Here is a 72,089-nt window from a genome sequence, read left to right as displayed (position 1 = left end):
ATAATAATATTTATAATAAAAGTGGCAGAACACTAAGTGCTTTAGTAAATACCAGGTCTTGACACATAGTTTGTTTGTATAAAAGGGATGGATATAGGTGGCTAAAAGAAAAGAAAAAAAAAGAGAGACATATAATTCAATATGAACAATGTAATGAATAACTAACCTCAACGTACTCCACACTAATTTCGCTAAGATTATCAGGAAGCAAGCTGATAACTCCACCTCACTCAATTTCCATACAAAAAAAATTCAAATTGATTATCACCATTTTAATATCTATTCAAATTGATTATCTAAGTGTGTGCACAAACTCAATTACAGATACAAAGAGAAACACAACTAAAACTACAATTCAATCAACTCTAGAATACAAAAATAGGCTGGGGTAAAAAATAAACCATAAAGATGTATGCTAAAACTAATATAACTAAACCAAAATTCAAAAAAAGCTAAGAAATCCACACTAAAATAGTTAGAAATTAGATGTACATAGATTATTACAGAGGCAAACGAATACCATACCTTTAACCCTAATTCGAATGGAGGAAAAGAATGAAGAGAAAGGCAATAGCAATAAACCTAGAAATTGAACAGCCGTGAAAAAAAAAAAAAAAAAAAAAAAAAAAAAAAAAAAAAAAGACTAATAAGAATCAACTATTTATAAGATAATAGTTATAGAGTTCGGATTCAAAAAAAAAAAAATTTATATATATATATATATATATATATTATATAGAGTTCTAATTAAATTTGTTTATTAGATACCTTTGGGCCGGTTTCAACGGGCTGGAGGTGTATTTTTGACCGACATAGTTGATGGGCCATGGGCTAGATGAGACCCACGGCAAATGGGGCGCTGTTTCTGGGTTGTAGAGGTTGTATGTGGGTGGTTTGAGGAAGGAGCTCGACCTCGGTTCTAAGGAAGAAAATGGGTGGTTTAAGGAAGGAGCTTGACCTCTGTTTGATGTTTGTGGGTATGGTGGGTTACCTATGGCCATGGGCTTGATGAGACCTACGGCAAATAGGGGGCCGTTTCTGGGTTGTATAGGTTGGATATGGGTGGTTTATGGCAAATCGATGGTCTGGGGAAGGAGATTGAGGCTTCATTTTATGGGTATGGTGGGTCTGTAGATGTGATGCGATGCTTGATTTCCTCTTGGTTGCAAGTTTATAGGTCTGATCGAGGAGGAGTTGGTAGAGGACTGAGGAAGAACATGGGGATGGCAGACTATCGTGCTGGTAGAGGACTGAGGAAGAAGATGGGGATGGGAGACCATTGTGAAAGAGAAAGGCAGAGCTTACATTTTTTTTGTTGGTTTTATTTTTTTGAGTGTTAGGTTTATGACTTTTTTTTTTTTTGGTTTTATTATTATTATTTTTAATATTGTGCTGGTGTAGAAAATTGTGAGAGCTTCAGAGGCTTCAATTATATATATAGATATGTGTAAACCTTATAATATATATATATGTGTGTGTGTGTGTGTGTGTGTGTGTAAACCAACAGTTGCCGACGATGGCGAAACCGCCGATGGAGCCCATTCCTTTTTTCCATGGACGCCGACTGGTTGTTTCCGCCAATGGAGCCCATTCCTTTTTTCCATGGACGCCGACTGGTTGTTTCCCAAATCACTTGCCGACTGGTTGCTCGCCGTAAGCTAATATTCTCCCATTTCCTAGATTCCCATGATTGAAGTATTGTTGAGATTTTGATAATGGGTATGCAAATATAATCGGTATAAATTTTCTCATACAATGGTTTATCTTTGTTAAGAAATTGTTCAATGAAATGTCTTTGTGAGTTGTGTATTTTAATGCATCAGTTTTTCTCTGAGATTTTGAGCAACTAAAATGTTATTGTCAAACCTAACTCCCTATTAATCTAGTGAAATGGTTGGATTGTGACTGACTTTCGGTTTTGGAATGTGTTACGTACCAGCTACCATACCAGATTAGAGTTTATCTTTATCTTAGCTATTGATTGTTATCTAATATTTCAAGTATTTATTATTTAGTAGGATAGCAATTGACTTTGTCCTTATTAGATTAGTAGGCTAGCAATTGTAGGAATTGTTTCTATTGTTTAGGTGTTGGATTTTTTTTTTTTTTTTTTTTTTTTTTTTTTTTTTTTTTTTTTTTATGTTTAGTTGTAAGCCTATATAAGGCCTATTATGATTAATAAAGAGGTATGAGAATATTTTAGTAAAAATCAAGCTTTGCTTGTTAAGGAGGTCTTGGTTATCCCTTGAAGTATAACCATAAATTTCCTCTTGTCTACTGTTTTATTTTTGAAAATCCTTAGATCTAACCGTAGTCCCTAGAGGGAAAAGAGGATCTACACGCGGCTGTGGAGGGGGTCGTATCAAATTGGTATCGTTTAAAAGTAGAATATCTATCCTTCCATTTATTTGCTATTTCTTATTCTTCCCCTTTGTCATTTCTAAGTAAACTGGTCTTGCTTTCCCCTTGCCATTGTATAAGGAATTGAGTAATAGTCCTCCTTCGAAGCATAGCTGCTAGTTCAGGGGTGAGGATGCCTTGTGAGTTGATAGAAGGTAGCATAGAGATGAAAATGTTGTGGTTGCCTAATTTGGCTTTGAGGCAAGACACATGGAACACAGGGTGAATAGCCAACTCAACAAGGAGGTCCAATCTGTAAGCTACCTCACCAATCCTCTCCAATACTTTTTAAGGACCAAAAAACTAAGGGAAAAGCTTGTTAGACCCCCTATGTGCAATAAACTGGTGCTTGTAGGGCTGCAACCTGAGGTAAACCAAGTCTTCAACCTTAAAAACCCTTTCAGTCTGTTAGGACATATGTGATTCACTTGTTAGGAATATATGCCACTATTTTATGTAATTGGCTTATCTTTTGACAAAATACACTTTACTTGTATTTGGGTAGATCTAGGATGTGTTTAATACTTCAAGAAACTGTGTTTCAAGATCAAGTGTTGAAGACATGCAAGTCTATCCAAGATTCAACTTGAAGAAGTGTTGTTCATTAAAGCTCGACAGCTAGCTATCCATTGAGCTTAAGAAGCTGTTCCAGCCCCGAGGCTCAACAATTGCTCGACAGCACCTTGACAGACAGCTATTTGTTGAGCTTTATGAAAAACATAATTCCAGTTCTGTTTTGACTCTAATCCGTGATTATGTATTTGGGCCTTCTTTTCTTCTAACCCTAGACATATAAAAGGATTATTTTAAGGGTCGTCAAAGGGTACACAAGTTGCATAAGTGTTGAGTAAAGTTTGTTCAAGCAATTTGTAACCGGAGACAAAGTTTTGCCCTAGTTCATCATTCTTGTGAAGAAGTTGCTGTGTATGTGCACCGTAGGGTTTTGTGACCAAACATCTTCTTGATCTTCATCGTTAGGATGAACTAAAGAACTTTGCAGCCAACAACCTTCTTTAGTTGGTGATTGAAGTCGCGTACTGGGATTCACGCATTGGTTAGTCACGTACTTGGGAACCGTGCATCAAAAGGGGAAATTGTTACTACAGAACAAGTCCAATTGGGTATTGGGGTAAAGGTTCAACTGTAGGTTGGTATAAGGTACTGGGATTCCTTTACTTGTAACCGCTTGTTCTGATAATAGTAGAATTTCGGGAGTGGTGACCTAAAAATCACCCGGTGGGGTTTTTGCCATTAGGTTCTCCCCATTCGTAAACAAATCACCGTGTTATTTATTTTTGGTTGCATAATTAGTTTATTGGTGATTTGTTTGTGCTACCACGTGCTTTGCATGATAATTTGATTAATTAATAAACTTGGCTAATTAATCAATTAATTTATCACAAGGGATCAATTCGTTTTTGGCCTATCAAGTGGTATTAGAGCAGGCACACTCTGATTAGGTTTTAATCTTTGTTATGTTGATCCATTGACCCTTGTTTGTCATGGATAAAGGACAGTCATTAATCATACCTCCTTTATTTGATGACACTAACTATGCATACTGGAAAGTACGCATGAAAGCTTTCTTGTAGTCTTTAGATGAGAAAGTGTGGCAAGCTGTTGAGATAGGCTGGACCAAGCTAAAGGAAGCGGCGGTAGACTGGAATGATGCCAAGATCAAGGCGGCAAACTTCAACAGCAGAGTGTTGAATGCCTTATTCAGTGCTGTCACCAATGAGGAGTTCAAGAAGATATCTTCCACTAAAACAGCTAAGGAAGCATGGACCATCCTCCAGACAACCTATGAGGAAACAAAGGCTGTTACGGATTCAAAGCTTCAGAGGCTCACAACAAGCTTTGAAGAGATTAAGATGGGGGAGGATGAGTCCTTTGATGAGTTCTATGCCAAGTTCAAGGACATAGTGAACTCAACTTTCAATCTTGGGGAAACCATTCCTGAACCCAAGATTGTGAGAAAGGTGCTCATATCTTTACCTGAGAGATTTCATGCTAAGATTACGGCAATTGAGGAATCAAAGGACATTGAATATATTACAATGGTTAATCCCCTATAGTTCATGTAAGTGATGACTATAGTCAATGCTAACACGACTAGGATTCTCGATAAACCACTACCTATGCCAAATTCAAATAATCAAGAAATAGATCAGGGGCAGATGCGTTATCAATAACTCCATTTAGCCATTTCATCCAACCTTGTTGAAACCCCCAGTAAGGACTCGATGTAGTTGAAACCCAAATCACATAACCACCATTCTCAGGGAATATAGTATTCATCTTAGTAATTATTAATGCTTCAAGAACACTCCATATGAATGGAAAGACCAAGAAGTCAAGAAGGGCTTAAAGAGGACCAACAATGTACTCGACCTAAATGAGCACCACAAAATGTCATAGAATATGAGGAACACAAAAGATAGAACTAAAATTTTCTTAATACTGCTCCAACTGACACAAATTCATAGGAAAACTATTGCAATAACTTAAAATGAAGAAATTACAGCAATAAATGAATACCAATTATTTTTATATTTTATTACAATGAAAATCTTAAAGTAATAGCTTATTATAATGAAGATATCATTACAATAACTTAATAACAATTATTTTGCAAACTATAACTAAGAAAAATAAGAAGCAATAAACAATTACAACAAAAATATCATTGCAATAACTTGACCCAAATTTTTTTTGTTAATATAATTAACAAAAAATAGTTGCATTAGATTACAAAATAAGTAGGCCTTATTTTGCAATTATTTTTCAATCTAATTTCTTTATATACAACTTAGAATGACTGTAGGTCTCCACACCAACATCCAAATTCATGTTACACCACCTAAACTCATGCAATTTGCATGATCGAGCTATTAAAAGAAAAAAAAAAGTTTATTACAATGAATTTTTTTATTACAATAAATTCAAAATCATTGCAATAAAAAATTATTGCAACAAAAATATTTTGTTGCAAACTATTGCAATAAAGTTTATGGCGATAGGTTATTGTAACAAAAAGCAACACTAAGAGGAAATTGTATGAGTGTGTAATAATTTTTTTTTTTTTTTTGGTTGTTGCAATAAGTGTTTATTATAATAGTTTTGAGTTTATTGCAAAAAACTATTTATTGGGGTGAGAACATGATGATGCATGCAAATATTGAGGAGCACAACAAATAGGCAAGCATCTAGTGCAATGGGAGACTCTAGTGGTGAAGAAAATGTGTCAGTTGGTGAAGTACCTCTCCCTAGGGTAGATAAATTAAAAAAGTTTTATTTCTACCTCTTTTCTTGATTATTTGAAGTCGATATTCCTGACTTTAGGTGATAGTTTACCAAGAAACTTAACCCTATTAGATTTGACTGTTGTTCTTACTTACATAAACTATAGGGAATTAACTATTATGGGATGACTTCTTCTTTTAGGAATTTCCTTACTTCTTCCTTATGTAGTTATGGGAATTGTGGTATATCTAAAGTTGGAGCCTTCTTAGGGGTGAATTTACATAATGTGGATTGGAATTTGAAAACTTTATTTTGAAATCTAAATTATTAGGACTCAATAAGCACACTTACTAGTGAAGTGGACAACTCAATGAGAACTCTTCCAAAGGCTTTGCTTTTATACTTTGATATTGGTAGTTCTTAGGTATTTCTTATAATTTGATTGGTACTGGTTATGTTCTAGTTAACTATGAGTTGTGGATTAAGGGTTATTACTCAAATATTGCTAAAATTCTTCAGGGAGATTCGTTGAGATTGTGGATCCATGGCACTTCAACAATGTCGAATATGAGGATGTTTCTAGCTGAGATAAGAAGTAATTCTTTCCAAATTTTGGGTATGGTGGAACGAGGGATGCTGCCTAAATTCTTTCACAAGAGGTCTCGTCATGGAACTCCTTTGACGGGGATTTTAATCTTAACTTCTAGGGTGCTTTTGTTGTTTTGAGCTTTCAATAGATTGTAGTAGCAAAGAATTCCTTGTACTGTTTTGGAACAATTTTGGAGTTCGTAACATTTGTATGTTTACGAGTAAAACATCCCACCACATATGCATTGTGTTGGCTTTTTCTACACGCAAGGTATTACTTGTAAGTATTTACATTGTGATGATTGGACTTGTGATGCAGCCATGTCTAAAGTATATGGAGAAAAAAATGATAGACCACGTACTCCATTAGTTCGAACCACAAACATAGGACACCACAAAGGATGCCATTAACATAGGACTATTACTTGAACCACACTCCTTAGCATAACAAAATTAAAGAAGGTAGTCAACTTGTTAAGAGTAACAGCCAAATTTTGAAGCCTTTGATTGTAGACACCCTCAGCCTGTCTCATTCAAAAAGATACGAACCTCAGCATCACTCTTCTCAACTTCAAGACATATATATGAAATATATTTCCTTTTTCCCTCCAAACTATGCTTTAGAATCTCCGCAGGCAGCTTTGGTCTTTCAAAATTCATAAACCTACCTTCAATCAAAATGGAAGTCAGGAAAAACAAAAAGCATAAATAAACTACTAGTGGAAAGGTAAATCTGAGAACAAATATCAGGAGGCAGCAGAAGTGCATACCGGGCAAGTCGAATAAGCTACCACCCAATCAGGCAACCCACCTAGCAAGCAACTGCCTAAACCAGCCCTCCCCAAGTCAAGATAATTCTCTTCGGATACCAAATTTTGTTCGCAAGCTTCAAGCATTAACTGATGATGGTCCAGAATTCCATGCCATTCATCTAGAACCTGACCCATGGACGATATAAACTAATTAACAGAATTTAAGCAACTTTGAAAATCAAGTAGAAAAGGACCAATAAGAATCAACTGGAAGCAACAACCTCAACAAGAGAAAAATAAGAACAATTTATCAATTGTGAAATCAGAAACCTGATCAGGCATGCGCCTTCTACGCCAATCAGAAAGTATCCTTATTACAATGCTAATCCGAAATGATAAGGATGTTCAGTCAAAGCCACTTATCAGGCTTTGAAACTTGATCAGACTTTTTCACGATTTTATTTCCTCTTTTGTTTTTGACATAAACATTCCAGATAATTGCCTTAAAAACCAGTACCTTTTGAAAGCCCGTTTGCCTGTTAGATTCAAGTAGCTGCCCCAGAAAAATTGACTGCCACAAACAAACTGACGCATCATATTCTTCTTTACTCTAGCAAAATTGAGAGAGATTATTTGATAATATGTATAATACTCTCCAGAGAGTACAGAAGACAAAAACGCAAAAGAGACACACCTTTGTAACAAAGTTAAAATCAAATGTGATCTCCTCACCATATTGAATTTTACTTATAGAATAGATTCCAATCTAGTAATGAACATCTACAGCAGTAAATTGGAATTCACAGATAAACTTATAGGATGATCAAACACTAGGTTCACTCACAATTATATAATTAAACGAGGCAATTCATATATAAGATGAGTAAATGGTAATATTCATAATCTGTGAGATAAAACAATTATATAAAAAGAAAAAAAGAAAGTAGAGAGGTAAAGTATGATTACACATGGCATGATTCCACCCATAAACAAGTTATAGTATTAGTAAACAATCTGGCATCTAAAGCTAAATCTTCAAGAGAAAATTTGCTAATATAACATTTATATTTGATTAGATGATCTGGTCTTCACATAATGACTAACGCTCAGAGTGAAGAAATTCAAGTGACGAAAGAAATAGTTTCACCACATTTACATTATTATAAAGCAACCATGAGAAATTTGTGTCCCGCTTATAAATTATAATGCCAAATATGTCCAGTCCCAAAATAAAATACGAGATCAATTCAGTTTTGTTATGGAAATTTACATTATTATAAAGCAACCATGAGAAATTTGTGTCCCGCTTATAAATTATAATGCCAAATATGTCCAGTCCCAAAATAAAATACGAGATCAATTCAGTTTTGTTATGTTCCATAATACTCCAAGAACTTGTCAAGAGTACATAAGGGAAGGTCTGCAGGTAGGTTACAAACAACAAAAAGAGTATGACAACAAAATTCATTTTGCTTCACAATTTGGATGGCACGAGTGACATATTAGACTTGCATAGTTTGCCTTATGCATAGCATCAGTAACAATCAAATCATACCCATTAGCATCATCTTGCCAGGTAATAATGTATGATCAGATTAAAAAACCTCTGTAAAACCAGGGCAAACGGAAACATAACAAGCCTAAAGCACATAGCTTCTTGAAGTGTCAAGATTCTGCAAAGAAAGATAGAAAGGATCATGACAGAAGCAAGGATCAAGTGAAGAAGAAGACTCCCAAGTCTGCTGCTTAAACTACAGCAGAATACACTCTGCTGCTTATTCTGCTGCTTAAACGACAACTTCATAGGCTGTGTTAGTTTTCATTTTATACTGCATGTAGTTTTTGTATCACTGGTGTTTGGTTTTAGTAAGCACGTGAATAGCACGTGTGTGGAAGTTAGTTTTTATTAATCCGGTTTTAAGGGAAATCTGTTAGATTAGTTAGTTGATCCGTTTCCCCTGTTTTCCTTTACCAGGTGTATATATATATATAGTTAGCCTCTGTAACAGATCAGATGGATGAATATACAGAAATTTCTCCAAGCTCGAAATCCTTTTTCTCTGTTTTCCTAATATGGTATCAGAGCAATTTTTAGCTTCCACTTAAATTTCTCAATTCCTTTTCTCCCCAAAAGTTAGGGTTCCTTTTCTTCTTTAGAATCTTGAAGCTTCATCAATGGCTTCTTCTGATCAAGCTTCTGCGATCTTCACTATTGACGAATCGCACCCATTTTTTCTTCATCATGCTGAAAATCCTGGTGCGATATTAGTCTCACAACCACTGATTGGAGGTGAGAACTACCCTACATGGGCGCGATCAATGGAGAGAGCTCTAAGGATCAAGAATAAGTTTTGGTTGATTGATGGATCAGCTTCTCTGACTTCAGCCATGGAGAAAGTTCCTCTATTGGTTCAAAGCTGGTCACGATGCAATGAAATTGTGGTTTCTTGGATTGTTAATTGTGTTTCTCCCAGGATAGCCACAAGTATGGTGTACCGTAAGACTGCTAAGGAAGTCTGGAAAAAGCTTCAAAACATGTTTTCTCAGGGTAATGGACCTAGGGTTTATCAATTACAGAAGGATCTTGCAAGTTTTTCTCAAGGTGAGCTATCTGTGACTGAATACTTCACCAATCTTTCAATTCTATGGGATGAATTGCAGAACTATGAACCTTTTCCTACATGTTCTTGTGAGAAGTGTGTGTGTCATATAAATGAGAAGATCTCAAATATTCATCACAGAGAGGTTGTTATGCAATTTTTGATGGGTCTCAATGACTCTTTCTCTCACGTTCGTGGACAAATTTTGTTGATGGATCCTATTCCATCTGTTGAGAAAGTCTTCTCCTTGCTGATTCAAGATGAGAAGCAAAGATCAGTTGGGCATGGCAGCAACAATGGTCCTTTTGTGGAATCCACAGCACTTGCAGCTAAGACCATGAATCTTGATTCCAAGACCTTCAAGAAAACTAAGGAAAAGCCTACTTGCAGCCACTGTGGATTGCGTGGTCACACCCTAGAGAAATGCTATAAACTCCATGGCTACCCTCCTGGCTACAAGACCAAGCCAAGGGCTAATCAGGTTTCATATTTTGATGATGCTCAAGAATCTGTTCCTGTTACCACTCATCAAGCATTTCCTTTTACAATGGAGCAATGCCAGAAATTGCTTGCTATGATTGGAGGGAATGATGCTCAGGCCAACACTATTGCCATGGCAAATAATGTTGCTTTCAATCAGGCTTCATGCTCTCAGTCCACACCCCTAGCAGGTAATCTCAAGCACTCCATATTTTCTGCAAAACTTGTTAACAGAACTGCCTTTGGTGTTGATACTTGGGTCATGGATACAGGAGCAAGTGATCATATTGTCTGTTCTGTCTCTCTTTTTCAGTCTTATACTATTGTTTCACATTGTGTTGTTGAATTGCCAAATGGTGAATCAGCACATGTTACTCACATTGGCATTGTTAAACTTTCTAATTCTCTTATTCTTGAACATGTTCTCTGTGTTCCTTCCTTCTCATTCAATCTCTTGTCTGTCAGTCAACTTACTCAAAAATTGCCTCTGTGTCTTGTTTTTTTGTCTCAATATTGTTTCATTCAGGACCTTTCATGTTGGAAGACGATTGGAGTGGGTGAAGTCCATAATGGTTTGTATCTGCTACAGAAGAGTACTTCCAGGACTACACCTTCTCTGTCAGATCATCTTTCCAATCACAGGTCCTTCAAGTCAGCTTTTTCCTCTTCTGTTTCTTCAAAAGACATGTCAATCTTGTGGCATTTTAGGTTAGGCCATCCATCCTTGAGCAGAATGTCTGTTTTACAGAATGTTTTACCTTCTTTTTCATCCAAATGTACTGATGTTTGCACCATTTGTCCTTTGGCAAAGCAAAAGAGATTGCCTTTTCCTTCTCAAAATAATCTGTGTAATGTCCCTTTTTCATTAATACATGTGGATGTTTGGGGTCCATATTCTGTTTGCACTCATGATGGTTTTAGGTTTTTCCTTACAATTGTTGATGATGCTACTAGGTCTACTTGGGTGTACCTCATGAAAGCTAAATCAGATGTTAAACATCTTTTAATCTCATTTTATAACATGATTTATACCCAATTTGACACTGGTATTAAAGTAATCAGGTCAGACAATGCTTTTGAATTCTCTTTACCTGATTTTTATAATGCTCATGGCATTGTGCATCAAAAGACTTGTGCTTATACACCACAGCAAAATTCTGTGGTGGAAAGGAAACACCAACACCTTTTGAATGTTGCAAGGTCTCTTAAACTCCAATCTAATCTCCCTTCTGCTTATTGGGGTGATTGCATCCTCACTGCCACTTACCTCATTAATAGGCTGCCTGTTCCTTTGTTACAAAATAAGTCCCCTTTTGAACTTCTTTTCCATAAACCACCTTCATTTGATCACCTTAGAGTTTTTGGATGTTTGTGTTTTATCTCTACTCCTCCTGTTCATAGGTTGAAATTTGACTCTAGAGCCCTTCCTTGTGTCTTCCTTGGTTACCCCTTCAATGTGAAAGGTTACAAAGTCCTTAATCTACATACTAGGAAAATCACTATCTCTAGAGATGTTATATTTCATGAATCAATTTTTCCTTTCTCTCCTTCTTATAAGTCTTTGTTATCTGAGTCACTTCCTTTGTCAATTCCTTTACATACTACTTCTTGTCATCCTGTTTTTGATGATTCTTCTAGTCCTAGTTCTGTTTCTGCAGACACACCTTTGAATCCAAGGACTCCCTCATCTAGTCCTTCTTCTATTTTGGTTGGTTCTTTACCAATTCCCTTGCCTGCTGATCCTGATCAGTCCACTTCCATGTCAGTTGATCATCCTGCTATGTTCACTAATCAGCAACCTTCCACCATGTCTAATGATCAACCTCTTGTGCTGCCTGATCAGCCCACTTCCTTATCTAATTCTGATCAGCCTGTTACCCTTAGAAAATCTACTAGGGTCAGTCATAAACCAGCCTACCTAGATGCTTACAAATGTCATCAAGTATCTTCTCAATGTCATACTCCCTCTAGTACTGCCCATCCTTTGTCTTCCTACTTGTCTTCCCACAAGTTGTCCTCTAAACATTTACACTTCTGCAATATGATCTCCTCCATTGAGGAACCTAAGTTTTATCACCAGGCAGTCACTGATCCCAAGTGGAGAGAAGCTATGGCTGCTGAAATTTCTGCCCTTGAAGCTAACCATACTTGGGTTCTCACTCCCTTGCCTTCTCATAAGAAAACTATTGGGTGTAAATGGGTATATAAGGTGAAATATAAGTCTGATGGGAGTGTGGAGAGATATAAGGCTAGGCTGGTTGCCAAAGGCTTCACTCAAAAGGAAGGCCTTGATTATTTGGAGACTTTTTCTCCTGTTGCTAAGTTGGTTACTGTCAAAAGTCTCCTTGCCATAGCTGCTGTGCAAGGCTGGTTTTTATGTCAACTTGATGTAAATAATGCCTTCCTTCATGGTGATTTGAAGGAAGAGGTATATATGGACCTTCCACCAGGCTTCCACAGCAAGGGGGGGCTTGTATGCAAACTTGTCAAATCCTTGTATGGTCTGAAACAAGCTTCCAGACAGTGGTTTGCTAAGTTTTCCACTGCTTTACTCTTGCTGGGTTTTACTCAATCTAGAGCAGACTACTCCTTGTTCACTAAGAAGACTTCTACCTCATTCATTGCTCTTTTAGTATATGTTGATGATATTTTACTTGCTAGTGACAACAAGCAGGCAGTGGATGAATTAAAGGTTCTTCTTGATCAACAGTTTAAATTGAAGGACTTGGGTGACTTGAAGTTCTTTTTGGGTCTTGAAGTGGCAAGGGCTGCAAGTGGTATTAGGTTGTGTCAAAGGAAATACATCCTAGACCTATTAAAAGAAGCTGGCATGATGGGGTGTAAACCAGCCAAGATTCCAATGGATCCTAATGCCAAGCTTAGTAAGTATGAAGGTAAAGCTTTGCAAGATCCTAGTTCCTATAGGAGGCTTATAGGAAGGCTTCTATATTTAACCATAACCAGACCAGCTATAACCTTTGCTGTGAATCGTTTGAGTCAATTCATGGCATATCCTAGAGAACCACACTTACATGCAGCCAATAAAGTCTTGCAATACCTCAAGGCAACACCAGGTCAAGGCCTATTCTTTTCAAGTAAATCAGACCTACACTTGAAAGCCTTCACAGATGCGGACTGGGCTTCTTGTCCTGACACTAGAAGGTCTGTGACAGGGTTTTGTGTCTTCCTTGGTGAGTCTCTAGTCTCCTGGAAGTCTAAAAAGCAACAAACAGTCTCAAGATCCTCAGCAGAATCAGAATATCGAGCCATGGCAGTAGCTGTTTGTGAGGTAGTTTGGCTTCTGTATTTGCTTAGTGATCTTCAAGTCAACCATCCTCAAGCAGCCCTTCTGTTTTGTGACAGTCAAGCAGCCCTTCACATAGCTGCAAACCCGATTTTCCATGAAAGGACGAAGCATATTGAAATAGATTGTCATCTAGTGAGGGATAAGGTTTTGGAAGGGTATATCAGAATGTTACATGTTAAAACTAATTCCCAAATTGCAGATTTGTTGACAAAGGCTTTAAATGCTCATCAATTTTCTTTTCTTGTGTCCAAGTTGAATATGGTCAACATTTTTGCCCCTCTTCCACTTGAGGGGGGGTGTCAAGATTCTACAAAGAAAGATAGAAAGGATCATGACAGAAGCAAGGATCAAGTGAAGAAGAAGACTCCCAAGTCTGCTGCTTAAACTACAGCAGAATACACTCTGCTGCTTATTCTGCTGCTTAAACGACAACTTCATAGGCTGTGTTAGTTTTCATTTTATACTGCATGTAGTTTTTGTATCACTGGTGTTTGGTTTTAGTAAGCACGTGAATAGCACGTGTGTGGAAGTTAGTTTTTATTAATCCGGTTTTAAGGGAAATCTGTTAGATTAGTTAGTTGATCCGTTTCCCCTGTTTTTCCTTTACCAGGTGTATATATATATATAGTTAGCCTCTGTAACAGATCAGATGGATGAATATACAGAAATTTCTCCAAGCTCGAAATCCTTTTTCTCTGTTTTCCTAATATGAAGTGAATCAAACCTTTGCCTCTCGAGATAGATGTTGTAAAATTCTGGAGCAGGATCTTTACTATTCTTTTGCAGAGATCGATCCATCTCGCTTCTCGAACCATTTCCAAAAGGGACAAACCTACATTTTTTTTGGGGGGGGAGGGGAGGGGGCAGAAGGAGTAAAAAGTTTCAGCATCATATAAAGAACTCTACTAAAGCTAGAAATTGGATCCCATCAATAGCTGCTCTCAAACCACCTTCTTTGTTGCAAACAACACCAAGCCCCAGAAAAACACAACCAAATAGACAATAAAAGAATGGGGGAAATCAGTATCGGAAAAGTAGGGAACAAGTCAAGGAGAGAAACACGTCCAAAAGAGAGGCAAATTTATAGTACATGCTCATGCAGCAAAATAATGATGTGTATACCTTTATCAAAAAAGAAAAGAAAAAAGAAGATGTGTATACCTTTCTGGAAGCAACATATTTGTCATCAAGATGACTATCAATGGCCTTCAGAATACCCTGACACATTTTCACAGTTTTTATATCACGATCTTCAGAAAGTTTTCATTTTCTTCAATAAAAAGCTGGAATGAATACATCATAGGGGTGTTTCCACTCCCAGCGAAGTTCCTAGCTTATTCAAAGTACGAAGGAGCACAACTTCAATAAACAAATGCTTCTCCAGGAGAGGCCAATCTAACTCCTTTGGCATGGAGTCAAGCAGAAGATTGTGAGTATAGGGGTCAATTCCATAAACCTCTTGCTCTATGATCTCATCTCCAAGCAGTTTTCTAGTTTTATAGTCCTTGACTTCATCAGGAAGTTCTATATCTGACTCCCCAGTGCCACTTTTCTGTGCATAGAGCTTCTCAGCATAGTCCTCTGGTAAAGATACACGCATCTTTCGTTGCATGTTATCCTCATTTGCAACAAGAGGAACCAGGCTTGCTTTTGTCATGCAAGCCCCATTAATGATCATTAGTCATTTAATCCAAACCATAATTTGGGGTAAAGTATCCATCTCCCCTTAAGGGCTGGTCCTAGGCCTAGCCCATTTAGGCCATGGCCGAAGGCCTTTAACAAAGAAAGCCCCCAAATTAATATGTGGCAGTAAGTTTTTTTTTTTTTTTTTTTTTTTTTTAATAAAAAAAGTGAGTTACTTGCACTTTATTTATTTATTTATTATCTCATAGGTTTTATAAATTGATATGTTACTGATCACAATAAGTAATTTAATACTCATTTATTCTTTTATGGAAATATCACATCAATTTGTAAGTTTTTTATAATAAAATTTGTATTAAATTTAGCATATTTTCCACACAAAAAAGAAATTATGAATTAATAGAAATACAACATAATCACCAATTCACCATTAAGTGAATGAAAAATGCTAAAACTAATACAAATTTTATGACAAAAAATTAACAAACTAATGTGGCAAGAATATGATTGGTGCTACTCAAACAATATAATAAATTGAATGTTTTGAATAACTTTTTTTTTTTTTTATGACACGTCAATTTGTAAAACCTACATAGTAAGTATCACTAGCTCACTTAGAGTGAATTAGTCTTATTAATTAGTAAGAATTAATAATAGATTTGAAATAAAAAATAAATTATATTATAAAAAATAAATTATATTATAAAAAATAAATTCATATGCATGATAAATGGTTTAGCCCCTATATCACTCATGCTTTGGTTCATTGAGATGGGTTCAAGTTACACCTGGTGTAACTCTTTTTTTAAACCGTTGGATTTAAGTAGATCTAACGGTTAAAAAAAGACCTACATTATCACAAATATTTTTATTAAGATCTCATTAATTGCCCCATTTATTACATTCTAAACCTATCTCTAAACCCAAAAGACTTTCTCTCTCTACGTTTCTCTCTCTCTCCATTTCTCTCTCTCTGTCTCCTCTTCCATTACTCCACCTCCACAGGTTGCCGGCAGGAAAAATAAATAAATTAATTAATTAATTTTTTTTTTTTAAAAAGCCGAAAACTAACAAGAGAGGTTTGTGAGTGCTCTGTTTCTATTTTTCTTTTTCTTTTTCTTTTTTCTGGTTTGTGAGTTCTCTGTTTTTGTTTCTTTTCTGGTCTGACTCTCTCTCTCTCTCTCTACGTTTCTTTTCTGTATCATGCTTGGTACATTGTTTGTGTTAAAAGCCTGACAAACCAAATGAGATAAAGAGAATTGAAGCCGCTGGTGGAAAGGTAGGGCTCAAACCATGGAAAGTAAGGGATTTGCAAAGGGGAAGGCTACTTCATTGTGTAGTCTACTGTCACTATTTTTTTTTTAAAAAAAGGGCTTCATTATAGGAAACTATTGAAGAACAAAGCATATTAGATTTTTGTGAAGATTTGTAAAGCTACTGTTCTGGATTTGTAGTGTACGTAAACGATGCAATTTATTTTGTTTAGCCATGGTATTGAACTCTCAAGTGAAAGAAGTTCTGCTTTGTTAAATATTGTGCCTGTTGGGCTTAAGTTTACAGCATCAACAAAATCATCTTTGTACTTGAAGCTTGCATAAGGGACACCATGGTTCCACTGGAATTCCTCACCTACCAAGATTTTCATAAGTAGGAATTTCATTATGACATGCATCATAAGTAGGAATTCATTATGACATGCCCTCCTTGTGAGGACTTTAATGGGATTTGGAATTTTGGTCTTCCACAGTGCTGACCAAAACTGTTTCTTATTGTTGCCCATGGAAGTCTCCTCTATTGTTGAAAATTTAGCCTCGCTAGCCACACGATAGGCACTATTAACTGTGGTGTGAAACTCCAAATTATTTTATCTCGTATTAGAAGAGGAATAGCCAAAATTGCATCTATGTCTTCTCTTGAGAATAAGTTGCTAATCAGCTCAGTTTTCCAGCATCTTTTTTCCATGTCAATAAGAGAGTTCACTGGGGCATCTTGTAAATTAGGAGGTTTTGGTTAGCAAATTTGGAATGTGGTAGGGGTATGGAGCCACCTATCTCGCCAAATGAATGCACTTCTCTTGCCTCCAATCCCCCATCGACCTCCTTTCTCTAAATTATCTATACATTTTGTTTTTAACTTTTACATAATATTTTTTTTGTTAATATCTTTACATTGCTATGATGTTTAGGAAAATTCTCTCAAGCTAAAAAGTTACTCTGATTGAAGTTGTATTGGGTATAATATTGAAAGAGTAGCCTTTTATTTACTTATTTTTTAGCACAAACTTATAACTGAAAATGAAATAGAGGTTCCCATTTTTCACACTTATGTTACAATTCATACCCAAAATGCATGGCTATAGAATATAACATCCATTCCAAATATATAGATGTACTATTACACAATATTACTTAAATACAATTACTACAAAAGCAAAGAAACAGCCAGAATAAAATGAAAATAGTTCATAGTTGCAACGTGACAAAATGAACTGCTGAAGCATCAAACAAGAGTTTAATAACCTCAGCTGAAATAGCAAATGCCCAAGCAGTAACACAATTAAGTGTCATGGCCCATTCTAACCACAAGCCTTGTTAACATCGACATGACTAATTTCAACTTCAAGCCTTTCTTCCAAACATTGTTGCAGTCATGGAGGCTGTCCTTTCTTCAAATCCCATTTTGACCCAATTCTCCTATGCCACAAGCTTGCCTCATCAACATAATGACCCTCTTCTTCCACAGAAATTTTGAGCTGATTAAATCATCAAAGGTCTTCAAGCAAAACTGAAATGACATTGCAACCCTCTTGTTTCTCAAATTCACCACCTATGATGAAACCTATTTGAGAAGACTCTTGGAAGGACCACTGCACATGGAAATCACTCTCATCCCAGAGCTCCACGCAATCTCTCTCAACAAAATTTGTAACAAGTATAGTATTTATAACTGCTATTTAGGAATTTACAAACAGAGAAAATGGCAAATGAGAAAGAAAGAATAAATTCACTTAAGGAAAAGTCACTACTAAACTGTGAAATCAAATGGAAACATGAAAACTTTGTAACTTATGCAAAGTTTATACAAGCTTCAAGTACAAAGATGATTTTGTTGATGCTGTAAACTTAAGCCCAACAGGTACAATATTTAACAAAGCAGAACTTCTTTCACTTGAGAGTTCAATACCATGGCTAAACAAAATAAATTGCATCGTTTACGTACACTACAAATCCAGAACAGTAGCTTTACAAATCTTCACAAAAATCTGATATGCTTTGTTCTTCAATAGTTTCCTATAATGAAGCCCTTTTTTAAAAAAAAAAGTGACAGTAGGCTACACAATGAAGTAGCCTTCCCCTTTGCAAATCCCTTAGTTTCCATGGTTTGAGCCCTACCTTTCCAGCAGCGGCTTCAATTCTCTTTATCTCATTTGGTCTGTCAGGCTATTAACACAAACAATGTACCAAGCATGATACAGAAAAGAAACGTAGAGAGAGAGAGTCAGACCAGAAAAGAAACAAAAACAAAGAACTCACAAACCAGAAAAATAGAAACAGAGCACTCGCAAACCTCTATTGTTAGTTTTCGGCTTTTTTTTTAAATTAATTAATTAATTTTTCCTGCCGGCATCCTGTGGAGTTGGAGCAATGGAGGAGGAGACAGAGAGAGAAACGTAGAGAGAGAAAGTCTTTTGGGTTTAGAGATAGGTTTAGAATGTAATAAATGCGGGACAATTAATGAGATCTTAATAAAAATATTTGTAATAATGTGAGTCTTTTTTTAACCGTTAGATCTTTTTAAATTCAACGGTTTAAAAAATGTGTAACTCTAGGGGTAACTTGAACCCATCTCATATATATTTATAATGTGCTGTAAATTCATGCATGGTGAAGGGGTTAGACTTTAGACCCTATAAATCATTGCTTTATGTTCAAGCATCAAGAAAAATTTATTCCTTAGAATAAGAGCTATGGATGTCAGTGAAAATTTTTATTTGTTAGAATAAGAGCTATGGATGTCGGTGGTAAGAAGAAAAGGGAGCAATGATGACTATGCTAGCTATTATTTTCTGGTTAGTTCTAGCTCAAGTTGATGACTCTCTTGTCACCATTCCTCGGTTCATTTCCTCCACTCGTCGTACCTCCCATTCCTCGTTGTTAAATCTACATGTGAAGTAGTAGATTTAAATTGCTATAAATTTTTTAGACGTAGATTTTGCTTGAAACCCGACATTACCGAGTCATATGAAGAATGTTTGTCAAGATGTCATAAGCTGTGTACCATATGTCGCTAAGATGTTTTTATTCATTGTTTTGTACCCTCAAATCATCTTCAATCTTAGTATATGAGATTCACACCCAACAAGGAAAGTAAGAGAATTTAGTGGCCGCTTCAGGAATTTTTTTGAGGATTGTTATTAAGAAACTTAAATTTTATAAAATTTTATAAAAAGAGAACTTCATACATTGACAAAAACAAAAAAACACACATACACACGCAAATATATAAAATCTTACAATTTCTTTCTACAAATATATATATTTTTTAATTTTGAAATCGTTACATGATACTCTCATTATTAATGTTGCAAATTACATCTCTTCAAAAGTTTAGTTAAATAAGATTTTTCTTGGACTTTTTCTTTTTATTTGTGGACCTAATATATTTTTAAGGGAACCAAAATTTAAGAACAAAATTTGGTTACAAACTCTGTTGTAGTCACTCTTACTAAATGAATTAACATTGTTACATATTTTGAAAATCTAATCGATGAATTACATGTTCTCTATGTTCTTAAAACACGACAAAATTTTATGCCAATCGGATGTTATTCATCCATTTTAAGAAGAAAAAAGATCAATAACTATGTCGTCAATCAAATATTTAAATTTCGAATTTTTGTAGTCTAAAATTATACATAAAAAATAATTTTATGGATTGAATGGTAAATGTAATTAAATGGTGGATTTGTTAAAATTCACATTCGATAAAAAATAATGAATAGAGTTGTAGCCTTAGTTTACAACCAAGCTTGTTACCAAATTTTGTCCAAGATTTAATTATATTGGGTCTTAAAAAATTTTAGAGTGGTCACATAGTTTTTTTAAGGATAAAAAAAATCATAGATTTTAAAAAATTATGCATAATAATTTTTTTTTTTTTTTTCCAAGTCAGGGTGGTCCTGTGACCACCCTGAAGTTCCTGAACTCTATGTAGAGGAGACGCTCCTGAGAGAATTCATAGGAAGTGAATTGTAGGGGCTATTGATGGAGTGTGTAAAGTTATTGCAGGCCATAAAGCTCTCAATTCTACTACAAACGTGAGCATCTTTTACGAAGTTACTGCAACAACACAACCTTGCAGACCTATCATTAATTAAATCAAGCACATCAAATTCTGGTAGGGAGCTCTTACTGACTTATGGGTCTACGATAAGCGCGCAAATCATCGAGTGCAACTTGGTTCACAAGAACTCGACGATGCAACTTACACTACTTGTTGAAGACTAATTATTGACTTGAATTGAATTAAACGTCAGTCGTTTTCTTTTTTATTGATTTTTTTTTTATGGGATTTCAACTGGTTTTTGATGTAGGAGAACCCAAATATCTTATTTAATGATAAAAATTTTCACTAATTGAGTTAGTTAGAACTCTTTTTTTTTTATCAAATTCATGTAATATGTTTCAAGTCATTAATACATTCTCCTACTTTTAATTTATATTGATTTCCATCCAAGTATCTCATCTACCACTTTTTTTTAGTGTTAATCCAACATGTTTTAGATGGACTTGCATAGGTAAATAATTGTTCAGAAAATTATTTCCTAGTAAAATGTCACCATGCATGTTGCATGTTTGGAAAACATAGACCCCCCCCCCCCCCCACACACACACACGCACGCACACAACGATCGCAAGTTCTCACAAAAATGACTAACTTAACGTACAAGACAAGGATCTGATAATACATTCAATTGGTAACAACGCGTTGCTTCCAGTGGCAGCTTCAGGAATTTTGTTCAGGGTATTCCTTAGGAAGCATAAATTACACAATCTTATTTCTTTTTAGCCTTTAGGTAATTAGGTTTGATTCAATATTATTAATTCCGTTCCGTAACCGGAACAGTAACCCACCCTATTCCACTTTGGAAAAAATTTCAGGTCATTCTGGTCTATTTCGGGTGTTTCAATAAATACTGGCCGAAATTCAAAAAAAAAAATTGTTCTTAAAACCAAAACAAATTTGCATTCTGTAAACCAAAAAACCTTAAAAGGGAAAAAAAATGAAAAGAAAAGAAATGAACAAAGGTACCTGTACAGCTAAAAAAAAAAATCATATTAAGAAATTTGAGACTCAAAACTTGAGAAGAGGCACTGCTGCATTGGTACTGGTAGAAGACACAGAAGTTACGAATAAGGAGGAAGGCAAAATGTAGATGTAAAAGTGTAGATGAAGATTTGATAAAATTTAAAAGTATGAAATGTAAAAATTGAGGAGATAGAAGACATGTGTGGTTAAGAATAAACAAGAAAAAAAATTAAAAATGAGAAGTAAGTAATATATGTCAAATGAGGAAAAATAATACTATAATAAAAAATATTAAAAGGTTGAAAATTGGGTTGTATTGAGTAGTGTGATTAGTCGAAAGAATCAAGCCACTGTCTAGCCTGTAGTAGTTTTATTATAAATTTTTTTTTTTTTTAAGATTTTAGTTCTTTTTTTTTTTTTTGAGTTTTTCCTTTTTGCTTGAAAGACCCCAATATATTGTTAAGTTGGTCAAATTATGAACCAAAATTTAATTTTATTGGCATAAAAAAAAATTCAGGGTGGTCCCAAAATTTTCTTTAAAGGTAAATAAATATAAAATTTTAAATTATTAAATATAAACACCTTTATTTTTTTATTTTTTTATTTTTTTTCATGTCAGGGTGGTCTTGGGTTGCTTCTCTAACCATTTCATCACAAACTTGAAAAACGTGGGCCAATTAATTCAAAATGCATCTTAATACACTTAAAAAAAAAAACCAATTAGTAAAGTGTATATTGTCCTTTTTATTATATATATTTTATAGAAAGTTTCAACCTATGACGTCTGCTCTTAATGATAGCTTTTTATCATTAGGCCAAGACACTCCAGATCTTTTATTCAACCATCAGAGATTTTATTAGTTGAGCTACCTTTAACCCACGTGTACATTATCCTTAAATAGCGTATAAAATGTATTGAAAAATGAAAATGGCGCATGACACAGTCCTTGTTTGACAGAAAACGTTTTCTTTCCCTATCAAAACAACATACTTTGTCTTAGGTACAGTTTATGCTATTAATGGAAGTAAAACGGAAAATTCAATTTTGGACATTACTGATGGTGGAGAGGAGATTTGGGGTTTGAGAGACATTACTAGAGTTCATTCTCTACCGTGGGAATGAACTTGGACAAGTCCCAAACCCCAAATCCCTTTTACAAATCTCCTTTGATTAACCCCTATACCCCCATTCTATGTACTAAAGTTATGCTAAAAACCTTCTACGATTTGATTTGGTTGTTTAAGATTGAATTCCTTGTGTTGGTTTTACCTAATTTGAGTGTACATTGTAAAGTGCTTTTTTTTGGAGAAGAGATTTCCAATGAAAGCAATTCCCCCAAACCTTTGATAGAACTAGTCATAACCAAACCATTTTTGTGATGAAGTGATGCTCTACATAGTCGAAAGACGAGCTCCAGGTCAAAAGAAGTGCAAATTCCCATTGAGTAGTAGTTTTATGGCAACATCTTTTATCATACAATTTTTCTATAACTATCTTATATGGCAGACTATGATTTGCTTTTGTCACTTTTATGTAGACTCACCACTTTTTTTTTCCCACCAATTATATCTTTCCATATCAGAGTTCTGGTATAAAATGGTGTGATCTTAGATTTTTCCATTACCATTTTCTAGTGACTAATCCCTTTTTCTTTCCCTTCAATTTTTTTTTTCAAAAAATATATAAATTCTTTCGGTTTTTAAATTGATTTTGAATTTTTTTATACCATTTTGTTGATTTCCTTTGATATTTTAAGTATTAAATCAAATTTATGAGTTATGAATTTGTTACGTCATCCCATCAATGATGAACAGCTCACAGTATGATTGACCAAGCGTATGAGGTTCATCGTTAATTAGATGTTATTATTTTCAAACTTGTCCAGACTTTGCTCAGAACAATGTATGTTGCAATGTGAATGGTGTATCATGTTCTTCTTTTTCTTTTCAATAGTTTACTTTTGTATTGTTGACCATATTTAGTGTATTTCATTTTATTATATTTACTGTTGTATGAAATTATTTAATTGCTTTATTAAACTTTTGGTTAAACAAGGCTAAGTGATAATAGAGAAGGTTGATCTCCAAATTGCGTTAGGGTAGGTGCCATACACCTTCCTACCCTAGAATCATAAGGGGTCAATAGTTGATTCTTGGACTATGCGACTAATTGGCGATTCAACTTCTCTACTCTAACCTATGAGGCTTTTGGCATACTTAGTACCATGTGAAAGTGATGTTGAAGCACTGACATGGAAAATTTTGGGATCTTATGCTGACATGGTAGATGTGATGTGTCCTAACTCCTAGGTTGATGTGGTAGCCTATGGATGTGAGAGGTAGCTAAAGTCATGATTATGGCGTATTTTTTGGCACCTAATATAATGGTTAGAAACTTTTGTGGGTACGTGGTGGTGAGTGCGGCATTGTTTTAGGTTGGTTTAGAAGGTGTTGAACTTGTAGACTAGTTCTCTAATCTATGGCTTCTATTGGTTGTTGATTTGAATAAGGCTATCCAACCAAACAGGTGGCCCAACTCACCCGGTAAATTTGAGCGGACTTGGGCTGACTGTCGCTTGACTTGATTACTCTGGCGGTTGGTGGCAAGTCTACTTCTCCAAAACCTGAAACCGACAATTTGGTCTTGAATCTTCTCCCCAAAACCCAAAGAGACCCAAACTAACCTTGATATACAGCATTTCTCGATGAGATTTTCCAAATCAGATGAGTTATCAACCAATTCCAACAAGTCTCAGCTAGATTTGACGAAATCTCTACCAAATTTGGTGAGATCTCACCTAATCTGGTGAGATCTCGCCAAATCCGGTGAAAATATCACTGAAATTTTGCTGTTATCCAGTTGGATTTTGGCCATTTTTTCAAATCTACAACTCTAACTGAACTGATTGTCTTCCATTGAAGGTTGGATCCGCTCGATCTGATCAACCACTCCAGTCAGTGGTGGGTTGAGATCTACTCCACCCAATCAGGTCGGGTCAGATGCCAATTAAGCCCAGGCCCAATCTAACCTGATCTATGGATAGCCCTAGATTTGAATTGGCGCACAATCCACTTGTGTTCTTATTAGCAACAAAATTAGAGTCATGATATTACTGCTAGCTAGGGCAATATTTTGGAGGGAGGATATTTTCTCTACAGCTTAGGCTTTCATAGTAATACCATGTGAAAACTAGAGGTTCATGTATTGAGATGTGTGCAAAACTATAATAGTGACTGCATTAGACATATTAATGACATACAATTAAAAAAGTATAGTACAATTAAACCACTACCTTTTTCAGTCGAAAAAATCGAAAAAAAAAAAAAAAAAAAAAAAAAAAAAAAAAAAAAAAAAAAAAAAAAAAAAAGCACGGCTTAAGCCTGTTGGGCTTGTATTCTAACATGGTCTTATTGATTCATTAAACAATTTGCCTTGTTGTCCGTAAAATAAGGGCATTGGTCCATAAAGTCAATTTGCAATGCAACTTCAAGCTTAACTATTGGTGCTTTTGGATGAACTTTGATAATTTGCTTATTCGTTGATAGTACTATAGAGAAGTAGGCGAAATTGCTTTTGTTTTTGTTTTATTTATTTATATTGTTATTGAGGATACATATAGAATCAATGGAAGTAGAAAATCAATTTGCTAAAAAATGTTTACTTCAACATTCAAAGTACAATTCAATCCTCTAATTTGAATTATTAAGGTATTTTGAATTAATTCAAAGGGGTTGGTCTAACAATTCTCAAGGGCTCATGAAATTCATGGGTCCTAGATTCAAAACTCTTAACCCCATCTTTGAGCCACCTCAAAAAATCTCTTCCTATAATTACCTAATGTTGCATTTGGATAAATAATTAGATCCTTTAAAAGCTTTGTATCATTTCTTAAACTTAATTCAGTAATGTAAGGACATATCTGGTTCACTTGTTAGGAACATATGTTACTATTTTATGTAATTGGCTAATCCTTTGACAAAACGCACTTTACTTGTATTTGGGTAGATCTAGGATGTGTTTAATACTTCAAGAAACCTTGTTTCAAGTTCAAGTGTTAAAGTCATACAAGTCTGTCCAAGAATCAAGTGAGAAAGTGCTGAATTTTAAAGCTCAATAGCTGCTCGACACCTCTCAACACCTGGCTTATCTGTTGAGCTCTTCAGTTGCTTTTTATCGCAATCTTGACACCTCTTAATAGCCAAGTTGATCGATCGAGCAAATTTCTATCCCTTCGACACCTGCTCGACACTTGCTCAACACCTCCTCGATAGCTGTATTTATCGAAATTTAAATCTCAACACCTCCTCGACACCTCTCGATCGATCAAGGTTACGGGAATTCAGATTTTTAGATCTGATTTTCGGCCCATGCTAACATGTATGTGTAGGGTTTCTTTTCTCATAACCCTAGACCTAAATAAGGTTTATTTTAGAGGCCGTCACATAAGAGAATACAAGGGAGAACATATGCAAAAGGTGACTGATGCCTTATTCTCTCTGAAAGAAGCTACTGCGTATTTTGCACCTTAGGGTTTTGTAACCAAGTGCTTCTTGATCTTCATTGTTAATGAAGTAAAGAACTTTGCAGCCAACTTTTTTCTTCCTCAAGTTGGTGAGTAAGTCATGTACTGGGATTCGTGCAAAGGAGTTAGTCACGTACTGGGATCCATGCAACAAAAAGGGTGGCGTTCATATATTAAAGAGTTCAGAGGTTCAGAAGCAGTAAAAGGTTTCTGTTGTGAGTTCATCTACGGGGATTGTAGAGTCTAGGGACAAAGGTTTTGTATTAGATCTGAAACTTCTCTTTACTATAGTGGATTGCTTTTTGGGAAGGTTTCCTCCTACGTTTTTTATTATAAAACTAGTTTATTTCATTGGTTTTTTTAGGTCATCATATCTTGTCTTATTTATTCTTCCGCTACATGATTTTGACATGATATTGATATTTGTTTGTTTTAACAAGTTTTATTCATAATAAATCTAATTAACAACTTGGATTTAAAACTTGTTAATTCTATCAACCGGGGTCTAAATTTCCCAACAAGTAATATAATAAATGTTACATGACCTATGCCATTTGATTAGTGTTAACTCCAATATTTAGACGAATACTCATCGTGGCTCATAACTCATAAGTCCCAATTTGCTGGGGAGGACAATTGTGTTGTATATATTTCTGCATCAATGTGAGCACAAGTTAGTTACCCACCCTATACATGCCTCACAACTAAACCCTTGCTGGCCAAATTTATAAGCATCAAGGAAACTACCTGCCCATTATGTGGAATGGAAGAAGAGACTAGCCTTCATCTATTTGTTTTGTGCCCTCTAATAAGAGCCATTTGGTTTAGCAAGTAGTGGGGGTTCAGGTTTGATGATTTGGGTTTCTCTTTGTAAGGGGGTGGGTTGTGCTAGTGGTGTTAGGCTGCCTCCTGCTGCACTAAGCCCAAGTTTTTTGGATAAGAGAGTCGGGACCAGCCCAGCTTCAGTTTAAGTTGGTCCGGCTTGTGCGCAAACTAGGCCAAGTCTGCCATGGACGTGTTCACGGCAGGCGAAATTGTTTCAGAAAAATCGTGGTAGGCAAACATAATAATAATAAAATAAACAAAAAATATCTAGCCACTTTAATGAAGAATTGACCAAATAGCCCTTAAAATCAATTACAACAACAATACTAATTGTTTTCTTTTTTACGGAAGAGAAAAAGGCATAACAGAGGACATCAAATGTTAATAAGCATGGGTTAGTCGGAATATTAGAGGAAATCAACCAGAAATCCAATCCGTAGGAGCAGAACCATAAAGGGAAGAACGTTCCTCCTCAAAGCAGTCAATCTCTTAGGAAAGAGTCCTGCCGTAGAGGTTAACCGCCTTGAGGGAAACGGGTCTAAGTGGTTTTCTGTGTAGATACTCTCGAGTTTTCTTACATGCCCAACTTTCTAATTCTCACCATTTCTTTCTTTCTTCTCACTTCGTTTTCTTTTCTATTTCTTAGTCAAAGTTCCCGTTGTTCCTCCTTTTCCTATTCACGGCAAGACCCTCATTTTATAGTGCCTGCCGTGACCCGATTTTACTATTTTAACCCTTAACCCCCTTTGTCTAGTCTGGGTGTACTAGCCGACCATCACCGTTCCATCTATGTGTCGCCCTTCCATCGCCAGACAAGGAAGAGTATTTTGTTTGCTAGTCTGCCGTGGCACCCTTTCCTGCTACGGTCTGGGTTATTTCTCTCTCCCTATCCCTCATGGCATGCACTTAATGGTTCCAACTCAGCTTGCCTCTTTTAGGTAGTAAGCCATCCCAACAGGACACCTCCCCGAAAGAGCCTGAGCCGAAACCATCAAAATAGATTTTTCCCCTCTCCCTACCACCAAACCATGCCCTCTGATTCTCTGACCCCCCGACTTCACCATGCTCTGTATTGGCTGGGTACAGGCTGATGGTGTCTGGGTCTTACGTGTGCTTTCATTCCATATGTGTCCAAAACTTGCCTGCTGCCCATTCGTCTACCGTGGTCTGGAGGCTTGCCGTCCGTGTTTTTTTGACCTCTTATGTGGGCTGCTTTTCTTTTTCCCGCTCCTCTCAGGAGCTGGGCTTTATTTGATGATGGGTCTTACATTTCTTTGGCCCATTCCTTGGTTTCCTTTATTTCTTGCAATGTCGTTCTGTTATTCTTGCTGTAATAACTTAATCCTGTTGGGTCTCTTTTAGGCCAGCCGTTTATTCCTTCTCTTAGTGGTTTGGCATGGCCACTGGTTTGCTTTTATTTATGAGCTCCTATGTCCCTTTTGGCTTTCCCTTGGGCATCCTTGGCCCGTTTGCTTTCTTTGGGCTTCCTCAGCCCTTTTGCTAATTCTACATTCCCATGGGCTTTTTTACTAACTTCATTGGACTTCCTTAGCCCAATAACCTTATTCTCATCCTTGGGGTTTATGGGCCTGCCATAAACCCTTTACTTTCTTAGTTTGCATTACTTTGGGCCTGCAGCGGCCCTTTCTCGCTTTTCTACCTCATATACTACCCATGGGATGCTATTTCTCTCTTTCCGGACTTCTTTGAGCCCACTTACCTCTTCAAGACCCATTTGTTTATTTCTTGGACCTGTGATCTATTATTCCTGTTGCTTGGGCCTAATGGTTTTGTTGTCTACTTTGTCAATTCCTTGTTGCCCTTGTTATTGGGCTTTCTTTCTTTTCACCTGGATTCTCACAAATGGCCCTCAACACTCTTCTTCTTCCTAATTCATCCAAACTTTAATCTTCCTTCTAGATATATTTAGGTTGAACCCAAACAATATGGCAGATTTTTTGCTTTATGGTGCAGTGGTTTGTGAGATGGTTTGGAAACTAAGAAACTGAGTGCAATTTGAGGGAGTTACTTCAAAGTTGGATGATATTATGTGATAGGCCACAAACTAAATGACCCCTTGTGATAGAAATTAATTAATTAATTAGCCAAGTTATTAATTAATCAATTTATCATGCAAACGCGTGGTAGCACAAACAAATCACCAATAATCTAAATATGCAGCGGAAAATAAATAACATGGTGATTTGTTTGCGAATAGGGAAAACCTAACGGCAAAAACCCCATCGGGTGATTTTCAGGTCACCACTTCCGAAACTCCACTATTATCACAACAAGCGGTTACAAGTAAAGGAATCCAAGTACCTTACCAACTTACAGTTGAACCCTTACCCTAATACCCAATTGGACTTGTTCTGTAGTGACAGTTCCCCTTTCGATGCACGATTCTCAAGTACGTGACTAATCAATTGCGCAGATCTCAGTACGCGACTTCAATCACCAACTAAGAAGGTTGTTGGTTGCAAAGTTCTTCAGTTCATCCATACAATGAAGATCAAGAAGATGCTTGCTCACAAAACCCTACGGTGCACATACACAGCAACTTCTTCAAGAGAAAGAGATGAACTAGGGCAAGAACTTCGTCTTCGGTCACAATTTGCTTGAACAGAGTTTGCTCAAAACTTGTGCAACTTGTGAACTCTTTAACGACCCTTAAACTGATCTTTTTATATGTCTAGGGTTAGGAGAAAAGAAAGCCCAAACACAAATTCACAGATCCCAAGAAAATCATATTGGAATTCTGAAAATCTTAAACCTCGACATATAGAAGGTGTCGAGCAGCTGTCGAGCAGGTGTCGAGCACACCGAATGTAGAACAGCTTCCTTAAGCTCGATAGATGCAATTGTCGAGCCAACTATCGAGCTTTAATGATTTTGCACTCTGAACTTGTTTTCTTGAACAGACTTGAAGGCTTCAATACTTGATTTTGAAATAAGGTTTCTTGAAGTATTTAAAGATATCTTAAATCTACCCAAATATAAGTAAAGTGCGTTTTGTCAAAGGATAAGCCAATTACATAAAATTATGACATATGTTCTTAACATATGAAACACATATGTCCTAACATTATGCTAAAAGTTTCCAGTTCTGTTGAAGAATTTAGAAAACTCTTGGACTATCAAATGTAGCCATCAAGAAATCGGGCTCATTCAGTTTGGGCTAAACTGGATAGGAACTCTATCAAGATCAATGCAGATGTGGCTTGCAATCTTAAGAGTTCATCTATTGCAGCTGTAGCCATAGATTAGAGAGGGGAAGTGGTGTTTGCTTGTTCGAAAAGAGTGAATACCACTATCCCTTTCCAAGCAGAGGCTGAAGCTATAAATTGGGCCATCAATTTGGCATTAAACTTTAAACCTAGACGTTGATTCCATCTGCACTGAGTGACTCAAAGGCCTATATTGATGCGTTGTTACTTTCTAACATGGATGTCCATTGGAGAATCAGGTCCATCTGTCTTGATGTGTTAGCCCAAAAGTCTCAAATCTCAAAATGTTGTATACGCTATGTGGGTAGAGAAGCAAATTTTGCTGCACGTCTTAGCTAAGTGGTCTTTGTTGAACAACTCTTTTGGTTCTTTTGATGTGGGATTGGGACCTCTTTGTTTGTGTCAGTGATTGAAGCCGAGGCTCATACTCCTTATGTATAGTTGCTGTTTTTTTTCTGTGTTAATAAAAACTTCTGGTTCATCAAAAAAAAAAGTTTAGTAATAGTTCAAATCATTCTAAATGGGAAGGTCCGGAGATGGAGTTTTAAGGGGGAATTTAATTCATTAAGCAAAGAAACTTCTATCTATGGAAGGGTGAAACTAAATTAAGATGGCTCATCCTTTGGTAACCAAGGTATAAGTGGAGGCATTCTTAGAGATGCCCACGGAAATTGGCTTGGAGGCTATTCTAATGGCAGTTGCATTCAACTAAGCAATATGTTTAAATTTTCTTAGGAAACCTTAGATATGGTAATTGGTAAATAAAGAATTATATCTCAATTATATTCCTTTTGTTAGATATATTATGGCCCAAGTGGTCCACACCAATTGTAGACCTATGTACTTATAAAACAAGCATATTAACCTTAGGTTAGTCTATGATTAACGTAGGATTAGTCATATATTCTTTAGTACATAAACCCAAATTAGGTTCATTGTAACACAAGTGCTTAATATAATATGTAACCATTAAAGGCTTTATCATTGTGGATGTAAGCCATTAGAATGAACCAAGGAAAACTCAGCTAATTATTCAGTTATCACACACAATTACACAACAATTTTCACATGGTATCAAAGCCAAAATATGATTTGGTTTAGCATTCATCAACAAACCCACTTAATCAACAGCAGTGCCGCAGATCAACACCGGCCTCTCCGTATTCCTCATCACACTAGGATTTTGACGGTGGTTGTGGGATCTTCAAACACAGTGGGATCTTACCGAGGCTGTGAAACACAGCCAGAGAAACCCACATCTCTTTCCACCTCCACGCCACATGAGATCTCATCTCCAAGCCAAACTGCAAAGCCACTAAGATCACGCCATCATCGAGATTGGCCAGCTACTGTCAAGGGTGACCATGGTCAAGACCGTAGCAAACCCATATCACGGAAGTAGTACCCTTACGGGCCACTGATTGTCAACCTTAGTTGCGTCACCAACAATTAGGTGTAAACACATATTGATGGGCTCCATGAATTGGTCTACTTGATGGCATACCTTAAGCTAGCACATGACCCATACTTCTTCATGGCTTAATGAGTTCACTGATACAGGGTTCGAAATAGTTCTTTGGTTCCTTCATAAACGGGTGGGTTAACCAAAAAAAAAAAAACAAAAACATATAGTGTTACAGTATGCTCACATATAGCTTCTCCTTTTAGAGACATAATTCTATGCAAGATATTGACACAAGATCCAATCTACCTCAGCAGTTCTGTCATGCTAACCAGATGTCAGCTTCAGCTTTGTCATCAATGCCATGTCAGCGATACAAAATCTTGTCATGTCAGTCGAGTAGCATATGTGCCACACCAAGCTATACATTCAAGATCTTTCAAACTCAAGCTTTCACATTTAGTTTGAGAGAGGATATTAGATATATTATGGCTCAAGTGGCCCAAACCAATTGTAGGCTCATGTACTTATAGAACAAACATATTGACCTTATGAGCCTACAAATGGTTTGGGCCACTTGAGCCATAATATATCTAACACCTTTCATTGTCTATTAAATCACTTTACTTGCATGGTACAAACAAACTACACATTTTTTTTTGGACAGGGTGACAAATGCTGATTCAAACTCATTAAAACGTTCAACCTGTCGATTTAGAATACAGGTTTAATGGACAGAGACTTGTGTGCACATACCCAGTCCTATAATGATGTAGCTTTCAACAATTGTTCTATTGACTTGCCCCAAGAGGCAAGTCCCATGACCTTGTTGTACTATCGAGCATCGAGGTACTTTTGTTTGTCAGGGGACAAGGACTACACAATTCATTCTACACATTCATTGTTACTACATTTTGTTATAGATTCCAAGAATTCAGTCACCCCGGGAATTTATTGGGGACTAATATTGCCTTGACTCTGTTCAGAATAACTTCAAAATCGAACAAAAACAGAAAGAAAGGAGAATTTGTAATATACAAGCAACTGGATCTCCATATGATATGACATACAAGATCCGGAGTTAAAGAATATGAGAATTTTTTTTTTTTTTTTTTTTATTTATCATCAAAAAGAAAAAGAACTAGGATACATAAGAAAGAAAGAAGAAAATAAAGCAAGAACCAATTGTGGTCTATTCTCCAACAGCATCATGTAGCATAGGTACAGTTGCAAGCACTGGTGAAGGTTGTGAATCACCAAACATGCTTGTGCTTGTTGCAATGTTGTATAGGCCAGTATCAGTTCTGTCGGTCTTAACATCACTCATAAAGCTGGTTTTGTCATCGAATTTCCAATCACTCAAGTATCCTGGCCTTGAAGTTATAGTGCTCACTTCAGCATCTCCTGAAAGCATTGCCACCACACGTGACATTGATGGCCTTAGCATTGGTGATGCCTGACTGCACAAAAGACCTACTCCAATCACTCGTTTCACTTCTTCCTCACTATACTCAGATAATTTCGAGTCCACCAGTTCGATATCACGTTCATTTTCGTGTAGGTGCCAAGCCTAAGAAGCAGATAAGTGGCAATCGTTAGTGGAATACTTTTGATGAGAAACTCTTAAGGTCTATTTCACTGGAGTAGCATCAGAGAAATATTCACTTTGATATGTACAAATTATGAAGACATTTATCACATGTTTCAGCACATAATAGAAATATGACTAGGAATGCCACTTAAGGCAGTTTGTTAAAGATAACTCTCGGGGTGCAGTGGCCCTTGGTAACAATATTCAGTAGGATCAAAACGAGGATCATCCTTTAAAGCAAAGAGCTATGACTTGGTGCTCAAGGGAGTGCTGCAGGGTTTGCATCAACCATAGAACTGCAACATTAGACATCAAATAGTATATCAAGTTTGAGATTGATGGAGCCAGTGCATAAGGGGTTATCTCAAGACCCAGAAAGTAATGATAGGGATCAAGGTCCTCTATCTCAAACTTGGTGCCAAGAGGTGCCAAGCGTAGAAATAAAGGAGGCAAGCAGAGATGGTGTATTGCCTCTTAGGACAAGATCATCAACATCTGTGAGAAGTGGCAGTACATAAACATGGAGTGATCAGCTTGACTCATCTGGAAGCCAAACTGAAGGATAAAGTAATTGAACTGTGGAAACCAGGCACGAAGGGCCTATTTGGGGGCATTAGATCACCTTGCAAAGCTGACCAACATGGTGAGGAAGTTTAGGATGGAACAGCCTGGAGGCTAAGTCACGAAGATAGTTTCCGCAAGAAATCCATGCAGAAACACATTCTTAATATCTAGCTTCTGAAGAGACCAATTAGAAGAGAAAATAAAGTTTAGAAAAATCCAAATTGTGGTAGGTTAAACCCCAGGGATAAATGTCTCATCATAATTAGCCAGCAGCGATGGAGAAGGCTGAACCTCGACTCAAAAAAAAAAAAAAAAAAATTGAACGAAAAGAATGGAAGCAGAAGATGGGCTAGGTTACAAGAACTCTAATACCATGTAAGAGTGTGAATTTTCTATGTACTGTATTCATATCAATTGAGACATAAATATACTTTGAAAGTTGTATATGGTAAGTATAATAAATGGGGAACAATATACACCTAAATATTTGTAATACAGTCTTGATCTAGCCTTTATATATGTAACATAACATCAATATAGCGGCTGCTTAACAAAACTACTGCATTCTACTTGACCAAGCTCTCTTTTTTTACTTTAAAAAAAAAAAAAAAAAACTCTCTTTTTTGAGAAAACATGGCAGCTGGATTTTGGAATTACATCAGGATTCACATGTTAATGAGAAAGAAAAATAGTGTAAATGACAAAAGTTGGGGTCATCATGAAATATAAACAATACAAACTAAAGGACAAACAAAATATAGATGTCATATCTTGGAAATCTTAAAGAGCTTTGGATTACCATTGGAACGTATTTGTTTCATACCCTATCATGTGAGTAACAGAAATCATTGTAGTTTATATGGAAAACAAAATAAAGTTGATACTATTTCTTATGGACATAAAGAATCCACTGTTGCTACCTTTGTTTCAAAGGCCCTTCATTGTTTTTTTTTTAACCAAAATAAACTTGGGTGAGACTGAATTAAACGATCATAAGTCTAATGTGAGTGCTAGAGTCGGGATGATTTGGAACTTCTGAATGGGTCAATGTTTACCAATAAAAAAATAAAAAAGAAGACTCTAATAAAGATTACAATAATATTCTTCTCACCCATTCAAGAAGATATAGCTTCTCTTCTTCTACGCTTGAGTCAGCATTAGGCCTGCCACTTACAATCTCTAAAGCCACAACACCAAAGGAAAACACATCAACCTTTTCTGTAAGGTGTCCACGCATTGCATACTCCGGCGCAAGATACCCACTAAAACAATAATTAATCGATGAGGTATTACATATATATCTGAAGCAAAAAGTAGAGTAAAAATCATTGAGTAATCTTACTATGTCCCTGCAACACGGGTGCTTAAATGTGTCTTTTTATCATCGTAAAGTTTGGCTAAACCAAAATCTGAAATTCTGGGGATAAATTCTGAGTTGAGCAAAATATTACTGGCCTTCACATCTCTATGTACAATTCGAAGCCTTGACTCCTCGTGAAGATAAGCTATACCTCTTGCAATTCCCATGCATATATCAAAACGAGTTGGCCAATCGATATTCAAACTTCTTTGTTCTGCCTCATGCAAACCGTTTGTTATAAAATTTGCAATGTTGTACTTAATAGAAAAATAGATAAAAAATTCAACAAAATCTTATGCTCTTACCAAATAATGCTTGATCAAGACTCCCGTTTTCCAGATACTCATAAACAAGAAGTCGTTTATCTCCTTCTGTAGAGCATCCATAAAGCTTCACAAGATTACGGTGTTGTACAGAAGATATAGTAGCAATCTCAGTTACAAATTGGGTGTTTCCTTGCTGAGATGCTACTGAAAGCTGCTTCACAGCAATTACTCTGCCATCAATAAGTGTTCCCTGTAGAGAACAATTTGAAGGCAAACAATAAGCTCTAAATGAACAATTCTATGGTCATGCCGTATTCAATTTGTATCTTTCACTGTAAATAAAATTAGCGGTGTCAGCATTTTGACAGCTTGGATCTTAATGAACCAACGTCATTTTTCTATCAAGTTCTCAAGCTTTTGAACCATGAAATTGAATTACAGATATCAAGTTGAAATGTTCTTAAGACAGTTTTGGTAAGATGATCAGTTTGTGGGTTTCAATCACCTTTTATCTATTAGCATTTAGCACCTGCATAGATCATTATAGACCTTTCAACTGAATTTCAGCCATGGGGGGCATACAAATGGATTTCATTCGTCCTTCAAATGGCTTTTTATAGCAACTAAGAAAATAAAATAACAGATTATTATAATGCAGTGACTTGGAAAAACATAGCCCAACATTTGGCCAAACAAACCAACAGCCTCGTGGCTTAGTGCACTGCCCAGTGGGGATGAATCCTGTGTTCAAATCCCCCCAGCCTCCAACTTATTGTAAGCGAGAGAGAGAGAGAGAGAGGGGAAGGTAATATTGCAAGCTGTGATTGGTTATTGGTAGGCCATTTCAAGATACTTAAGTTTGTGGCAAAGACATAGGCTACTGGGCAGAACAAGTTTATATGAAATCTGTCAAGAAGTAGGATTGTTATATATCTATGTGAATAGTGTGTAGTCCATAATTTCAGTCTTTTTACCTTTTTAAGGTATTCATCAAGATATAACAAGATCTAACCTATTATATTTCCATTCGATGTTAGCTTCATTCTTGAAAACAATAACTAACCTTATACACAGGTCCAAATCCCCCTTCTCCAAGCTTATTAGAAGGACTAAAGTCATCTGTAGCAGTCCTTAGTTCGCTGTAACTGAAAGTGTATGGTCTAGCATCTATCCCAAGGAAATCTACATATTCAACATGAACTCAGGTTATGATCAATTTGCTTATATGGTTCTTAAACATAAATACATCTTGAAACCAGATAACAAACAAGATCAGACTGCTTATTCTTGCAAAAATGTTGCAATACCTCTTAATTATTAACTTGTTTTAATAAGAAATCTGTTTTTGTAAAACACCACCAAAATGTGTTCTGTCTAGAATCTGTTTAGCTGAATATTATAAAATGGGTTGCAAGACCATACTTTTAGGGGTGGAAATCAATTTCTTCTCTAGTTTTTGTATATGTGTGCATACACACACACACACACACAAATACATAGATACACACTTATATATTGTTAGGCACATTCACATACAAAATAGTTCTCACTGGAAATGCTTTTATATCTCATTCTTGTTGAACATAAAACTATAATGAGACACCAATGTTTCCATTTTAGCTTGGACATAAGATGCAGCATCCAAATTCCATCCCCAACATTAAAGAAACTGATTTACACAGGAAACACACTAGTTTTGAATCTTCAGAATACCACACAGTCAAGAAGCCAGACAACTCTCATCGTTATGCAACAGAGTTTCAGTTTACCTTCATCTTCCTTGGTGTGAGCTCCTTTTTTCCTGCAAAAAAAGCACAATACTGCAAAAATGGTAAGAAAGCTTACAAGTGCACCAACAATTATCCCCACAATCAGACCAGTCCTATTCTTCTTTCTGGTTGGAAGGCTGTTACTGACAGTAGGTATGAAATCTGTCAAAAAGGTCAGTATTTAATAAGATGGAACTAGTAAGCTGGAAAATCAGGTACTAGGGCTTCTCAATTTTCACAAGAACTGGATATGCAGCTCTCTTTACCATGCCACACCACATAAGATCTTTGGAAATTAAAAGGTGAAGTGTTCAAAATGACTTATAGCATAAGTTGCCCCCAACTCAGCAGTTTTATTGAGCTCTAATAAAAGAAAATTTCTTTCATTCTCTTTTTCTTGATAAATAATAGTATAGAGAAAAATATGATGCACAACTGAGGAATACCAAGTTTCTTTCATTCTTACAAGTTTGTTGAAGGTTGTTGATGCGAGTATCCGAAAGTGTGCTTTGATGCCATGTTGACCATTGGAGAAAAATACTGTGTTGGGTTAATTTGATTAACCCTAAAACCAGTATTATTATACTCAAATTTTATTATGCACATTACAAATATACTCTCAAAGGGTTTAAATCACAACTTCAAATAATATATAGACTACGTTCCAATATATATATAGGGTTGGGTTCAAGTTATACCTGATTGTGAATTTAAACAAATTTACCATTGGATTACTTTATCTTTATATATTTTCCATGCTTGCAAAATTTCAAGATGATCAAAGATCAACAGTCATGTCATCAATCAATTGTTTAAATTTAAGTTTTTGTTGTTTAGAATAATGAATAAAAGATGAGTTTATACATCAAATGGTAAATAACAACCGATTGGCATGAAAATTGGCATGCATGTTAAGAATATAGAGAAAATGTAATATGATATTGGGATTTTCAAAACATGAATTCAATAACAAGTTATTAAATGGTGTAACATTGTTTAGAATTACACCAGGTGTAACTTGAATACAACCCATATATATATATATATATAAGTGGAAAAGGTATAAAGTTGAAGAACCACTATTTTCATGAGGTAGAATGCTTGCAAAGGAGACATTCTAAGTCCCCTTTTTAATGTGAAAAGCCACCTTTTACAAATGATGATCTTTTAATGAGATAATAGAAATCTATGCTACCAGAGGTCTAGAAACTCAAATGACAATTGTCTTGTGTTAAAGTTGTTTCACAGATTAGGAGGATGCCACAACATCCAACATGCCTTCGCTCTTTGACATTGTAGCATATTGTAGAGGGAACTGGACATCCAGTTCTCTATGCAGAATTGAAGAAAGTTGAATCCCAACATTAGTAATAAAATCTGCCATGGAATATCTTAATATTTCAAATTCTATTACCTGGAGTTACTCTGATAGCTGAAATAGAAGGTCCATAAGTACCTCGAGAAGGTACGCAGCAAGTCCCCTTCCCAGCCCAAAAAAGATGGATTTCAAGATAATTTTCAGATACCTGAGCTGTAAATTCCTTCTGGACAGCTCTAAATGTGACGCCACCTGCCTCCTTTTCTATGTTAAAATCCTTCGAAACACGATTCCCCTAGAAAAAAAATGAAATGCAGAAGTCAGATAATTTTTAAGGAACATAGGGGATGTATTTCGTTGCAGTCGATTGTAATATTTTATCCAGATTATAGACGCATTCCTGATATGGAAATCTTTTACTCATTGGAATTGTTTCTGTTAAGAAAATGAATTGGGAAAATGCTTTTTAGAAATTGCACAGGGCCCTGCCATACTGGACTAAACTTTTAAGAATGCATAAGAACACCATGACAGTTACTGATTTCTAGATTTACTAACATAACCTCAGGAGTTAACTCAATATAAATCACATTCTAAAGTTATCCTAGAAACAATGAATTAGCCAAATCATTATTCCAAGTTAAGGCATTTGATTATCGTCATACTTTAGTACTCATAAATATATATAAAATATTTGATAAAATATAAAAACTTCATACTCAACTAATAGGTAACAAGGAGTTTATGTCCAAAAGATATCAGTTTAAAAGGTGCACTAAATACAGATTTTCTAAAACGAGTCAACTATATAAGAGAGACCTGGATATAAATATCAAAGAGGCGTATCCCGAGAGTGTTCCACTTAAATGAACCTTGGAAAGCTGTCTCTGAAAACTGGAGAATCACAGTGTAATTGCCATTCTCCAACCCCAAGCCATAGTATCTTAATGAAGAAGCAGAATTTCGTGCTGTCTGGAACAGCCTTACATCTGAAGTATTTGTAATGTGAGAAGATGTAGAACTTTCATACTGAGGATTGTTGCTCTCAAGAAAATATCCAACATTGCTAACTGCCCACCTCTTTGTGTCAGTCACATAATATGTAGCTGGACCAAGTGTCTCATTATCCCTATCATAAACAATCCCAGAAGAAGTGATCTGCGGACCACCACACTTGATTGAAAAATTATAATCTGCATTACAATATAATATCACTTATCAATATAAATTCAGAAAAGCTATTTTAATAAACAAAATAGTCAGGACTTGCATGTGTCCTGATTTGCTTGTATGCATGTTACAGATATAGTCAGCACTTGCTTGAGCTTGAATTTTAAATATCCATTGCAATCTAGGAACCTATTTTACAGAGACAGAATCTAAAAATTGGAATGTAGCTGGTCACTTGGTCGTGATGGATTCACTTTTGCTCATAGCAGATATAACTTTTCAATCGTAAAAAATGAAAAATTAAAATTCTCTCATGCTCAAACATTCCACTTAAATTAATAGCCCATAAATCTTGCACGCAAGAGGAACTCTCATATATCTGACTATTATAGAGTTCGATAACATGGGAATTCATTTGCTCCACATGTATATTCAAGAAGAAGTTAACCACTCCACCAGCCAATGCCTCTATCATATAAAAGGGATGTATGGGCCTCAATTTAAGTAATAGAAGTAAACTTATAAAATAATGAGCATGTAGATTGTAGCCACACAACAGTTGATTATCAACAGCATATCTCCTACTTTCAAGATGAAAGTCTGGATGAGACACATTTGAATGGAGATTTGTAATTTAAAAAGACAATATAATGAATTGGAGTCTACAGAAGGGTTGTAGGATGAGATACAGAGAGGTTGATCAAAATTATTGTATCATAACTTTTATTTTTTAAGGGTCTCTCGGGTTTTGCAGTCCCAATAATGTCTAACAGGATGTTATACAGTTTAGGGTCAATTGTAGAAGGTTATTTACTTGCATTTTTTTAGTTTTATGGATCATAAAATCTGAGAAGGGGTAGAGCAAATTCTGTGAAATCACGCCAGAGTTTTCCTTCTATAGAATAAAATGGTTTACCAATTGGTTACATAGCACAAAATACAAAAAAGTAGTTAACAGCTAATCACTTCGATTACATAGCACATTCAATTTAAGTACACTGCATGGCTTTCATCCATCCCAAGCTATACATTAGTCTTGGAACATAGTATAAAATTTTCTTTATGAGCCAAATGCTAAAAGATTTAAATCCCACGATTCCCCCTTCCCCCCCCCCCCCCCCTTTTTTTAATTTTATTTTATTTCTTTTGTCCTCTCCATGTTCCCATTGTAAAACCTTTCCTTTTGTTTTCTTTAATTCTCATGGGGAAAAAAGAAATGACGTAGCCTGTTCCTCACTTTGTTTTTTCTTCATTCTAAAACCAGTGGCAGAACCAGTCCTTTGGGGCGCCATACACCCCCCCCCCCCCCCCCCCCAAACCCAAAAGAAAAAAATCATTTTTTTATAACACCCACACACATATTATCAAAGTTAAAAGTTTACAGTATATTTATGAGTTAAAACTTATTCTAGTATTATAATTTTTTTTTTTTTTTTTTTGCATACACGTATATACTTGTACTAATAATTGTGTATTATATTTTTTGATTTTATCTTGAACAGTTTATCAATGCCAATAGTCTGGCCCCCCCAACCAAAATTTTATGGCTCCTTTATTGTCTAAAATAGAATAGAAATCAACAAACATAAAGTGGAGAATCAATTATTAGCACTAATAGCATTTTAGAACCTTGTATTTTCATCAACACTATATCGTGATTATCGACAAAGTGCTACAATGATGATTTTTACAATAAGTGCTAGACTTGGTCACTGGAAATATCATTAGTTTTTCATGACTATCAATGCCTATGCAAGGATTAGTTCCTGATCATATATACCAAGATAATAAAATAAATCAGGAACAAGTTCGGTTGATAATATTAAGTTTAACTACGTTCTTGAAAATTTATAGTCCTTGAGAAGATTGTTCTCCTTCATTGACCTAACACCTACTCATGTATTCCAATATAAAATTCTTAAGAAAAGGATTAGCCCTCAATTGTGCTTACAGATTCCACTTCCAGACCCTCGATTGCAAGGGAAGTTCCGCTGAAGACAGTTCAAACCTGAAGGCAAACCACTGAAAGCAGAAAAGAATTACACTTAAGAAAAGAAATAAATATTGTTTCACATCAACCACTAGTGAATTAAGTGGCACTTTCTAATTGATGTGCGTGTGACCATTGGGATTAATTTACTCCAGTAACAAGAAATGTACCATGTTAAATATGCAAGCATGCTCTTCACATGGATGTTCCCACAACAAAGAGGGATTGAGTTATCATTTGATAGTCATTGACAGCACAAAATAAATAATTAAGGTATCCTATTGATTCCTTCACTCTCTCTATCTCTCCCTCACTATTTAGTGACTACAAATTTCAGAACATGGGGTCATACTTAGTTGAAGATAAAGGGATAGTGGCTACCATGAAAAGAAAGGGTTTATAGCTAGGCATGATATTTAAAAAAAAAAAAAAAAAAAGACCCCCATCAGATCATTACTATATACCATCACACTGTATATACATAGTGCAATGACTCTACACCCTTCAAATGAAGAAAAAAGGAATACCCATATAAGATTATCTTGATGAATTAGAATTTCCATATCAATGACTTTGTAAAGGACTTGGAAACTATTTTTGTTCATGCCATACGTTCAGCAAAGTGTCTTACATTTCTCTAGGCTTTTGAAGTTCTAACACCAATGTGAGAGTTTTGGGTGTATTTGGGGTTTGGGTTACAAGTGTACTACCATTGTAATCTCCCTCATTTTTAAGTTAAACTTTCTCATCAACAACAACACTGAATAAGGGCAAAAGGCTGAATCACGTAAATCATGTTTCCTTTGTAGTGGTTGTTCTACCTTTTTCTATTTCCATTTCATATAAACCCATTATAATTGTCTGCATTCACAATAAGATCTAATTTTAAGAAAAATACAGACATATAATTATTTATATTTATTACTCATTGTCCCAAAATGAGTGCCTTAGTTTGAGATGAAAATACTTTTTTATGAAAGAGAATTACTACAATGATCTACTAACATGTCAAAAGGTGGCAAAACTTTTAATGAGTGTCTTAGTTGTTTTACTGAATAGGTAGAGATAATATGGAAAGATGATGATTCTTTGACTTTTTGATAGTAGAGATTGTGCCCAAAAGGAAATAAGAGTAGCACTTGTTTAAGACCAAACTAAAAATTTGGTCCTTATACATTTGCCACAGTGTCAATTTGGTCTGTGTACATTTTTAATTGTGCCAATTGCGTCCTTCAACTTTCCAAATCAAGGTCTGTCAACTTTGAAAATCAAGTTAATTTTATCCTTAGAAATTGACTTGATTAAGGATAAAAGTGACTCGATTTTGAAAGTTGAGGAACAAAATCAACACAATTAATAGTTGAGGAAGAAATTGAAGTTACCCCAATTATTGGAGGACCACAAGGGTAGTTTGGCCCTCATTTGGCCACCACATAATTATGTCAAATACAAATTTACATATCAGACATCAACTAATTTTTATTAATTTAAAGTTGGAAAACATTATGGTTCTAACAAATATAAAATGAAAAGAAAAATTATGTTTCAAGGCGTCAATGGCCAGAGTACAAGAAGACAATAATAATGATGGTCAGGTACAACAAGACAAGAACATCGTAACTCAAATGTGATTAACTATTCATTATGGAATGCTCATGCTATACAAATGAAAAATAACATCAAGAGAATCACCTGCTGTTTGAACTTCCGATAGTGAAGTTGTTGACAACTATATTGCTGCATATTGTATCCAATGACAGCTCAATGTAAGTTTCTAATGGTTAAGCATACATGCATTACAAACCATATAGGAAATGAAAGTTTTTACATGATTTAAAAAGAAAAGAAAAAAAAGTAGATCTAGAGGTAGAAGGTCATTAAGTTCAGAAAGTACATTGAATATCAACCTATGTGTAAACTAGAATATTACTAAATATACCTGGAAAACAAAGGAACAAATAATAGAAAACATACAGTTGAAGATTTTCTTCGTTGATCCAAGAAGGAAAGCTCCCAACTAAATTATTGTAGGACAAATCTCTGCAAGCAAATTACGAGAATGATGAGTCCATCTTGCAGTAAAAATTTTTTTTGATAAGTAGTAAGTTTTATTGATATCAAAAAAGGATCACCCTAGTACACAGGTTGTGTACAAGGGGTCAACAACTCAAAGACAAAAATTACAAGAATCAAGGAAATCAAAATAAGAAGGGAATGATTGGTTTTGCATAGCAGCCAACCAACCAATCCAATAAAGTGTTAAAGAAAAATGACTTGAGGTCAAGTATAGATCTCTCAATATCCTCAAAACACCTACTATTTCTCTCCCTCCAAAGACACCACATTAAGCAATGGGGTACAATTAACCAAATAAAACCATTTCAATGATGACCAAACCTGCCTTGCCAACACTCTAAGAGCCCCAAAACGGATTGCAGCATAACCCAGCTTACTCCAAATAAACCCAAAACCATAGCCCACAAATCCATAGCAACTGGACAATAAAGGAAGAGATGGTCAACTAATTCACCATTACACTTGCACATGTAACACCAATCCAATATCCAAACCTTCATTTTTCGTAAATTGTCAATTGTCAAGCATTTCCCTAAAGCAGCAATCCAAACAAAGAAAGCTACTCGAGAAGGAATCTTTTGTTTCCAAATGCTTTTCCAAGGAAAACAGAAGTCAGTAAATTAACATAAACACCATGGTTAGTATAAGATATTAGTTGACCCATCCATCTAATCTTTTGATTATAAGCTAGACAATGCACTAATTCAAATGTAAAATCCTCCATTTCTTCATATTTCCCCAATGAAGCAACGCAAGCTGATGTTACAATCTTCATTGATATCCATATTTTTCACAAGGCAAACAATTCAAATAGACCAATAGAAAAGCTTCAAGATTAAGATGAAGGGTGTGAACCAACAAATTCAAGGAAGAGCAACTCCCAAATAAATTTCAATCCACGTTTCTAAAACTAACTGAGAAACGCCACTTTGGAGGTTAAAGATCTCAGCCGAACTAATTTTCAATTTTACCTTGCAATTTCTATCTTGAAAACAACATCCTTATTCTATTTCAATTTCCCCCTTTAGTTTATTTTTGGGGTGTGTGTGTTTATGTTTTAACAAGGATCACTTACAAAAAATAAATATAAGACAAGAGAGAATATTATTATACACAAATAATTTTGGTAAACATCTACATTTATAAGCTAGGATGCACGGACACTTCATTTGGGTGTCATACCCATGTCGTATCCGTGTCATACCTGTCTTTTAACTGTGTCCAATCTGCCGTATCATGTTATAATTTTTCAAAAATTGCTTGTGTCGTTGTATCATACCTGTATCCATTTCCGTGTCCATGCATCTTAGTCTATAAGTCATCTCTCACGATAAATGTAATCCTTTTCATTCCATATTATTTGTCCATCCTTTTATATATGTATGTCAAAAAATAGATGTCCAATTTCTATAATGAATGTACATATTTTTATAACTCTGCAAAATTTCCCTTAAAACTTAAAAGGTTGTCTCCCTTAAAAAAATTGAAAAACTTTCTAAACTAATTTTGGAAACTTATGATTTTGTTTTTAGACCTGAAGTAAAAAATTGCTTGCTTAAAAATTTCTGTTTATAAAGATAAACAAAAAGAATAGGACAGGGAGTAACTATGACAATTACAATACCCGAAATTTGATAACTAAATTGAAATTGTTAAATAGAGTACTTACAGAATTAAAATGCAATTCATGACTATAAAAGACAAATTAAAAGCTTCTGTGGAATCATGAATAGGAAGATTCTTTAGACTAAGTTATATCATTAGATTATACTGACAATTTCATAAAATTATTTATCCTATGAGCATAGCATGATGGTGGTTAAGAAATTATGATAAGGACATCTCTCTTTCAAGGAAGCAGTGGGGATTCACCTTCCCCCTCGGTTAATACAAAAGAGATCATGGATGCAAAATCCATTTGGGGGCATTCAAGTTAAGAGCTTTCAAATTCCTGGGAGTTCCATTACAAGTTTCCTCGAACAATTGTATGCATTCTGCATAGAGCAGGTTATTATTTCAAACAACAGCAAGCTGATATATGTACAAGTGAAAGATGGAATTTCAAATTTTATTTTTAAACACATACAAACAAACCAAAGATTCAAAAGAATGATGCTAGGTACACATTATCAATTGTACTTACATATTGTGAAGAGTCGAACAATTTGATGCTGGCAGGGTACCATTTAATTTATTGTTTCCAAGAAACCTAAGCATGAGGCAACAATACACACATCATACACTAGACATACATGTCAGGTGCAATATAATATAATTAAAACAGTTAGTACTTTACAGGTGAGAGAGCGAATTCATGCTGAAAAGCGAGTCTGGAATCTGTCCAGTTATGCTGTTGAAGCTCAAATCCCTTAGACAAGGAAAGACAAAGAAACTAAAATCACATGGTTGGCTAAATAACAGAAGATAGAAAGTAACAAATTTTGAAAACCCAAAAAATCTTTAAGGAAATTAAACTCACACTCAGTATACCAGCCCCAAGAAAGGGAAAATCTTAATAATAGAAGAAAAAAAAGAGGGGGGGGTGTTTGTACCTAGTGCACAAAGCTCCCCACTTTTGCGGGGTCCCAAAAAAAAAAAAAAAAAAAAACTAATTTGGATTTACAATGAAGTGATCCCAAAACTCGATTATAGAAAGATACATGCTATACCAAGTTTCTTTCCTAGAAAATCCAAAGCTAGTAACCAAGAAAATATATCATTTCATTTAGATTTACTTTACAGATTCTAGTATAAATAATCCACATAGATGTTCATTTCAGGTTGAGGTTGTTAACCCATTAACCAGTAGACCAATTCCTCATTCAAGTGCTACGAAGACACACATATTCAACTTAACACATTGCTACCCCCTACTTTATCCAAAGAATCATCCATCAACAAGTACAACTTACAGCTGCCATAAGGATTGGTATTCTCCAATGGTAACTGGAATTGAGTCAGAAATGTTGTTATTCCTTAGAATCCTGCAGGACATGTAATTCTGTTAAAGCAAGAAAAATTAAAGGAAATTAAGAAATTATATGCCAGTGTTATGCAAATACACACAAACAAAAAGTCTCTCACTTTCTGATACAACAGTAGCACCATAGAGTTTCCTTGCTCTCCAGCCTAGGGCCCATGGCAAACACCATGGACCTCTGGCTTCCAGCTAAGGCCCCTTTGAAAGAACCTTTTCAGAATACAAGACACCCCACAACATTTAGATACTAAAACATTGGATTGTAAGCTGGAATCTTACAAGATGCTTAGAGACTTCATTTCCTTAATGAATGCCAGTGAAGAGCTACCATTAGATAAATCACCTATTCTCCTACATCATACATGGGATTATTAGCCTCAAAGACCTGCAATATATAAACAAAATTAACTATATAGATGTAAACACTCACAAGTCCGTCAAAGAAGTTAAATTGGAAAATGACGATGGTATAGGGCCTTCAAAAGAGTTTCCTTGAAGCCTCCTACAAAAACATTTAGGAGTAGATGATAGTGAACTGTGGAAATATACACTTGGTGTTGAATATAAACTTGAATACTACATTTTTTATCCTATTTTAACAGTTTTCAACAGACAGTGTACTGAAAGCCTAGTTCGTACTTTAAGTGCGATCAAGAAAAAAAAAATTTCTATTAATATCATCTTACAAGGTTTGAAGATTTGACCAATTCCCTATGAAGCTAGGTATCCGACCAGTGAGCCCAGTGTTTGATCCCAGCCTGCGACAAATAGAAATATTTGCTCAAAAGGAAACATGATAGGATTTTATTTTTATTTTTTGTCAATACATTTAATTTATCTTACATTACATTCAGGTTCTTTAGATTAGCAAATGTTGGCGGGACCTCGCCACTGACTCCAGAACTATCAGCATACCTGTCAAGGTGAAAACTATTATAAAAATAAGAAATAAAAAAATCTGTTGCAATCTGATACTCATTCCTTACATAATTAAAACTGCAATAATCATCAATCATGATTGATGAGTGTAAAAAACAGTAAGGCAGGTGCACACATATGAACCTAAAATGTAGGGTCATATATGTTGGCAGCCCATCAAAATAAATGTAACTAAGGTTTACTGCAATATGCTATTCTGGACAAAGTGAAAAAGAGTGGCCTTCCTCAGTCATAGCCAGCCACCCACAGGAAAAAACCCTAGCCTACTTTTCCCTTCTCTCTAGAGTACTCTGCTTGTTCTAGGGTTCCATCAAACAATTGCCTTGGGATTTCGTATTGTTGTACATACACACTAACAAGCAAAAGGAGGATGTGGAATTTATTGGTTAGGCTTGGAAGACATGGAATGGAGCCAAAGTTCATACTATCTCATTGGGTTTCAGCTAAATAGCACGGTAAGATTCAAAACCCAATTTAGTTTGATGCAATACCATGTGAATATCTATTTCATTGGTATCAGAGCCATAGGGTTCTTTCTTATCACTTAAAAGCCCATAGATGGCTTTAGGAGGTCTTTTACACCATGTTTTTGCAACAGACTTAAACATTAGTTTATGTTTGCCCTTGATGGCATCTCTTCAGCTATTTTTTGGCAGCAACATTTTTCCATTAGACTCTTGACATGACAAGGATTCCAATGGGGCTAGCCTTGCTTGATTTGGATGTGTGTGCAAAAAGATATGACAATTTTTCTATTCAGACAGGGTCTAAAAAATTTTTAGTGAAATTTTTGGAAACAGTATAGAAGTTTTTAGCTAATTTAAGGCATTTTTGAGAAAACTTTAATTTTGATTTAAATGTTTTAAAAATTGTGAGCTCCTGCTCTTTGATATCTCTCATTTTTTATGAATTATTGATTCAGAATATCAAAAGCTCTTGCTCTTTGGTATCTCTTGAAAATCAAATCATACAACCCATTAATCTTTATTTATACCTTTACTAAATTGACATTCCATGCATCTTGTTTTAGTCATAGCCTTACTTAGCCAAAAGCATTAAAACTCTAAAGCACCTATTCAAATTTCTAACTTGACATTAACTCTGCTTTTAGTTTAATCTACTGAAAGTATATCATCAACAAAAAGATATGGACCTTATGTTGATACTTGATGCAAACCTATAGTGTATCATAGGAAACTCACTTGTGATGCCTCCACTTGTTTTCACATTAGTTACAGATTTGTGATACATATCCTTAATCAACTAAATAGTTATATACCGTATACGTTTTTTTTTTTTTTTTTTTTTTATAAAACCCACCTCAAAATACACTTTTTGTGGGTCGATAAATTACCAATTATCCCAAAAACTTAAACTATTAGGAAATAGTAAATTTAATCATTTAACCATAATTCTATTATAAGCCAAGAAAAAACATATCAACAAAACCCCTCATTTAGTCTCTTAGTTTAGTCTCTTGATTGTTTTCTTTTGCGTTCTGTTTTGTGCTTTGCTGTGTTCATTCTCATGAACACATTGTAAGTTTCTTTTTCATTTTTTCATCAATAATAATTCTTATATTACCTATCAAAAAAAAAAAAACATATCAACAAAACCCCTCATTTATAAAAATCTAATTCATACTTATTCAAACACCAATAAATTATTAAGACATTCATAATCTTGTTCATGTAGTCAAACAAAAACTGCTTTTCAGCACCTTGGGAGTTATGGGACCAAAGCTCTCTTCTCTTTTCTTTACTTTTTTTTTTTTTGTTTTTTTTTTCCTCTCTCAAAGAAATGATAATTTTGCGCGACGCACTGTATTTAAAAGTTATTTTAGAATAAATCCAAAGCCTACATCTCCAGGCTACCAAATGCAGTCTATCAAGATACAGAAGTTCGCACTAATAATTGAATAGAAAGTCAACAATGTTTTACAACTTACAATTGTTGTAATTTGGTTAAATTCCCAAGCTCAGATGGCAGAGGACCAGAGAAGTTGTTAAACCCAAATGCCCTACAAAATTGGCAAGTAAATCAATAATATTGTTCGAAGGATTACATTCTCTTAGGTTCAGATTATTAGTTTTCAGTACATGAACCAGGTAGAAGGTGACAAGAACTCACCAAAACCTAGCAATAGCAATTAGAAAACATGGTATGTGTCAAATAGGATTGTTCATACAAATCGTTTACTTTGATATCCAATCATAGTATGGCTCACATGTTTCATTCAAGAGTAATAAATATTGTCAAACTAAGTGACCAAGATTGAAGGATGTCAATGCGGGAATGTGAAATTGCCAATAGTGTTAAAGATTTTCCAAATTATGAAGAAGATAACAACACAACTAAGCAGAACTAGAGAAAAAAAAAATTAAAATAACAAAAAAGGTTCTATCATCTTTGTTATACTGCAAAAACATCAGATTGCCAGTTTAGGCATGTTACAGAGTTATTAATGAAAAAAACTTACAGTGATAATAGATTAGTAAGCTTCCCAAGTTCCTTTGGAAGCTTTCCTGATAATCTGTTAATGCCAAAGTTCCTAGTAAAGAAAAAAAGTTATAAATAACACCAGAAATAGAAATAAATAAGTATGGCTGAAAAAAGATATGTACTTTGAATAGGAACTTTGAAATCAAAATTTAGATGAGCCTACAGGTATTGCAATCCAGTTAAGTTGCCAATGGATGCAGGGATGGGACCAGTTAAGTAATTTAGGCCTAGATCCCTGTAAGAGATGAAGGAAACTCAATTTCCATAAAAGGACATAATGCAAAGGGCAACAAGTATATATATGGGTACACTTTCCAAAAAAAAAATTTAAAAAAAGTAGCAGCAAATATTTCCATAGGTTGATATTGTGCACCATTATACAGTTCAGCTCAAGAACACCAAAATACAAATAAGAAACCATACACATTGGTGAGGAAAGTCAAAGTCCATAGCTCGTCTGGCAGCTCACCATCAACGTCCGATCCAAAAACCTTCCTGTCATGAAAATTATAACACCAAGAATCATGAAACAAAATGTTTTAATGATTCAAATATGCATGATTTTCAAGTAATTCTAAATGAAAGTTTTGAACTTTGGCATTATACTAAATTTTGGTCACAAACAAGAAAGTCATTGATTTTAGGAAACTAATGAATTGAAAAGAAAATGTAGAAAAAGATTATAATTCTAATTTGGACTTTCTTCATTTTCATTTTAAGCTTCTACACATCAAAGACCACCTTGACATTGATGAGGTTGAAAAAATCAAGACTATAATTGACAAGTTAGATAAAATACAATAATTTAACAAAAGAAAAAAAAATTATAAGTATTTAACAAAAGAAATTAAAAAAATAAATAAATAAGAAGAAAGAGTGGTTTGTATGGAGGACCACTGTAGAAAAACCAAAAAAAAAAATGCCCAACATGTGGTACTACATTAACATCAAAAAACAAAGTACTGAACATGAAAGACAAAATTTAAATATGGTCCAGCCAAATCTTACTTTATCCACAGATGAAAATAAATCCACCATAACTATGGAAATTACAAGGACAACAGTGCACAACACCAAATCAAACATGCTAAATTCAAGCTCTTAAATCCTCTTGGTTGATTGAATCCACACCTCCTCATTTCTTAGTCCTTTACAAATCTATTAATATTATGAACACTACAAAGGTCCCTCTCTCATAATTTTAAACCATTGTAACCACACACATTCAGAGTCTGCATGCCAATTATTAGGGAAAAGAAATCCTTCGGAACCAAAATAATCGAAAATGGAGTCAATGGACATAATAAATTGCCAAAGGTACTTTACAAATGTTAACCAAGTCGAAACAAGGACTTAAAAAAATATTTCAAGAAAATTAATACACTCGTATCAGGAAAATCTTAAAATTTGAGTCCAACCCCATAGTACATCTCCAATGATACTAGTGAAGTGCACAAAGGTGTAAAATGTTAATATCACAATAATCCTTGATATATTAAGCAAGCATTGTAAAGAGAAAGATCATAACCAGCAAACCTGAAAGCCTAGAATCTAGTTCGGGAAGAACAAGGCCTAACTGTATAACAAGCTAAAGGACTACCTAAGCTAAATTGTGAATCACTACCAACTCTAAAGACCTCTGAGCATTAGCATAGGTCTGCAAGTTGAATCTGAGTTAGATTTGCTCTTATGGTTTAATCCTGCACCTGGTACAGCCCAAAGAAAGGAGTGGGTATGCACACTGTGTGAAGCGATTATTCTAAAATATAATATCACTGTTAATACTGTAAATAAAAATAAGAAGAGAGCAAAAAGAAAAGGAGGATCTTTTATTTTGTATCTTAGCCAATCCATTCCATATATATAATAGAAAAATTTACAAATATCACAAGGAATATTCTAATGGTGATATCTAGCATGGACACCTCACCAATGATATCTTCTAGAACAGTGAAGAATAGGGGCACTCACCAATGGTATCTTCTAGAAGTGCATAAAATTCTCTCTATATAACAAATACAACCACCAAACATTGACATGCGGAATGGCAAGACATGATAGAAAAATTAGTGTGATGGGAGGTGATAGGGGCAAATTTTTATTTCTATTTCCCAATTAGACAGTATATATATATATATGAGAAAAAATATGATGAGATGCCACCCATAAATATTGATATAGCCTCACCCCTTTCTACGTTTTTTGGGAGATTACTTTTAGATTCAAAATGTTCGAATGGATCTTTTTTTTTTTCACTTATCATCTTTGTATAATAACTCTTAACCTATAAAATGTCCCAAATTATTGCAATAAATACATCAACATAAGTAAAAGTGTGTGTGTGTATTGAAAGTGGGACTAGCTAAAGTAATGTTGGTTTGTTGGTTTCCATAGCTAGCAAGAAAGAGATCAATCCATCAAGGTAAAAGACCAAAACAAGGTCTGTCTTAATGGTTGCATCAATTTGCATCATTGAGAGCACTTTTAAGGCTACTTTTGTACTGACAACTCAGAGTAATATGAAAAGGTGAAAAAGGAGAGCACTATTATTTTCTCTATAATGAGCATATTTACATTAAAAATCCCAGAGACAAGAGTAAGCACGAGAATTGCATTGAGCAAAAACTTACAGTTCAAGGATATGGCAAACGGTGCCATTTTTGTATGAACATTTACATTTGATAAAAGGGTTGTAATCCGTGTCTGTAAAGCTGGTGTTGTCGATTGCAGCACCACTGCATGGCTCCCCGCTTATATTCCATTGACCCGGGATTGGTGATATCTTCCATTCTTGAAAGATTGAGTTTAAAGCTCTCACTGCAGCAATCAAATTTCCAAGCTATGTACATGTTAGTCTGTAACACCCCATGATTTTATTACTAATTTCTTTCTTATACATGAATTAAAAAGGAGGCCCACAATTAAATGGATTTAATTGGTTTGGGCCTAGGAAATTTAAATCTGATAATTATTATGGTATAAGAAGCCCAAGTGAGATGGCATAGGTATATATATATATGGGGCTTGATAAGCTTTAAAAAGGAAAACCCTAGCCTTTTACCTCTTAAGCTACACGTGTATATACTTATAAGGTTTCCTTTTGTTTCAGCTACAACACACTATTGAACTTTTCTTTTCTTCACTGTGGCTGTGAGTGGAGACGGCAGGTATGGTTTTCTCCTACTCTAAATTTAGGAAGTTTGAATATTCAATGACTAGCAATTATTCCCAGGCTTATAGGAAGCATCTATTATTTGCGTACCTGATAGAAAAATAGGTGTTGTTATTGGGAAATTATTGTGTACTACCGGAGTACCATAAAAGCATACTCCATCCTCTCACATGAATTGTGGGTTCCACTAATTAAATTTATGGTGGAACCCACAATTTATGTGAGAGAGAAAAGTACGCATTAATGGTACTCCGGGAGTACCTAATAATTTTTCGTTGCGAGAAATTATACAATTTTCTGGTGGACCACGTCACTTGTCCACCATTCCACTAAAAAACTCCTGCTTGTTCAAAATTGCTGAGTCAGTAATCAGTTTCTGCTTAAAAAAATATTCTATCTCAACAATTTTAAACATGTAGGGGTCTTTTAGTGGAATAAAAATATTCTATCCACTATAAGGACCTTATAATTTCTCCAAATATAGGCAGTGACTAGAATTAGAATAATTGTGAAAATTTTCGAAGCCTGATTGATAAGTTCAGGCATCAAACGGGGCATTTCAATGCTCCCATCTATCAACTTAACAACTGCAACTCCAGCAATGATGGCCACGAATTCAATAGCCAAGCCCACTGACAAAGCTGAAGTGTATATCAAAGAATCTAAACACCTCCATAGGCTTTAATATTGATAGATTAAACTATTTAAGTGTGAAAACTGATTTTAAGTGGGAAATTTGTGTATTGATGAACCTATTTTTGGTGTTGCTAGATTCTAATTCTACTGATTTTTTGTGACTCAAGGGTGGTTGATTTCATTTTTGCAACTAAGAGATAAGTGGTGTTTATTAATTTTTGGGGTTTTTCGAAAAACAATTTTGATTATGAAACTCTTCTTATATCAAAGAAATATGTTGATATCCTATAAATATATTAATATCCTATAAATGTTTGATGTGCACATTGTATGGAAACGTTGACTATTTGTTATATGAAAGACTTGTGGGACAACCTAAACTTATTTAAATTTGTATGTGTGGAGAAATCTTTGTATTTTGAGTATTATGACTTGATCATTTGTTGTGGGCATCTTGAATTTATTTTGAATCCTATGGCAAGTCGTGATTAAAAGTTCAGTGTTGTATTTAGTCCTTAGCAAGAGACAATTATACTGTAACTAGTCCTTAGCAAGGGACAGTCCCAGAAAAGGGGACAGCACATTTGGTAGCTCCTTAACAAGGGAGTATACCATTAAGGATTCAAAAAGGGAGCTCCTTAGCAAAGGAATGCATCTTTTAGGTTCCAAAGGAACCACCTTTAAGAAAAGGGATGAAAATGGAGTTTTAGTTCTAAAAAGGGACAGCACAACCCTGTCAACGGGGCGTATACATGACCACATAAAAAGCCTAGAAAATTGTATTGGTACATTATGATGGCTCACAATATAATGATATTTTTATATGAAATATTTGATGTTAAAATACGGATAGTTTTGCAACTTATAGCTTTGTTGTATGGAATATTTATTTAAAAAGGTTTGTTCCCACACTCCAATGTTAGTAAATTTCATTTATTAAGTTATCTCACCCCCTTTTATTCCCCTTTACAGATACATTAGAAGGATCATTAGAGATTCTTGAAAGATAATAGTTACAAATTATATTGTGAAACTGAGGGTTTCATTATTATTTTTATGGTATTGATTATTGTACTGGAGAATTATTTTGAAGATATTTTATCTTTGGTGGAATTAGAGCTCTGACATATGTGATGAGATTTTAGGTTGTTAGTTGCACTTATTTAATATTTTTATGGATTATTTTGATTGAATAGACTTTTATTATTTATGATTTTGGGGCATTACATAGTCAACCTGAGAAACAGCATAGAGCTACACTCTCTGTGATGAAGCCATCTTTTCAATCTTTAATGGTTAATCAATGCTTTAATTTACTCCGCAAAGACTAGAAATATCTTTTCAGTCTCTAATGGTTAATCAATGCTTTAATTTACTCCGCAAAGGCTAGAAAAGATAAAATAATAACATAGAGTCATTATTAAGCTTACAGGATGTATTGTAAATGAAGGATATATAGTTTTGTTAGTTTTAAATCAATCCTCAAAAACAAATAAAATCAACATTGAACTAGATAGGGTCTTTATTCAGTTTCACTAGACTCGAATGTAAACCACTTTGGGTGTTTAAAAATATTAAGAATTTAGTTCAATTTGAGTAATTTATAATGCAACAAATCAAGAACTAGTTCCTCCTTTTATAAAAGAAAACAAAGCAGTTTAGAAACTTTAGTTACACCATTCAAAACTTGGTTTTACGATTTGTTGAGAATCACCAAAAAGTCAAAGTATAATTTAATTATCTGGCACATTGTATTTTGAATCAAGTTTCCCAAAAAACCGCATGGTTAAATAGTTGGCTAAGGCACTAATGTGGGAATAGAAATTTCAGATTCAATTCTCCAAGACTGCCAAAATGTGTTATGCTTTATTCTAAATAAGGTATTGTTTATTGTAAATTAGTGTAATATTTGCAACCGAAATGGTGTTTATGTTGGTCACCTGCTTATGAATAGTCCATTTGTGATAGAGTGATATAATTTTGTATTGTGGTTTTGGTAAATAAACTGGTGTGATGCCTAAAAGAGTGAGAGGAGTGTTTCAATTTTCGCAACGAATGTCCAACTCTTTCAGAAATAAGGTATATGGAATATAGTTCCATTGTGTTTAATGTGGCAAATTAGGAGAAAGAGGAATTGAATAAGACTTTCAACGGACAATAGTTGAATACTGAGAGATAGAGATCATAGATTCATTTTACTCTTGATATTGTAAGTGAACTTATGACCATATAGAAGGTATATACCATTTGTACTCATTTGCAAAATTCCTAATCCAATAAGTCTAACAACACCGAAAACTTCACTCCCTGCCCTGGGTTTTTGAGTTGTGGTGGGCTAGTCAATGAAGTGGCAATGCTATGGGACAGAGGATGTGAAAACTGAAAATTGAAAAAAAAAAAAAAAAAAAAAAATTCCAGTCCACCTAGATCCAACCATTTTTACACCCAATTTACAACTGGCTAACTTGTGCGTAAGTGGCTGAAGAAAAATGGTGGGTCCATAAAATTTGTACCGGGCAAAACAAGTCAACAACTTGGGTGCACTCTAGATTTGTTCTCTTTTTTTTTTCTTTTTTCTTTTTTCCCTATCTATGTTTTTTCTTGATTTTTCTACCAGTACCCTTTCCTCAATAATGTTCGATAACTTGCTAATGTTTCTACTGCAATTATTATTGATATGTGCTTATCTTAAAGATGATAGTATGACCTTTCTATGCACAACATAATCCAATACAGTCTAACAAAGCCAGAAAACAACATTTAGAGAGAGAGAGAGAGAGAGAGAGAGAGAGAGAGAGGAAATGGGTGCACCTTCATTAGGATCTGCAGCAGCTTTTGTTTGATTCTGGGCATGAGCAACATTAACAAGGCTAGTGATGATTAAGAGAGCATAAGAAGGTAAAGGCAAACATGGATGAGGGTGGTCCTGACATGAATTCCAAATTGAAGTTGGAAGTTCAATAAACCCAACTCAAACTACACACATGAAGAAGTACGAAGCTACTGGACACGGTGAGAGTAAAAAAACAAAAATGAAGCGCTCAGTGAAGTCCAACTCAAACTACAATGATGTATGAACAGGATGTGGATCCACGTGACAATTGACATGTCAAAGTCAAGCGCGGCGCTGGCACCTATACATTTCGTATGGTGAGACAATTGACTGCTTTCCAGAAAAGTTGTCTAATTTTTTTTTTTTGGTTAAAAAAAAAAAAGTTTAGGTGATGGGAGGAGAGGTTACTCCATAGGGCTTATATATGTTATTTTTTTTTTTTTAATACAAAATAGAATTTTTATTTTAATCTAATTTAAGTGTATGTGTGTGTGAAGTTTTTTTTGAAGATTTGAACTCTAATATTTTCCCTTCACATCCTACAAACACTTATACTTATAGAGTAATTACCGCATCAAGGGTATGTGATAGTCTCCTTAAGACTTATATTAAATTTATAAATCACATATCAAGGTGGACTGTTGGCAACCTAATTATTAATTATGATAATAAATGCTATCGCGACAAACATGTATTTATGAGAGATGAATACCGGATATGCAATAAATTGGATATATGGAAACTAATAGAGAAAAACTATTAGAGAAAGTTTAGAGAAAAAACTAATAGAGAAAAAAAAATTGGGAAGAACTAATAGAGAAAGTTTAGAGGCAAAAGTCATAACTCTTATCTTAATTTTAGGATATTATTATTATTGTTGTTGTTGTTGTTGTTGTTGTTGTTGTTGTTGTCAATTGTGAGTGGTAAAAAAAATAAATAATGAATCCATGAATTATTCACAGAAGAACTTAAACTAATAGTATTTACTACTTCATTATTATGATAAAGAGTTACGAAAGATAAAATGGTTTTATTTGGTGTGCCTATGTTCTTAATGTATATGTTAGTAAATTATTTTAAAAAAATTTTATAAAAAAGTGAAAAAATTATAATTGTTTTTTACAATTTTTTTAATTTTTTATAAAACATTTTTTTAAATTGATGATTAATAAGGAACATATTAACCTGATCCAAAATAAGAAATGATTGACCAGTATTATTTTTTTCCTTGGAAAAAGGTGAAGGTTTGGGGTGGGTGGGGAACAAGTGGCTTTGGACCTTAGGTCCACGTGCCCAGAAGAAAGTCTTGTTTTGACAAGATGGCATTCTTGGAAAATTTAGGATTATAGCATTTGTAGCCACAATGAAAGTGAGAGGGAGAGTGACAGATATGAAATATCCAATTTTAGTCGGCAAAATTTGAAGGAGAATGTTAAGAGCATCCATAGCAGTAGTGCTAAAAAACTATATTAGTATTTTTAGCTCCTCAAACCCCTAAAAACTATGTTGTAGCAGTAGAGGCAAAAGCAAAATTTTTACATGTTTAGTTACAATGCACATCCATCTATAGATGTGCACTGTAGTGCAAAGCTAATATATATATATATATATATATATTATTTAACTTTCCTCTCTCTTTTCCATTAAAATATTCTTTTTTTCTCTCTCTCTTCCTTCTCTTTCTTTTCGTCAAACTCAAGAGTCTCAGACCTCTCTCTTCCTTCTCTATCTCTTCGCTATCTTTTCTCTCTTCTTTTCGTGTGATCGGCGATGGTGTGGGTCAGTGGGTTTTGTGGATGGCGTGGGTTAGTGGGTTGGCGATGGCTGGTCTTCTCTCTCTCAATCAAGCTCAGATGGTGGGTTTGATGGTGGTATGGGGTGCTCGGCGATGACGATGGCGATGGCTGGTCTTCTTTCTCTCGATCAAGCTCAGATGGTGGGTTTGATGGTGGTCAGGGGTGCTTGGCAATGGTTGGTCTTCCCTCTCTCGATCAAGCTCAGAGTGGTGGGTTTGATAGTGGTCTGGGGTGCTCGGCGATGGCGATGGCTGGTCTTCTCTCTCTCGATCAAGCTCAGAGTGGTGGGTTTAATGGTGGTTTGGGGTGCTAGCTCAACACTCTTGGACTGAAAATCAAGCTCAGATCTATTGGATTTTTGGCAGTGGTTGTGGGTGGTCTTGGCTTGCTAGTTGTTGTTGGGTGGTTGTGGGTGGTTGTTCTTTGGCAGTGGTTGTGGATTGTGCCGTTTGTGGTGTTTTTTTTTTTTTTTTTTTTTTTTGTAGTATGTATTATTTTACTGAAGTAGATATATTATTTTATTATAGTAGATATATTATTTTATTGTGATGTTTATATTATTTTATTGTGTTAAAAGCTAAAATAGATCCACTGCTGCAGTATGTGTATAGGTAAAATAGATAAAGTAACTTTTGATGGAGCTAAATAGCTATATTTTTAGCTCCACTGTTGTAGATGCTCTAACCAACACTGCTTGGTGCTAGTTAAGTGCAGAAAAGACAAAAAAAAATTTGTCAAAAAAAGTCAAAAAAAATCTCAAATAGCAATATAAAATTGAAAAATTGACATAAATTAAAAAAAAAAAAAAAAAAAAGACAAAAATTGTGTCAAGAAAAAATAAAAATTTTTGTGCTTAACGGGCACCGTGCGGTGCCCGTTAACACAACCCAAATTTAAATACAGTCATATGCACCTCTTTTAAAATTCTGTCACCTGCCTAGCTACTTAAGTTTGCAAATGGCATTAAGTTAACTATCCATACCTTTCTTTTTACTTTTCTTGCTCTGTTTGTTGAAATCGAACATACCAAAATGAAACAACAAAAACTTCAAATCTCTCTCTCTCTCTCTCTAGAGAAAAAGAAAAGTATCGTTAAAAGAAATCCTCTATGGACGATTCCACCTATTCAAATGTCACCCATCCAATCAGCTTTGAGAACCCTAACCCCACTATCTTCCTCTTCCTCTTCCTCTTCGTCTTCATCTTTGCAGCTGAAGTGACAACACAACACATAGAGCAACTCTTAAACTTGAACTAACACATTGAGCTGTCAAGAACGATCTATTCAGATTGGTTCACACCCAATAGATCTTAGTCAAATTTTGCGGTTTTAGACTTGGTTTCACTGAAGGCCGGGTTGCTTTGGATTTGGATTTGGAATTTGTGAATTGGGTGTGTGGGATTTACAATTTTTTTAAAAGAAAAAAGAGAGAATTTTGTATTATAAATAGAAAAGCAGTATACAATGGGGCCCTGGAATTAGCAACAACATCCAACCCAAAAAAGATGAAACCACAAAACAACGGTCTTACAAGTATAGAATAAACAAAATGCAAAATAAAAATTTTGGGATATGTAGGTTTTGGATGCTTTGGCATTATTGTAGGATGGTTTTTACCTCAATCTTATAGATTGGGTGTGAGAAGCTAGGGTTTGGAGTCTTCTGGAATTCTGAATGGTTTTTATAGGGGAAGAGAAAAAAAAAAAAGAAAAAAAAAAAAGGAAAAGAGAAAGATATCATTAGTTAACGCCATTTGCAAACATAAGCGGCTGGACAGGGGGTAAAATTTTAAAAGGAGTATCTAAGGACCAATATCTAAGATATTGTATGTAAATTTTGCCCATCCTAGGGATTTGTGGCTAAGCTTTGGTTTTTATAAAAGAAGAAAAGAAAAGTCTTTCCACACCAAAACTCAAAAAACTACAACCATTTTTTCATATTTCCTTTTCCATTTTTCTGCTATATATGGTGGATCTATATGTGAGTGGGACTCTAAAATAATCGATGAAAAATTCTTCCTAACTGAACTGAACAAGAAAATTAAAAACTTAGGGTACGTTTGGTACACTGAATGTGAATTACAACATGAATGGTAATCTTTATTACCAGGAATAAAATATGTTGTAATGGAATAACTAAACCTATTCATTAGTTTGGTTGTGTATTGTAATATTAGAATAAAACTTATGATCTATTTTAGGAAATATCTCATTCATATAATTATATTTCCTAGAAAATAATATATTTTAAATTGTAGAGAGATGAGTTATTTTTTAATGATTTTTTATTTCCATAATTGTTAGGTGGATATGGAAAGTTTATTTATTTGGAAATATATTAATGTTGGAAATTATTACATCTACCAAGGAATAGCTATTACAACCCTTTTAGAGAGGAATGATTATTCTTCATTTCAAAGAATAGCTATTCATAAGGAATAACTATTCCCTGTAATAAAAACATAACCAAACTATTGAATAGCTAAATCATAGGAATAACTATTACATTACAGTGCTTATTACAGTCTACCAAACGTGCTCTTAAAAAATAAAAACAAAAAATAGTTGCTTTGTTTTGTACATGAATCGGCATGCATATATGCATTGCATAATTAATAGGGTGTTTGTCCCTCTTTAGGCCTTAAATTTTATTTATTTATTTTTTTTCGAAATTTGTTCACGATTGATAATTTTGTTAACAAAAATACTTGTTACACAATGTTGTTGATTCATATGTGGTGCACTAGTTATGACTTATGAATCAACACTAGTTAGGGCTTGCGCGTGCTTACTGTGTAATAAAAGTAGTAATTAAGGTCAATTCTAAATTTTATTTATATCACAAAACAAAGATATAAATTATTTGATTTTTAAAGTATATAGAGATTTACATTAATTAAAAGAGACATTAATTTTAAGAATTTTGATAATTATGTCATAAAAAGTTAATTTCATTCGTACAAGAATTTTGATCACACACAAAGTTAGGGTAGCTGTTTAACATATAAATATCTATTTTACTATAATAGTTTTTTAGTATCTATTTGCTAAAGACAATATATCCATTCAATAAAAACTTCTAAGAATGATAACTAATATCATCATTTTCCAACAATAAACAATTGAGTTTTGCTAAGAAAAAAAATAATAATAACAAAAGGCATGTGTCATCGAACTTTCCATTAGATAATATATAAGTCATGAAAATTTAAACCTAGAAAATCAATGTTCTTTAGATAACAAATAAAACACCTTATATTACCATTCCAACTTTCCAAGCATTTCTACCATATCTAAAACTCAAAATATGTGAAAAAAACTTTTGGGATGTTGAAATTTAGTGGGAGTATTTTAAACATTATATATACAATAAAATATTTTAAGAATCATAAGTTTTATTAGGATTTAACTGAGAGAATCACAATATGATATATTTGCTCTTTTCCAAAATATTAAGGGAAAATTTGCTTGATTTTAAAGTTAAAGGAGGAATTGTAAACTACCCTAAATATAAAGGATGAAAAGTGTTTTTATCATAAGTTTTGTGTGTGTGTGTGTGTGTGTGTGTGTGTGTGTGTGTGTAAAACTATATATTTTTACTTAAAATGGTGCGTAAAAGGGAAAAAAAAAAAGTCAACCCAAGAAAATTGTATGTAAAACAGTGAATTTTGACTTAACGACGTTGACTAAACCAATAAAAAATTTATAGAAACACAACCAAATGGCACAATATTTTCATAGCACCTTTATAATTTTGTAATATTTCGCTTTCATTTGTAAAGAATTGATAGCTCAACAATTTTGAAATAATTGTGACGATAACAAGATCTCTTAAAGTTTTCATAAAAGAAATGTTATGTCCATGAAATTTTCATAACAAATTATAAATAGTTGGTTGTTATTGGTGGGCAAACCAATAATTTTATTACCAAGTTTAAATTAGAATCAATGATAATTTACCATATATGGTTTGTTATAAAAGTGTTGTGAAAAATGTTGTAGATGTAGCACTTTTTTTGCACAATAACTTTATTTTTAGTCGTGGTTGGTTTCAATATGATATTTTATTATTTTATTTTGACCTATAAGAAATTAACACCTCAACAATTGTGAAAAATATTGTGCTGATTTGTTGTGTTAATATTTTATTGTTTTGTGATATATTGTGAATTGAACAAACCAAAAATAATGTAGCAAAACTAATGTAACTTTACGCATTCAAAAAAAAAAAAAAGCAGCCGGTGAAATAGTTCAAGTTGAACAAATCAAAAATACTATAACTTCAAGGCATTCGTTCTTTCTATATATAGATAATACAATATAAAACAAAACAAAAACAAATTGGTGTACTTTAGAAGAAAAAAAATCCATCTCATCGTATTGGCCAAATGCCTTGAATAAGTATGAAAGGATTTTTAGTAGCATTAAAATGATTCCAAAACTTGACTAAACCAAAACACTATTCTTAAGCCTATTGGCTCTTTTTATATTTTATTTTGACTTGTAAAGAATTGATAGCTCAGTAGTTTTGAAAATATTATGAAGATAACAAGATGTTTTAAAATTTTCACAAAAAAAAAAAAAAAATTATGTCCATGACATTTTTATAACAAATTATAAGTAGTAGGTTGTTATTAGTGAGCAAAAAAGTAATTTCATTTGCAAGTTTAAATTAGAACCAATAACAATTTACCACCTATGGTTTTGTTATAAAAGTGTTGTGAAAAATGTTTTGGAAGTAGCACTTTTTTTTTGCACAATAACTTTATTTTTACTTGTCGTTGGTTCTAATATGATATTTTATTATCTTATTTTGACCTATAAGAAATTAACACCTCAACAATTGTGAAAATATTGTGTCAATTTGTTGTGTTAATATTTTATTATTTTGTGAAACATTGCAAATTGAATAAACCAAAAATAATGTAGCAAAACTACTGTAACTTTTCACATTCAAATAAAAAAAAAGTGGCTGGTGAAACAATACAAGTTGAACAAATGAAAAATACTTAAGCTTCAAGTCATTCACTCTTTTTGTATATAGATAATATAATATAAAGCGAAACAAAAACAATTTGTTGTACTTGAGATGAAAAAAAATCCATCTCACCAAATTGGCGAAATGCCTTGAATAAGTATGAAGGTTTTTTAGTAACATTAGAATGAGTCCAAAAACTTGACTAAATCAAATCACTATTCCTAACACTATTCCTAAGCCTATTGGCTCTTTTTATATTATATTTTGACTTGTAAAGAATTAATAGTTCAGCAGTTTTGAAAATATTGTGATGACAACAAGATGTCTTAAAATTTTCACAAAAGAAATGTTAGGTCTACGAGATTTTCATAACAAATTATAAGTAATAGGTTGTTATTGGTGAGCAAAAAACTAATTTCATTAGCAAGTTTAGATTAAAACCAATATCAATTTACCACCTATGGTTTTTTATGAAGGTGTTGTGAAAAATGTTGTGGATGTAGTACTTTTTTTTGCATAATAACTTTATTTTTAGTTGTGGTTGGTTTCAATATGATATTTTATTATTTTATTTTGACTTTTAAGAAATTAATACCTTAACAATTGTAAAAATATTGTGCCAATTTGTTGTGATAATATTTTATTATTTTGTGAAACATTGCAAATTAAACAAACCAAAAATAATGTAGCAAAACTACTGTAATTTTACGCATTCAAAAAAAAAAAAAAAAGGGGCCAATGAAAGAGTATAAGTTGAACAAACCAAAAATACTATAACTTCATGGTATTCGCTTTTATTTATTTATTTTAATATAGATAGTATAATATGAAACAAAAAAAAAAAAAAAAAAAAAAACAAATTGGTGTACTTGAGAACAAAAAAAATCCATCTCACCATGGCCAAATGCCTTGAATAACTATGAAAGGTTTTTTAATAGCATTAGAATGAGGCTAAAAACTTGACTAAACCAAAACACTATTCCTATCATTATTCCTAAGCCGATTGGCTCTTTTTATATTTTATTTTGACATATAAAGAATTGATAGCTCAGTAGTTTTGAAAATATTGTGACAACAAAAAAATGTCTTAAATTTTTCACAAAAGAAATGTTATGTCTACGATATTTTTATAACAAATTATAAGTAGTAGGTTATTACAGGTTGTTATTGGTGGACAAAAAAGTAATTTCATTAGTAAGTTTAAATTATAGCTAATAACAATTTACCATATATGGTTTGTTATGAAAGTGCTGTGAAAAATATTGTGGATGTAGCACTTTTTTTGCACAATAACTTTAGTTTTAGTTGTGGTTGGTTCTAATATCTATACTACTATTTAAGGGGTTTCTCCTATTTGAGATCCTCATTTTTTGGTTCAAAAAAGCTCCTATACCCCTATGTTTAAATTGAGACAAAATTAAAGGATAATCTAATAAAAATACAACTCTAATTTCTACTAAAACATTGTCAAACAATTAGGATTACTCTCCTATTGATTTTTAAATTGCTTTATCCACTTATAAATTGATTCTCAAAATAAAAATTATATATAAAATAATAAAAACATAGTTCTTTTTTTTTTTTTTTTTTTGCTACAAGATAGGACCACTAAAAAAAAAAAAGCCTTATCGCATGCGCGAAGCGTGTATAATGAGGCTAGTGATATTTTATTATTTTATTTTAACCTATAAGAAATTAACACCTCAACAATTGTGAAGATATTGTGCCAATTTGTTGTGTAAGTATTTTATTATTTTGTGAAACATTGCAAATTGAACAAATCAAAAATAATGTAGTAAAACTACTATAACTTTACGCATTCAAAAAAAAAAAAAAAAAGCGGCCGGTGAAATAGTGTAAGTTGAACAAACCAAAAATACTGTAATCTCAAGTCATTTGCTCTTTCTATATATATATATATATATATATAGATAATATAATATAAAACAAACAATAACAAATTGGTGTACTTGAGAAGAAAAAAAATCCATCTCAACAGATTGACCAAATGCCTTGAATAAGTGTGAAAAGTTTTTTAGTAGCATTAGAATGAGTCCAAGAACTTGACTAAACCAAAACACTATTCCTAAGCCTATTGGCTCTTTTTATAGAGTTAACAGATATTAATGAGTCTGCTAAGTCATCACAAGAAGGAGGTATTGGTCAGCCAAAAAAAAGGAAAAAAAAAGGGGAGGAGGTATTGGTTGGTTCCCAATTATGTCCAGGTGAAACCAAATTCCAGAGCCCTAAAGCTTTTTTATTGCAAACATAGGCAGGTGTTGAAGGTGATGGTGAAACATGGAAGCTATTCATGGTAAACCTTTATTTATTTATTTTTGGCTGAAAAAAAAAAAAAAAAGTGAAATTTTGGGACAAAGTCACTTTCCACCCTAACGAGTTAGACCTCATGCTAGACGGTCCCGTCAACCCCGATACTAATATTCCTACACGACTCAAACCCAAGCGTTTTAGGCTAGCTAAACAGACGAGATGCCTAACCATTAAACTCTCCCGCCCAAGGTTGGGAAACCATTGTAGGCCGAAAACAACTTAAGCATCATCATAGCCCCAGAAAAGTACAACAATTGACGGAATTGATGTACTATAGAACTAGGTAATAATCTGATGATTGTTGTAAAGTTAAAAATGTTTCAATTAAGGTTGGAATGGTTACAAAATTTCGTACCCTTCTTTTATCTTGGCCTAAATATTTGTCCCTTTGTACATTTTAATCCTATCCTTACATGATGACTTTGACTAACATGCAACAAAGCATCTTTCTCCAATCAAAAAAAAAAAAAAAAAAAAAAAGCATCTTTCTTTTTTAAAGTACATTTTTATTCTTTTGTACTTGAGTGATATACTTTGGGTTTTTCGTGTTTTTGTCATATACATTACGTTGTCATTTACATTACAAATATATGACTTTTTTTTTCATGAAGATTTTTTTTTTCGTTTTTCGTTTACTCTACTCACTTATGATATCTTAGGTAAAAACAATATTAAGAATAAGCATTATTAGGCTTTTCACTGATAATTTGATATGGTTTAAAACTATTTGAAGAATATTTAGGCATATTTATTTATATTTTAAAATTAGCAATAACTCCTAAGTAAGTCAGAGTATCTTGATACCAAGATATTTTGTTCCAATTGACAAATGATTTTTTTTTTTTTTTTTTGGTTCTAGAAGTTTAGTGCTCCACATCTCCGCTCCTTTCTACGACGCCATCCTTAGATGCCATCCTCAGATACCATGTTTTAGATTTCCAAGTTCTTTTTATTTTTGATTTTTGATTTCTACAATTGTGGTGGATTAGGATTGATTAAATTGGCTGTGTGGATGATTAATTGATTTGTTCTAAATGGTGTTATGTCGATTATGTTTGCTTTCTAGTTTCTATATTTTGCGCTTACATTCTATTTACCAAGTTGTGAAATTTGGATATTTTGAGGTTTTTGTGGTGTCTAATAAAACTTTCTGAAAATTTTTGTGTGGTTTCAATAAAACCCTAGTATTATGATATGAAACACGAAAAGTTCTTTGTTTTCTTGATGATGAACCTCTTCGTGCAGTGCAAAAAAAATCTCATACCACACTTAATATAGTCATGTAGGAATTTTTTTTTTTTTTTTTTTTTACAATATAGAATTCTACTCTAGCCTAATCTAAGTATATATGTGTGTGAAGCTCCCTTTTGGAGACTTGAACCCCTGCCCTTACCCCACATTCCACAAGCATTTATACTTGTGGAATGACCACCGCACCAAGGGTGCACGGTGGTGTCATGTAGGAAAAATTAAAACAGTTACTAGAATGAAATTGAACTTTGAATTAATTGTTGGTGTTGCAATCAATAGAATTGGCAAATTTGAATTGTTGGTGTTGCAATCAATGAGGCAACTGTTGACTTGATCTTTCTAGCTGATTTTTTTTTTTTTTTTTTTTTTTTCTCTCTCAATGATGCATATATCCAAGGGATATGTTAATGAGCGTCTTAAGGCTTTTGTTAATAAATAATTTTAGGAAAGTTTTGACACAACTTTTATAGAAAATATTTTCTTAAATTTTTTATTTATTTATAGAAAAAACAAAAAGTCGAAAAAAAATTAATTATTTTTTTCTTTTTCCATTAAAAAATTCCTAAAAATATATTTTAAATCAATGTCCATTAATTTTTCCCTATAACCAATGTTTACCCCTACCTAAAAACATATACATAGATTAGACATAGAATGTATAATTCGAGGAATTGAGATTTGAGACAACTTGAATAAGATGAGAAGTTTCGTTTTAAGCCCATATATCATCCTATTAAACCCAAGTTTCTCAAAACACACACAAAAAAAAAAAAAAAAAAAAAAAAAAAAAAAATCTTTTCAAACCAAAGAGTTGGCTACTTTTGACCAAGGTTTTTTTTGGAACTAAACAATGGGCCAGTTCTTTACGCCCCAATAACTGAATGTGAAAAATATGGGGTTGAATAGATTTGTCATAGCGAGGTTGTCATGTGTCGAACCCATGTACGAAGATTTCTAGCTATTGTTTATCAAGCCAACAATAATTGAGCTACATAAATTCTTTTTTTTTTTCTTTTTTTGATAAACAGTACTGTCAATACTTTCATTAACTGGAAATAAAGTTACAGTGGGATACCTCAAATTGAATTTGATCAGCTATTTTGGGCGGAGTATCCTCTACCCAAATATTACATTCATTCAAAAACTTGGCTTGCCTAGCCATGATATGAGCAGCAATGTTTCCCCTCCTGCGAATGTGGGACACCTCCCATGCGTTAAAGCTTCTCAGACCCACCATGATTGCTTCTATTACTTTCTTGATAGAGCTCGGTGGCACACATTTTTTCCCCAGAGAATTAACCACCATTTGGGCATCACTTTCTATGATTATTTCTTTTAGACCAAGGTCCCATGCGAGCAGCATGCCTTCCTCCACAACTTTGGCTTCGGTTTCCAGCACGCCCAAAGGCAGTTCCACCTTCTTACTTATTTACTTATTTTTTTGAATTTAGAATTACAGACCTTGCAATTGATTATTGAAGTATTTTGTTTCTTTTGGAAGCACACAAACTCTTCAAGTAATTTAAAAAAAAAAAAACAAAACAAAAAATCATGATTTGTTTTTGTATTAATGTTATTATTTTGTGGGAGTGTTCAATTATCTCTATACTCTTAGAGTGCTAAAGCTAAAACTTGATGAACAATATGAGGACAGTGGAGTTCTAAGTTGTTTGTAATTATTGTGATGTTTATGAAAAATTCATTTTTTTGCGATTGTATTTTTGTTGTTGAGGACTTGAAGCAATTAGATGGGATTATATATTTATGGTTAGGATAGTCCTTATTCATAAGACACTACAATCCTTTGGTTAATATACTCCAAATTAAGTTTCAAACTATGACTAATATACTTTTGCAGAAATTGGTATAATGCACAAATGTGTTCCTATGTAATTATTTATTTATTCACTTTTTTGCCACAAGTTGGACATTGATATTAGTTTTGCTGATTCTTATAGCTACCGGAAATAGAGTCTACCATGTTGATAACTTTGAAGTTGAGGACAGGACATAAAATGCTTTGATCTAATGTTCAAAGGTTTTTTGAATTTTCACAAGATAATGCATCTTTTGAGTGCTTAAAAATGCCCTTCAAAGAAGGTAATTCTTTCATTCTTCTAATGTAGAGCTTCTATAAAGATGGGGATGATCTTAGCACTCTCAATACTATCAAGTTTGCAACTTAGTAGTTCACCAAGAAATATTCCTACAATAATTTGATGTTTTTTAGCTCTTAAAATTTAAATTTTAAGAGTTGACTGACAAAATCTTTTGAAAACATCACGACTCTTTCACATGTTTCTCTTTTTTATTTTAGTGACTATGGCAGCCAAAACTGGATCAGTATTTTCACTTGTTGTCTCCTTTAAGACCTTGGCAAACATTGATCAAATGTTAGTGCTTTATAATCAATATTTTGGTCTCTTTTGTAGCAAAACCATGATGTCTTCTAGGAATCAATTTTGTTAAATTATTCTACTAGAGTTCAAATTACCACTCAAAGGGTCTAATTTCTTTTTAATATATTTCCAGGTTGTTAATGCTGACCTTAACAATAAGGTCCACTCATGATTTGCATGTTTTAAATTGTAGAGTATGATGAAACCTTTAATGTACTATATTGTATTACTTTATTTTAATAAACTCTCATAACAAAATAACACTCAACTTCTATTCCTCTCTTATCTTAGCTTTCAAGCCATTGTTGACAAGCAACTTCTATTCCTAACAATGTCACTCTCTCTTGTATGATTCTTGATATTTAAGTTGTCCAAATTAAGTCATGCCTCCCAATTTATGAGATTGCTAATTAAGAGGAAAGCAACTCTTTGAATGAGGGTGATATTGGTCAGGTTGTTGGTTATTGAAATTCTTAATAAAAGAAGGCAGCTTGGCAACTAGTTCTTTTCTATAATAATGATAGAAGACTCTCAAAAGTCAATTGTAGAATGGCTCTTTGTTATTGTTTGTCTATTTATCTATGTAACGACTCAAGGAAAAGTGCTAGCCACATCTGACCTTAAAAGGATTAGTCACAATTGAGGCTCCTTCCCATTATTAATAAAACCCAGTTCAACCCAGTAAATATCCGATGTGGGACTCATCACACACCCACACATATCACTCAATTAATCAAATTGGGGTATCACAATCTCCCCAACTTAAATCCCTAACATCCTCGTTAGGACCCATTTTGTGGGGTAGTGTCTCTGAGCCCATATGGGATTACCAGGCCGACTCTGATATCATATGTAACGATCCAAGGAAAAGTGCTAGTCACATCTGCGCTATACCTCAAAAAGATTAGTCACAACTGAGGCTCATTGCAGTTGTTAATAAAGCCCAATTCAACCTAGTAAATATCCGATGTGGGACTTATCACACATCCACACACATCACTCAATCAATCAAATTGGGGTATCACAGTCTGTTTCGTCACTAGCTGCCTGTGTCTGTTCGTATAATTTCATTGCTTATCTATTTTTGTTAATCAATCTTTAAAGATTGGAGACATAATGGTGGACTCACCAAGATTTCTAGTTTTCATCTTTTGTGCCGCTTGCATCTTTGGCCTTGTTGAGTTTGCTCAAGCTCAAACTCAAAATCAAAATCAAAATCAAACCTGACCTTGTACAGATCCTGCTGAAGGTGTGCCTCTCTCTGTGTGTGTATGCATGTCACAGGCTGTGGCAATATGGTTCTTCGTGGAGTGCTCTATTGTGCTTGTGCTTTATGTGAAATCAGTAAGAAATACAAAGCTGTTTTATCACCATTATGTTTAAAATATATATATATATATATATATAATGAATATTTACATAAGAAAAAAATTCATAAGCTTATATTCAAGCGCAAAAAATAAAAAGTTCATAAGCTTATAATCTGTAGCTTAGTTCAAATAAAAAAAATTTGACATATCATTTGCGATGGAATGAGTTTTAAAAATATTTAAAATTATAATTTACAATGAGTTCCAAAAATATAAAAAATTTCACTGACTTGAAATAATTAATATATCCAATTAGATTCGTATTCTTAAAAATGGCGAAAGGTTTTTTTTTTTTTTTTTTTGTTGGGGGGTGGGGGGGCCTAAAAAATTGGCTAATTAACTATGTTGAATTTGAGTAATTCTACGGTACCCCCCAAAAAAAGGGGGGGGGGGGTATGGTACCCACTAGTAGGTAACCTATTACATCAGGTTACTTTTTTCTCACATTTGACGGTTCCATCCTCACATTGTGCGGTTCCAATATCACATGTGATAGTTTTTTTCTCACATTTGGTGGTTTCCTTATTTTTTTCTCACATTTGACAGTTTCATCATCACATTGTGCAGTTCCAACCTCACATGTGATAGTTCTTTTCTCACATTTGATGATTCCCTTAACTTTTTTCTCATATATGATGGTTTCATCCTCACATTGTGCAGTTCCAACATCACATGTGACCGTTTTTTCTCACATTTTGTGGTTTCCTTACTTTTTTTTTTCTCACATTTGACAGTTTCATCCTCACATTGTGCGATTCCAACATCACATATGACAGTTCTTTTGTCACATTGGGTGGTTCCCTTACTTTTTTCTCACACTTGACAGTTTCATCCTCACATTGTACAGTTTCAACATCACATGTGATAGTTCTTTTCTCACATTTGGTGGTTCTCTTACTTTTTTCTCACATTTAACCGTTTCATCCTCATATTGTGAAGTTCCAACATCACATATGACATTTTTTTTCTCACATTTGGTGGTTCTCTTACTTTTTTTCTCACATTTAACCGTTCCATTCTCACATTGTGCGGTTCCAACATCAGATATGAGACAGTTCTTTTGTCATATCGGGTGGTTTCCTTACTTTTTTCTCACACTTGACAGTTCCATCCTCACATTGTGCAGTTCCAACATCACATGTGACAGTTCTTTTCTCATATTTGGTGGTTTCCTTACTTTTTTCTCACATTTGACAGTGCAATCCTCACATTGTGCAGTTCCAACATCACATGTGATAGTTTTTTCTCACATTGGGTGGTTCCCTTACTTTTTTCTCACACTTCACGGTTTTATCCTTACATTGTGCAGTTTCAACATCGCATATAACAGTTCTTTTCTCACATTTGGTGGTTCCCTTACTTTTTTCTCACATTTGACGGTTTCATCCTCACATTGTGCAGTTCCAACATCACATGTAACAATTTTTTCTCATATTTGGTGGTTTCCTTATTTTTTTTTCTCACATTTGACTGTTCCATCCTCATATTGTGCGGTTCC

The 72,089-nt window shown here is 34.1% G+C and overlaps 1 protein-coding gene and 1 pseudogene across 1 annotated transcript; one reads left to right on the top strand and one right to left on the bottom strand.

Annotated features, from left to right (window-relative positions):
* The first annotated feature begins 1,058 nt into the window (after nucleotides 1-1,058).
* Nucleotides 1,059-6,601, top strand: LOC126721448 (probable polyamine transporter At1g31830; annotated as a pseudogene).
* A 25,711-nt stretch (nucleotides 6,602-32,312) lies between these two features.
* On the bottom strand, nucleotides 32,313-56,604 carry LOC126720674 (probable LRR receptor-like serine/threonine-protein kinase At1g56130; the record flags this gene model as incomplete). The annotated part of the gene is made up of 24 exons (XM_050423421.1): nucleotides 32,313-32,870; nucleotides 34,567-34,717; nucleotides 34,798-35,029; nucleotides 35,121-35,331; nucleotides 36,145-36,263; nucleotides 36,851-37,012; nucleotides 38,265-38,463; nucleotides 38,988-39,361; nucleotides 41,290-41,360; nucleotides 43,021-43,065; nucleotides 43,303-43,368; nucleotides 45,548-45,613; nucleotides 45,701-45,772; nucleotides 46,317-46,388; nucleotides 46,664-46,735; nucleotides 46,815-46,886; nucleotides 47,071-47,142; nucleotides 47,228-47,299; nucleotides 49,272-49,343; nucleotides 49,803-49,874; nucleotides 49,989-50,060; nucleotides 50,249-50,320; nucleotides 52,456-52,642; nucleotides 56,445-56,604. Coding segments are annotated over 24 exons (3,141 nt in total), but the record flags the coding sequence as incomplete, so codon positions are not given.
* Nucleotides 56,605-72,089: the final 15,485 nt, after the last annotated feature.

Source organism: Quercus robur, chromosome 4, assembly GCF_932294415.1.
Source record: "Quercus robur chromosome 4, dhQueRobu3.1, whole genome shotgun sequence".
NCBI lineage: Eukaryota > Viridiplantae > Streptophyta > Magnoliopsida > Fagales > Fagaceae > Quercus > Quercus robur.
The sequence above is the reverse complement of the archived record's forward strand: the minus strand, read 5'-3'. Positions and strand labels throughout refer to the sequence as shown.